At 39.2% G+C, this 57,305-nt stretch overlaps 1 protein-coding gene across 2 annotated transcripts; it reads left to right on the top strand.

Annotated features, from left to right (window-relative positions):
* The first annotated feature begins 7,224 nt into the window (after positions 1-7,224).
* Positions 7,225-49,437, top strand: BTAF1 (B-TFIID TATA-box binding protein associated factor 1). Of its 2 annotated transcripts, XM_058810914.1 has the most exons (38): positions 7,225-7,404; positions 16,484-16,607; positions 17,646-17,760; positions 20,114-20,260; positions 22,160-22,323; positions 22,615-22,751; positions 23,402-23,513; positions 24,803-24,871; positions 27,223-27,312; positions 28,424-28,519; positions 28,762-28,938; positions 29,458-29,598; positions 29,720-29,844; positions 31,040-31,160; positions 31,237-31,341; positions 31,560-31,709; positions 32,297-32,439; positions 32,605-32,779; positions 33,254-33,457; positions 34,367-34,793; positions 35,807-35,997; positions 36,911-37,064; positions 37,156-37,265; positions 38,262-38,463; positions 38,866-39,014; positions 41,388-41,540; positions 42,019-42,140; positions 42,348-42,515; positions 42,698-42,775; positions 42,856-42,985; positions 43,605-43,746; positions 43,912-44,042; positions 44,459-44,584; positions 45,319-45,471; positions 46,055-46,266; positions 46,423-46,582; positions 47,156-47,326; positions 47,567-49,437. In XM_058810914.1, exons 1-38 carry the CDS (start codon positions 7,391-7,393, stop codon positions 47,711-47,713), a joined length of 5,535 nt encoding a protein of 1,844 aa, XP_058666897.1. In that variant the 5' UTR covers positions 7,225-7,390; the 3' UTR covers positions 47,714-49,437. The 2 variants fall into 2 exon arrangements, with proteins under 2 accessions (XP_058666897.1, XP_058666898.1); XM_058810915.1 differs by lacking the exon at positions 28,424-28,519.
* The last annotated feature ends 7,868 nt before the right edge of the window (positions 49,438-57,305 follow it).

The following is a 57,305-nucleotide window of genomic DNA, read 5'->3' as shown; positions in this document are numbered from 1 at the left end:
TGACCAGAGCAGCATCTTCTCAAAGATCAATTCTTTCTTAAAAGAAAGAATTCTTATGTGAAGCATCCAGAAATGCAGGCACCCAAAGGTCATTTGTGGCCTAAGAAGCTGCTCAGTGCTAAGAAGGAAGGTATCCCCCATGTGGGGTTTAGCAAGGAGATAGGAGTCTTTGGCTGCTGTGAAGAGCAGTTTATTTAAAATGTGTGTGCAAACTAAAAGCAATAGCTTCCAAGCTGTCACCAACCACAGAGCTTGTTTCCTCTCCAGGCTGTTACTTGCTCCAGTTGTCAGCAGACTGTGCCTTACTGGTTCCAGTGGACAGCAATTACCAAACCAGCAGCTCCCTTTCTTCCTCTTGTGGAGAGCCAGAAAAACAGATGACAAAAATGAACCAGGTGAGGAAACAACTTGATTGTTTGTCCTCCTGAGATGAGAAGACAATGCAGGGTTTGTGGGGAAAGGACAGGAAAAGAATTGTTTTAAAAAAGAAAAATGAAGGAGGGAAAATGAAAATGCAAATGTCAGGGGGAGAGAGTCACCATTGTGAGGGAAGAAAGGTGCAAAAGGTGCATGTGTAAAAAGCTGGTGAAGGATTAGTGGATATAAAAAGAGGACACATGCTGGAGGAGCAGTTCCTGGCAACTTCTTATCTGGGTCTTCTGAGCTGTGCATGTGTGAGCTGATGTAAATAACAGTTATCAAAAAATACAGGAGCACTCAGACCTCTAATCCTAAAGTAAAGTCATGTGGGATCTTAAAACTAATTAAGGCTTCTCTCTAAGCCTTAAATCTAGTCTATGTGTAGTATAATATCCTGATGATATTCCCTGTAGAATCCAATGAGAATCCAATCTTGATTTCAGACAATCAAGTAAGTAACTCCTCCACAAACCTATTCCACATTGAAAACAAGCTCAGTTTTTACTGGGTATCAGGAATCCATGAATAAAATTCCATTTGTCTATTACAGGTACATACCTATTTTATCTCACTCTTTCAGGACAGCATAAAAACACACTATAATGTTGCTATTACTGTACCCATCACACAAAACTTACAGTTATAAATTAGTTAAAGTGTAACAAACAAATCTGAAGTAACTCTCTAAGAAGTACAAGCAGGTCAATACAATACATACTGAAAGCAGGAGACATTTATTCCTTTATGAGGAACACTCAGGACTGAATGTTCCACAAAGGAAGATGAAAGAACCCTCAACATAGATAAGTCTGATAAAGTTGTTACAGATGAGGATGTTCCCCATGTAGTTCTTCAAAGGGCCTCCTCTAACATAAACAGAAAGAAGTTTTTACTTTCAGAGTTATACTACCAAACAAAAATCCATAAAACAAGATTAACTCTTTCAGGAGAAGAAAAGAGATATCATTAATATCTGTTTATCTCAGTCCATCTTTGAGATGTACACAGTAAGTTTCAAAGAAATAAAAATGAGTATATCCAAGACCTGATTGATCCTTGTCTGCAGACTTCAGTTGAAAAATAGGATGGTCCCATCCTGGTATCATGTTGTAGATATTCAGTAGCAATTCTGGTATACAGTAAATGGTAAATTATGATATTCACACAACATGCTGGCAATCTTTTATAGGCCTAAAAATATTCTGAGAAACAATATTTGCAAATTAAAGTAAAAGAAAAATAGTTATTGCTTTCTGTCACTTAAATATAGGAGTTAAAATATATAAAGAGCAAAGGGTACGTGCACCAGACTTGTTTTTAAATCTAATTTAAACTCATTAACTGCTGCAGAACTTGTGATGATGGCCACAGATTAGCTTTCTTTTTTATCTTTGAAAAGCAACAGCTTTTGGAAAGAGCTGGACTAGATGTGAAACCTCTGGCCTTGTTTATTCAGCATTATAGTGTGCTTCTGAATCCTTATGTCCCTGATGACAGAGGTGCTTTTCTATTTATGCTCTTTGTATTCAGTTTGTGCACACTGGAATTATATGCACTTTTTTTTTAACTGCACAGACTAATGTCCCTCTTGCATTAGGTCATGAAAAAATAAAGAACAATCAGACTACTGAAATTAAATAAAGAAAAAAGCCCTTAAAAGCACACAACTTTAGATAATAGAAAAACTTAGTAAAAGGACTCTAGTTGTTTCTGTCATGTTATTTTCATGTTGCATTTTTCCACGGGGCTATGTAGAAAGACCTGCAGACTTATAGGAAGAGTTTGACCTCATTATTTCCCTTTCTCTTTGTGTCTGACTGGCTCCTTTGTGTCTGTTACCTTGATCCAAACAAGCCCAATTAGATACTTGACATGAGCTTTTCTCCCCTTCAGTTTTCTTTCTGGATATGAAATACTAAATTCATTTTTATATAGGTGTATATATGCATGCATATCTATGTATAAATGTAGGTGTATGCATATGACAAACATTAAATATATATAAATATATATATTTCTATGTATAAATGGAGATCTCTGCTATCATAAATGTCAGTGAAAGAGCAGGTGTATATATAAAGATGCAATTGTCCATGGAAGTTATTACTGTTAATCCCTTAATAATGAAGTATTAAGTTTATTTACTGAATGTAAATTTACTTTAGTTACTTTCTTGACATAGGAAGTGGTGCAGTTCCATGCACAGAGGGGTCAAACAGGGAGGCTTTAAATGTAAACATAACAGCTTGTTTGAAAAAAAGACCAACAGTATGCAATGCATAGATAACACCGTTTCCTAAAAATACCACAGGAACAATAAACTACCCAAACTATAAAATATTTATTTAACTTAGGATAGCACAGATAACTGCTAGACAAAACTAAGAAACTTACAGTTTTTGTATATAAAAGATTTCCAAAGGGTATCAGTAATTTATGTCTCCATGTGTTATAAGATAGGGTGGAAAGTAGAGCTGAGTTAGAAAATGGGAAGTTCATGATCATGGAACTAAATGCTGAGGAAATTATAGTCCATGGCTACCAAAAACAAGGTGGTTGTACAACCTTGTACAACAAGGTTGATCAGTTGTACAGAATATCTCTCTAAAATGGAGATGAGCAAGAAGCAACACTTCTGAACAAGTCTGTGCCACCTCATGAGATAAAATTCCTGAGAGCAGAAATCCACAAGAAAAGAAACACAAGTTTTCCCTCTCTGCCATATCACGAGCCTCTCACTCGGGAAAATTGTCTAAAATTGACAATGTAAAATATGATCAGAGGTAATGAAATCTAATGAGATAATTACACAGCTCTGGTGACATTGGGAATCTTTTAGATGTTGGTGATTTTCACTACCCAGTGGTTATTGCAATCCTGTTTGATGTTGAGAAACTGAAGCCCATCAAACATTTTTCAGAGATGTTGCTGCTGCATGTTGTGGGTGGCAATGCTTTGCCCTGGTTTGTCTCAGAATCCAGCACTTCCTTGGTATCTGAGCTGTCAGTCAGCATCCAGCCTCCAGCCACCAGCACTTATTGTGAAGAACTTAAAAGGAAGGCCATGAACAATATGACTTTCTATTAAGAGGCTTTTGAGAAGGTTGTGCCGCTATTAAAAAAACTCCTTGGAATAAAAATAAAACAATTAAAAGCCGTGAGAGTTGGCATGGAAACTAGTGAAAAAATAAATACACCTTTAAATAAAAATCAAGCAGAATAGCAAGAGACACTATTATCTAGCAAGAAAAAAGAGATTACTCAAGATAAAAATTCTTCAGCAATCAGAACTCTGATTTTAACAACACTGCTAAAGAAGGGCCTAACCTACAGAGATAAAATGTCAAATAAGAACAAGGAAGATTAAATAATACTTGAAGAAAAAGCAGTTAAATATATAAAAACAAACAAGAATTTTAAAGTTTAAATGTTAGAAATAGTCTACAAGATATCTAGTTACTTTGCAGACCTCAGAACAGAAAGTATTTTTAAGAATTACATGTTGGAAAGAACCTGCACAGTTTACCTGCATCAGTTCATTCTGCAGAAATGTATCTCCCAGAAATGGCAGGGACAAGCTTCTAAGACTAGCTTGTCTTCTGGCAAGATTTCCAAGGGAATTTGGAAATCAAGTAACATAGACACGAAGATACATGTAAGCTATTATGAAAATAATATTTTTTTATCAGACCAGAAGGCAGCAAATGTTATACCTACCAGTACAGAGAGGCTGGTGTGATCCAGAGCAATACAAATCTACAAACCTTCAGGACACAAAAAACTAATTGGAAGTTAGTCTTCTAAAATTCCAGAACATGTAAAAGATTATGTTGTGTCAGGTCTAATCAGGGGGATTCCACCTGAAAAACGGCGCCTCTGTCATCTGCTGTTTGCACAGCTGGAGCTCTTGGAGGCTGCACCACGTTCTGCCTGGGCTCTGGCAGCCAACAGGGCCCATACCTGAGCTGCTGCCACTGGGAATCTGCAGCCCAAGCAATAAGAGTCTGCGGGTGAACACAGCTGGCAGGAGGAAGAAAGGAAAATAAAAACAGTTGAGATGAATGCAGGAAGTACTGATTAAAACATACTAAAGGAGTGAAATTATTGAGTTTTATTTAATTTAGGAGCAGGTTGGGGAGAGTATACTGGCACACAACAGATTTTCAGGGGGGGTTCTTTTAACAGAAGAGGGAAGGAAATGTATAGGTACTCCTTGAAAAATAGGTCAATAAAAATTGCAAACAAAATTGGTGTGACTTACAGAGGCACTGAACAGATGCATGGACAAAGAAGAATTAGTTTTCATAGGGTATAGGGAAAGGATTGAGCAGAAGATACAAGTGAATGATGTGCTTTACATAAATGTCACATCAAAATACAAATATATATGATGTGATACTTGAATGAATTGTGTTTGTCCAGAATGCCTGCTATAACAGATCATTCTTTCTGTCTTTTGCAGATTGTTTTGCTGGAAGTGCAGTTTATCATAATTTCAATAAGTACTCAGTGCATGTGACCCACCACCAATATCTTCCCTGCATTTATTTTTATCAGGTAGGAGCTGTTCAAAACAAACTTTATTTCATGTTTGATGTGCCCTCTGCCTTGACTGCTATTAAAACTGTTTCTAAAGAACCTTAGAGGAAATAGGATGTTAGAATTGGAAACATCACCTGAGGATCATTTCAATAACAGCCACAGATGACAGGATGGCTGCTGATTCCTGGCTAAACAAACACGGATATACTATCAGGGATGTTTGCTATACATCCATGTCAACAGCATCAAACATACCAGGAAAATATCTCCACCCTCAGTCTGTTCCTTGCTACTCCCTGCCCCAATTCCCTGCTTCCCTCCCATGCACAGCTAAATCAAACAAGTACACACAGAGAACAGGGGCAGGCATGTGCCTGGGATCATGGGCAGGGACCCAGGCAGGTGCACCTGCAACGAGGGTATGGGATGGCAGAAAGGAAGGTGTGGGGAGTTTATGGAGTACTCTGGTGAGAGGCCCTTGGCCTCCAGCTAAATCCACTGTACTTTTTGTGTGTATTCAGCTACAGAAGGTATATTGAGCTATTTGAAGGTAGTTACTGCATCAGAACCATGACAAGCAAAAGGCATTACCTGGGTCATTGAGTGTAGCAGTGTGACAAAACCCACGTCCACCACTGCAAAACAGGTCTGTGCTTTGCTCTGGCCACAATCTGTGCTCAGAGGCCTCAGGCTGACTCTCATTGCCAGTGTTTGGGGCCACTTCAATGCCAGTTTCCAGCTGCCACCGTGCTCCCACCAAAGGACAGAAGAGACAGGCAGGAAAGCAGCACCTCGAGCATACTTTAGGAAAGGCTGAAGTCTAGGCGGGACCTGCATGGAGAAGGGCAGATTGAAGCATTATCCCAGTGTCCTGAAAGAACTGTCAAAAGACAGTGATAATGCACACAGCATTAGAATGTCTGTTTGGAATATGTGCTCGTGGGAACGGAATGAGTGAGCCCATACATGAAGAGTTAACTCTCAGGGGAGAGGGAGACCAACCAGAAAGGCTGGGCGAGCAGAAATCCCTGGAGAAGGTTTGGATGTGAAACATGCACAGCACAATGGGCTTCAGAGGAAAACTTTATTATACAGCACTGTGCAAATTCATGTGTTTATCCAAGTTTATGCCATCACAGGAAGAAAAAAAAAAAATCTATTATTTTGTTTCCAACTTATCACATGAAAGATTACCTGCGTCAGCTAACTTTATGTACCAGTCTGGGACCATTAATTTAAATGATTAGTCGAAGGCTAATTTCTTAATCTGAATCTGATGGAAGCTGATAGCGAGCACTTGGGAGCCTGGTGTGCCTGCCGGGAACAAGGGGGCGGGCCGGGCGGGATTCCAGGATCCTTCAGCATCGCCCGGGGCCCGCCCGGCTGGGAGGGAGGACGGGCCGCTGTCCCAGCCGGGGCGACGGCAGAGAGCGGGAAAGAACGTGGCCCCTCACAGAGCCGGACCAGCCGTCCCGTCGTTGCCTGGCGTGGCCGGCGACATTTAATAACCCTGGGGTGTTGCCATCCTCGTGTGCCATGGCCCCTCTGCGGTACCAGCCCGCAGTGCCACAGCCGCCCCTCACTGCGGGGGCTCCAGAGCGGCGACCGCCCGCCCGCCCGCAAGGACGGCGGGGCCGCGCGACCGAGCCCGGCCACAGCGCAGGGCATGCCGGGAGTTGTAGTCCCACGGGCAGCGACTTCGCGCCGCGGCACCGGGCATGGTCGATGGACGGCGGACCTCGGCAAGAGGGAGGTGCGGCGTTGGTTCGGCGAATACCGACCGCGCTGTCCCGCCCTGTTCGTGGGGCAGAGGGGCCACCACCCAGTGGACATGGAAGGGAAAGCGTTTACTCCGCGTTCTCGGGTCCTGTTCTCCCCTCGGGGTTCGGGATTGGGGTGCTCTCCTTTGAGCTCGCCCCCCTCCATCGCCCTGCAGATGGAACGCCCCGGCACAGGCCAGCGTCCCCCCCAGCCGGCCCGGCGGGCTCCATGGCCGATCCTGCTCAGTGCGGGCGCTGCGCGCTCCCGCCCTCCTTGCTCTTAGAAGCGCTCCCGCCATTGGCTGCGGCTGGGCGCTCTTGCCAATCAGGAAGCGGCTCTCATGGAGGAAGGGAATAAATACAAGATGGCTGCTCATATAAAACCAGGCATTGGGCTTCGCCCCGGTGATGGGGGAATCGAGGCTTTAACCCGCGCTCCGAGGGTCCTTCGCCGCTGCCGCCCACGCCGCCGCCGCCCCGCCCGGGGGAGCGACACTCCGACCGCCGCCGGCCTCTGCCGCGCTCAGCCGCTGCCCGCGGATCGCCGGCGGGGCCGAGGCCGGGTGCGGCGCCCCAGGCCCGAGCGAGGCCCAGCGCCCTCCGCCGGGGCAGCACCCCGGCCCCCCCGTCCCGCCGCCCGCCGTCAGCCCGGCCCGGCTCCGGGCGGCCATGGCCGTCTCCAGGTCGGTGGGAGCTGGGAAGAATGGGGGAAGTAGGGCCGACAGCGGCGACCCGGCACTCCCGGCTCTCCGTGTGGCCTCGTGCGGGGTGGGGGGGGAGGAGGGGTGCCCGCGTTCCGTCTCCTTTGGCTTCGGGAGCCCGCGGAGACCTCGGCAAGGCCGCCCCGCCGGGGTCTGGGGGTGGCTGCGTGCTCTGGAGCCTGGGTTTGTATCCTGCCCTGCGGTGACTCCCGTGCCCCCTCCTCCCTCGGCCCGCAGGAGCTCTGCCTGGGGCGTCTCGGGCTTCCTCCCGAATTCGACACCTTCGTTTTGCTGGCCAGTCTTTCCTAGGGTGGTTAAACTGCTAGGGAGTAGGAAATTAGGATATCGAGTCCCAAAAACTGGCAAGGAACTGTTTTTGCGTTTCAGAGCCCTCAGTTGTAAAGTAACCAAAATAAAATAGGCTTTCATGGAGAAAAGTGATCCGTGGATTCTGGCTCTGCCTCAAAATGTTGGGCAGTATCTGCTTGCACACATGTGCTCTGGGGTGTGCCAGCGTTTAAAGCATTCACAGATACAGAGGTGTGTCTTAACAGCGCTGTTTTATAAAAAATGCTGAGCACAAATTCCTGGGGTTGTTTTTCTTTTTTTTTTTTTTTTTTTTCTTTCTTTCTTTTTTTTTTTTTTTTTTTTTTGTGTGTGTGTGTGAAACGGGCGGGTTAAGCTTCCGAACAGGATAATTGAAAGGAAACTATAAATCCAAATTAAGCTTGTGATAGATTAGCTCCAACTCACATGTTACAGTATCTGTACTTCCAAAGTGCTATCACAAAAGTAAATTCTGTTTCAGTAGCTCTGTGTGAATAAGTTCACGATTCTATGTAGCAAGGTAAAGGTGTGCACATTTATAATGGAAACCCATTCTTCATCAAAAATAATGGCAGCAATGCACCTTTTAGGGACTTCTAGTAGCAGGTGTTTTATTTTAAGCTTTGTGGTTTCCACAGAGTATCCCTTTGTTTTATTCTACTCTTATTTTTTTGTCAACTTGTTATATGTTTGTTGTGGGTTTTTCTCATTCCCCAAATCTGTCCATAAGAACGTGGAAGTAGTGAGGATTGCTGTAACAAGATTACCGTGTACGTTAAAATAAGTCATCATGTAAAGTAGAGGAGTTGTCTAATTACATTAGGTCTGATCAGTCTGCTTAACCAACTTTGCTAATGTACATGTGATATGGGGGCTAACAGGAATATCAAGATAGAGCTTTTCACTGTGTGCTGAGGCTGTGGCTGCTCTAAAGGCTGCTTTAGTGGAAAGCAGCAGTACAGAGATTTACTTAACACCTTTTGGGAACTGAAAGTAAAACTAGATGTGCCTCATTCTAAGATTCAACGTGAAGCATTGAAAGTTGGTGTCTTAGTATTGTTCTGTATTGCTTCAGATGATAGTTATAGTATCCAAATGTTGCACAACTGAGCACAAGGTACTGAACGTCAGTAGAGGTGCTGTAATACTGCTGAGTCGATTCAGAGTCGTTTCAGCTTCACGTGTAACTTAGGTAAAAGAATACATGTTTCACAGTGCTGTAACATCTTGGCTATTCCTGGTGAGCACCAATGTTTCTATAATTGTAAGAAGTGATAATGTGTGAATTTTGTCTGTCTCTCTCCCTTTGAAGTTAGACAGCAGCTCCTGATAAGTTGAGTTTCCTTTCTGCTGCTGGACCATAGGAGCACCGCTACAGTGTCAGTGCTGCTTTTGTAAATAAAGAAACCTTTCTTCACCTTTTACTTCAGAACATTGAGCTTCAAAGGTCCTTTCCTTTCAGACATATTACAAATAATTGTTTGTGCTCTTGTAATAAACCACATATCTATTTTTTGTTCAGTTTAGTTGGTCCATCATCTGTTCTAATTCCACTTTTCCTCTAGGTAGTTACAGTTACTTTTTTTTATGGACTAATGTAATATTTCATTGTTGAATGTCTCTGTACCTATACAAGTTTGGAGAGTGAGGAAGAGGCTGACTCAATTTAATCTTTCTGAAAAGCCCACAGACCTTGTGGACTGCGTACCAGGCATTACTATTAACAATCATTTCATTAGGCATAGTTCTATATTGGAGCAGCTATTTTAAAAATATCTTTTTTTGGAAGTGAGGGTTGGAGTAGTTTTACATTCTTAAACCAATAAAATATCAGGTGGTTGTTTTCCCAGAAATTTTAGTTTTTGCTTTTTTTGTCAGTTGAAAACCTTTCTCAAAACTCTAATCTGTTGAGGGAGATCCAAAAAAAACATAGTGCATGCTTTGAAATACCTTCATATTAGATTGAGAAATTGCAGCTTTGCTATTAGTAAGGTCATCTTAAAAGTAATTGTAATTAATTGTAACCTATTGACAAAAAAGTCTGGTATTTAATTCTGCATTTGATGTTACATGGATTGAAGACCTCCTTCTATAAAGCATCTGTGTTGATGCTCTAGAAAACAGACATAAAGTGAAACAGTAGATACCTCATCCCAAAAGATGTTGCAGAATCTTTGCACTGTACGTGTTCATCTCTTTGGTAGGTTATGCTGGGGAGACTGATGAACACAATCCTCCAGAAGCAGGGATAGGTGGGTGGGAAGGTTGGTATTCCTTCTGTGAATGTGTCATGTGGTAGGCCTTAGCTTCTGTCACTTAACATTATCTTACAGATGAAGTGGTATAATGTTTGCATAGCTAATAAAAAATATCCCAATGTTTTTGATAGTGGAACTGAGAAAGAAAAAAGGAAGTGAAAAGTTTTGGTTCAGCTTCATTCCTACAAAGTGCATGATCCAAGTGAACAGTTGCAGTGGCTCACCAGTGATCTTTTGACATACTTCAGAAGGGAAAGTAGTACTTCTAAGAGGATGACAACTCATAGATTACTCAGGATAGTAGAGTTGCAGTAGGTAATAAAATGGTGATAGTCTTTCAGTATCTAATAAAACTTTTTTCCAGTTTCTTAATGTGTTCAAAGGCGCCTCATGTTATTCTAGCACCAAGGTGTTAATGCCTATCTCCTGTTTTGAGTGCCTTTGCAGTATGAGGGAGAACCAATGTACTTTTAAAATGTAAATGTTTTAAAATTAGGAGTCTAATTAGTCTAAAATTAGAACTTGAAGGATACACCAACTAAAATAAAATTGTTTACTCTTAATGTACTCTTAAGGTACATTAAGAGTAAACAATTTTATTTTAGTTGGTGTATCCTTTAAGTTCTCCCTGAAATACCTTGAAGGCAACCTCTTCAGGGTGTATTCAAGACAGTTCCTTACAGAAATATTGAGAGCATTATTTGCTGCTCTTGCAACCCTTTCTTGATTTGATCTGTGTAAGATTAATACTGTTTTCTAGAGTTTCCAGTGGTTTTGTTTACTTGAATTTCTGTTTGACTTGTAATATGTAGATTAGGAATCTAGTTTTTATTTTAAAACAAATAATGTCAAAAGACTGTGAGAGTAAAGCTCTTGTGACCTAAGCAGGCCCCATGTGTTGCTCTCAGCTTTTGAAGTGTGGGGCTGTGACTTCCCAAGAACAAGTGGCTGCACTGGGTGGCATCATTACTGTTGGAAAATTTCAAATTGAATACTGCATCCAAAATCTCTTATGTGCACTGCATACCTTTTAGAAATCTTTTTGAGGTTATCACAGACTTTCTCTGTGAAGAATTCAGCTTTTAGCTTCTGTGGAAGCTATTACTTCATGGCTGCTCTTGCATAAAAAGCAGGAGTTAACCTGAGCAAGTATGTGTTCACTGCTGCTTAAAGGCCTGTGCCCAAAGCATTGGAATAGATGTTCTAGAACCAATGTGCTTATGGGAATTCAGACTCAAACGGGGGGAGGAATAATGTAACTCTTCCCTTGTTGGTGGAGATTAACTTGAGGACCAGAACAGGGGACTGCCCTTCTGTGCTGCTCTTTGTGGGAGGGCTGATGCAGCCATGGGAAGGGGGGAAGCAGAGCTGGCGTGTGCCCTGCTGCCCAAATGAGACAGAGCTCTCAGTTTCTTACGCGCACTTTTCTAATGGACTGAAAATTGAAAGTCAGGATTGTGTGCTGATAAGAATGCCAACCTGCTCCAGCAGATGGAATTTGAATAGTCACTGAGGTGTTCACTTTGTAACTTACTGATACACATCTTGTGTTAGTCTGTCCTGACAGCTGCTTCAACTTGCAGTTCTCTCTCCCAGGTTTTGTAATGTAATTGGTCCCATTTTGGAGTGCATTGTTAGTTGCAGATACATATGTAATAGTTAACAAGTAAAACTTGTACAGCATGAAGTTGTAGGTCATTCATGAAATACATAGTCCATATGGAATCAATTATACTAATTTTAGCATTTGGTTGGATTCCATATGCAGTGTATGGTACTGTGACCTGGTGTGGTCTTGGAGCTGTTGTTTCATTCCAGATGTTACTTCAGCTGCTGTGTAGGAAACAAGATTTCTTCATTGTCCACAGTCCCACCTTCATAACTGTTTGCACACCTAGGAGAAGTAAAATCACAATCCATTCTTTGTGTATCATTGCACTTCTGGGTCTTGTTCTGAATTCTGTTGAGTGGGTTTTTTTCCTCTTACTGGCTGATTCTATATTTGAAAGTTGCTTATTTGATTACTTAACTGTTCATGTGAGTGAGTGTTAAGAGCTGACCAAGCTGGGATTTGACCAAATGATGAAGTGACAGCAGAGGGCTGTCAGGTCAACAAGAAAAGTCAGACTCCATTAGAACTTCGGTTGAATTTCACCCTTGTCAAGTCTAAAGTTTAATTTAGGGATGTTTTCAAGGTGTCTGGCCTATTTCTGTATTAAGAAATAGTGCCTGGGAGGAAGTTTTCTGGATGTTGGAAATATCAACTCCTAAGAGGATTCCCTTGCCTTCTGATGGGTGCTAGCTAGCAGCTTTTCAAAGAGCTCTAGGCAGAGCTTGACATTACTGTTCCAGGGACTTTGCCACTGAGGGTTTTTTGTAGTCACACAATTTTCATGGCTTGGAGGATATGCAGAGGTAGTTGCAAGGTGTTCATACCAGATGTCCTTTACTATTAGAGATTACTCTCAGGACAGTTTAACATGCTGGGGCACAGAGATGTAAAAGTCCAAACAGATTGTTTCATGGGCAGCAGTGATCAGGTCACTGTTGCTTTTAAGCCTCCACTCACTGAAAGCAACAAATGGAAAGTTTCATCATCTCAAGTCCTGTGGGCACCCAGTCCAGCCAGAACACTTACACTGGGACAGTTGGGATCTTTATACAATGCAACTGCAGGTATGTTCTTTAGCAAACACTTTGAAGAGACTGTAGCTTACACCTGTATCTTGACATTAATTATGCAGCTACTAGCTTTGTAATGCCTCTGGAGCTGAAGGGCTCTCAAATCCATGCCATCCTGTTTCCTCAGGAGTGCCATAAGTTCACTTTAAATAGTATGACAACTGCCCCTTCAAATGGAGATCAGCCCTCTGTTTGGGGCAGCAGCAAAGATCTGCAGATCAGCATGAGGAACAGAACATGTCATTCATTGCAGCATTTGCCTCCTGTGCCTGGGTGAGGGTCAGTCTAGCCTGGTTCAATGCTGAATGTGCAAAACTGGTGGCCAGAGGTGGAATCACTGTGGTACCTGGAGAGTGCCCCCACCTGGGTGTGGTGACTCTTCTGGAGGTGAAGCATCTCAGATGATGGTGATGTTTCTTCTGAAGCATCTGCATTGATGTCTGTGTGAGAAACATTTCTAACGGACTCAGTGTAAAAGGTGTTTCTTACAAGAAAAATTGAGTGGAGTGCTGATCATAAGAACCTTGAGTTGTTGCTCTCAGTTGTGTCTTGCTGATACACTTCAACAGAGACTAGAAAAATTGTGAATTTCTAAAGTGAGAGGAAGAAATGATCTCTTTGAGCCAGGTAGTGCTTTGTGCTTGCTCACACAGCATGAGTTCATATCAAAGGTGTGTATGGTTGCTGTCCTGTTGATGAGAAGTAGTTAACATGGGATTGGAGAATGACAGAAGGATATGAACCATTGTTTAAGAATTAAAAGTGAAGAACTTGGTATTTTTAAGTTCTGATTGCAGCAGAAGTAGTTTTAGAGATATCTTTAATTTTTAGCATGCATTGGTATTTCAATTTTCATAATTATTTACAGTTATTTTTCATAATAATTTATAAGCATTTTTTGTTTTAATCTTTTTTTCCCCAAAGTATTCCTTGTGTTTCTGTTGTTTGTTTTTGTCTTCCATAGGCTTAGAACAATTTTTTGGATGGAGTTGACAGATTTAATAAAATAATTAAAAACCTTATCTACATTGTAGAGCATCTCCCTCTACCACACTGCTTCACACTTCTGGGAATGATGTGAGGCACGTGGTGCCCTGCTTACAGCACTGTCTAGCATGAGAAGCAGAGAACCACATGCCACTAGAAAACTTGGTTCTCTTTGGCTTTAGTAACTTGTTCAGAGGCTGCTAGTTTGTTCTGAAAATGAAAACCTTGTCAGAACTTCCTTTTTAAACTGCAGGTACTCAAAACTAAGTAGTTTGGAATTTTTAGTGGTTTTTTTCCATTCTTAATGAAACTCAGTCTGAAAGCTTTAATTTGAAAAACAAACCAACTAGCACTGCTGATCACAGACAACTTTTTTAGTGCTACCTTTCCAACTCTTGCAGAATTCAGGCTCTGCCATACTCTGCTGCAGCAACACCAGCACTCAATTTGAAAATCTTAATAGCTCCAAAATATCAGTTTGGGAGTTTTGCATCCTTGTGCGGGAGGAAAAGAGAATGATTAGTGTGACCAGCACTGTTAGTCAGATGTTGGCTGTGTTTGCTAATCCTGTTTCCATGTATTTTGCTGCAGTTGAAAGCTGAAACCTTCCTGTAGTGATGTCAGACAAGGGAAAGATTTTTTTTGTTTGGTTTGCATTTGTGTGTAAGTTAAGCAGATTACAGTTTAAAATAACAAATTCCAAACCAAGCACACTGTAGGTTAAGGAAAACTCCAAGAAAACAAGCTGTATTTTGCAGGTAACACAGCTTCAGAAAGTTGTGGGTTTTAGGAGTGGAGATGTAGTGTTGTAACTACGTCTGGAATTCAGGTTGAGTTTTTGAGGGTAGGCTGACTTAGTGGTTTCCTCCTGTTTTGACTCATGAAGAGTTCTAGCTGGGAAGTGGTCACAGTTACACATGGTGCTTGATTTTGAGATAAAAAAAGATAATTTGATAATTGAAGGAGCTGTGGTACTATATGGCAAACCTGAGTATGGAGCACCAAAGTTTCACAGAGAGCAGAAGAATGAAAGGGGTGAGAACAGGCAAGTTGGAGCAAACAGTGGTTCTTCTCAAAGCCACTCTGTTTTGTATTGAAAAATAGTGACTGCTGCAAATCAGGTTGGGTTATTACTGCCAAAAGTACAGGAGAAAAAATACTGACAGCTAATGAGGTACCTGGTATGTTTCTCATGACTAGTCCACTATCAGGGATTCAGAAGTGTTGGATCTGTAAAGCTTTTTTCTCCTTGACTGTATGATCAGACAAAATTGCTGGATTTCATATATCTAGGGTTTAATTTTTGGGATTTTAAAACAACTTTCTAACTAGTAAATCATAGCAATTGAAACTTTAGTTTTAATCTACAAAGATTGAAATAAGTTCACCTATTTTAGTAGTAGGAAGAGAATTATTTCTGGGATGGCAGATAGTAGAATTGTCTAAAAAGTTATAATTATTTTAAATCTAATGAATACTTAATGAATACTTAATCTAATACCCCCAGTTATGAGAGTATTTTGGTTTTGGTATTACCTTGGCCCTGCACTGCAATTCCTATTGTATTGTGAACCCATTAAGATAAACTCAGGATTAAGTGCAGTTTAAGCATGCCAAAGAAAATACAAAATCCAGTGTTGTTGGAAAGAGGTTTTGGTGGGTTTTTTTTCTTTTTATATTTTTTGATCTAATGTCAAAGGCAATTTACATGAAATGTAATTAGTAGCAACAGACTAACAGGGACAAGGCAGTTGTTATTTCCTGTGTGTGCTCAAACCAAGGGTGTGTGGTTATGAAGACAGGTTGTCCAGGATACCTGTATCTTTATTGTGCCAGGCTGTTCTAGGTGAGCTTCACTGCTGTGCAAGGTCTGGTTTTGTATTGTTGCAGTTCTTGGAGGAGTACTTTTATGTAAAGCTGGAGTGAACTATTTTTATTGCACTGTGTGAACAGGTTCTAGATTGATACTCAGTAATAACCTCATACAGCCCAATAACTAAAGCATAAACTTGGCACTCATTAGAGAGCTCTGATCAACCACTGATGGTAAGGGAATAATGAATACTTGAAACTCCAGTCATGGATTTGAGTATCTAGATTGTTATGTGAATATATACATAAAGACAGGCTTTATTTCTCATTCAGTAACTAAACAAGGAAGAAATGAATTGTTCTACAAATAGATGATTGGAGTCTTTCACTAAATACAGAGTTACTGTGGAAACAGATCTGCTGGTTAAATCCCCGTATTTTGAGGGCAGAGCAGAAGCATCAGATGACTTGCAAGCTGTAAATACAAGAGGTTTGGTTTTGTGTATTCCAGGTAATTAGGGGGAAAAGATGTGAAAAGTAAAAATTTGTCAGCCTGGAGAGGCAGAGTTTGGTGTTGCAGATAATAGGCTGTGTTGTCAATAGAAGTGATAATGTGCAATAGAAGCAGCTGAGCCCTCTGCTTTTTCTATCAAATAGAATTTGATGATCACTCACAACATATTTGTTTCAAGATTGAAAATGTTCTATCACAGAACAAAGACGGGAGCAATTAATTTTTTTCTTGTAACTGAAGATTTTTTAAACTAGCCTTTCTTACTGTTGCTTTTTTTGTTGCCAAATTAAATGTGCTTTTAAAACAGCTATGCTTAGTGTTAGAAAAATAGTACATTATTCACTCTGCCAACTGACAGTCTTCAGACAGACATCTCTTCTCTTTGAGTTACATAAACTGCAAAATGTGGGGGAATATTAATAGAAATGGACAACTGAGCTATGAATAGCATAACTTTTCGGTTTTTGTCAATCACATTTAGGCTCGATCGTCTCTTTATTTTACTGGACACTGGGACAACACCTGTAACAAGAAAAGCAGCTGCACAGCAACTTGGGGAAGTAGTGAAACTGCATCCTCATGAACTGAATAATCTCTTATCTAAAGTAAGCATATGTTTTTCCCTAGTACTTGAATGGTGAGAATCAAACTAGTTTAAAGGGATGTGCTTCTGTGGGAAGAAGAAAATGCATTGTGGTCTTGGGTTTTTCAAAAGTAAGAGAATGAAGAAAATTAGGGGCTGCTTCTGTTTAAGGTACTGTTCTGTCAGCTTCTGAAATGATTATGTGAGGTTTCGCTTAGCATTCAGTATTGATATTCAGCATTTGCTGTAAGTTCAGAGCTTGTTCTATAAAGAGAAGCTCTGCTGCCTTACAAAGATTTTTTTCACTTGCCTTTAAAGGTTATTACTTGTGTGATAAAACATTAAAAAAGAGGCTGCATGTCTTTAAAAGGAAATTGGGAAGAGTTTTCCATTAGCTTCAGACTTCAGTCTGACCAAGTCTAGTAAAACCACCAAAAATAGTCCATCTCTGACAGGTGGAGATGGCTCAGTGACCTCAGTTCTGTTCTTATGGAACAGGTGCTGTCACCACAATTGATGCTATCAACAGAGTGGCCAAGGAATCACGAATATCAAACTGCTTTCAGAGAAAGAAATAGTTTTTCCAGATGTGTGACATAGTGATAAATTAGTTTAGAAGAGCATACATTACTTCAAGTGACCCATGTTGTAGCTCTTCTTGGGTTAAATTACTTCAGGGTTTTAAGGTCTGTTAATCAATTTTGAACACTTCCTTATAGAAAAAGACAGCAACAAACCAACCAACCCAAAAAATAAAAACATGTCTCAAGCCTTGTTCAGTACCTGGAGGAAATAAAGTTTCAGTTTAACTGATTGGACTAAATATATCTTGTAAAGTCTTAAAGTCTGTCTCTGACAAGTGTTCTGCTAAGCAGTGAGCAATATAGAGAAGGCTGGTGACATTTCTTGGTTTGTTTTTTTTTGTCCTTTATATTTTTGTTCTGAATGTTTTATTAAGTCATAGCATTAAAGTAATTGTGTTTTAATAGAACATAACAGCTGATGGATTGTTTTGGAAGTACATTTTGAGCAAATACTTATTATTAATCTCTCCTTCAAGGTGTTAGTGTATTTAAGAAGCACGAATTGGGATACTCGTATTGCGGCTGGCCAGGCTGTCGAAGCAATAGTGAAAAATGTACCTGAGTGGAATCCAACTCCAAGATCAAAACAAGGTGCTCCTTAAACTCATTGTGTATAACTCATTGTTTGTCTTATGCAAACCATCTGTGATATGAGCCTTTTCAAGGCATCTGTGTCATTTGGTTTTTTATGAGCATAAACTTCTATTTGCACGTAAGTTGTTTGGAGCAGGGTGCTAATAATGCCAAGGTCAGGGGTTCAGTCTCTATTTGGGCCACTCACTTAAGAGCTGCACTCGATGATCCTTGTGGGTCCCTTCCAACTCAGACTATTCTATGATTCTGTGAAGTAGGACTGTAAGTAAACCTCTTTGGCTTTAGATGCTCCTGACCTTTATTTCTTTCAGAATTCCTGTTCTTGTCCTTTGTACTCTCTTAAAGCTTTTATAAAGAAAAGGAGTAGCTTGTAAAATGGTAATATGTTTAACCAATCAACTTTGTCATGATAGTTTACAGAAACTTTTCTTCTCTGTTCCCTTAATCTGAGCACCTTTCTGAGGAAGGTGAGATGGCAGTTTGCTTGTCTGTTCTGTTTCTTCTCATCTGAAATCATCGTGTTAGGGATGTTAGTTTCCTTAATTGTTGAATTATGGACTAAATGATTTTGTCCAAATCCATTGGTACTGTCTGTGTTCACAGCTTTGTGGTGCAGGTTCCAGAAATTCACCGACTTGTTTAAAACCAGACACATACACACCCTAAAACAGCATCAATGAAACTCACATCTGTTTGAGGTGATCTCATATTTGTTTCACTTGGTGCCTCCCAGTTCTGTTGGCTTTGAATTTGACAAGCAAGTTCTGCATTTTCCTTGTCCATTGTCCTTATTTTTGTAAACCATCATATTTGCTCTCCTCCAGCAACTGCTCTTCATATTGAAGGTTTGCATTCTCTTCAGTCTTTCCTCACAAGCTGCTTTGTCTTTTAGGTAACTTTTTTTTTCTCTGTGCTTTCTCTTACTTGTGTCCTCCATGAGATGCACAGAACTCCACACAGTCTACCTACATCTCTAGAGTACTGAAATTTACACATAGTGACAAAATGATGTGTTTTGTCCTGCCATCAGTGTCCTTCCTGGTGAGACCCAGTACTTTGTTGTCTGCCCTGGCTTTCACTGCTCAGTAAACAGATGAGTACAGAAAGCTGTCAGAAATGCCTCCAAGATTTTTATTGAATGCTGTGTTGTGTAGGCATGGTTTAGATTATTCATTTTACACCTTGTGTACTTATTTGCCCATTAGTCTGTTTTGAGAGTCCTCCTTGGATTCCTTAGTGCCATTGTGACTTTAGGCTACCCAAAAGAGTTTGCTGTCACCTGTGTGCTTGGAGAAGAGTGCATTAGTGAATGTCTTTTCCATCAATTGGTGCCCCAGAGGACTCCAGAACTAATTTTTACCTTTCAGTTTGTGAAAGGATGTTCTCCCCAGCTCTGTGCTAAGTTGGTTCTTTTGATGTATTCTTTCATATGAATCTTTGCCAAAAGCTTTTGAATGTATTATGTTCACTGGATGCCCTCTATCCACTTGTGGCAGCTCTTTAAGGACATTGATAATCAGGTTATTAAAGGGTGTTTTTTTCCAGAGCAATTCTCTTTCCCAGTGAGTAATATTTATCCATATGCTTAATCAATTGGTTATAGAATCATAGAATAGTTTGAATTGGAAAAAACCTTAAAGATCATCTAGTTTCAACCTCTTCTACCACAGGTGGGAATTTTGCTACTGTCTACTCTGTATTACCAAGGAGAGAAGTTCATTTCACTTGTCTAGTTCAGGGATTACTTCTAGCATGCCCTTTGTACATGGAAGTTGGGTAACCTGTTAGTCTTAGAGTACAGCACCCTTTTAAATTAATTGTCCAGTTCTGGCACCTCTGCCTATCAGATTGTTAATGAAATTGAAAAGATTATTGTGTGCTTAAGAAAAAGGTACTGTTTGAGAAGAGCTCACAGCTGGGCATCAGCAGCCCTTTCTCCCACACCTGTTTAGGCACTCTCTAGCTTCCCAGCTTTGGATGCTTGGCTGGTAGGGACACACAGAAGTGTTGGTGTTTGTGATACTGTTTGTGAGCTGTGTGCAGTTCAAAACTGTAAAACTGTAAGCTGGCCCTGTGTGTACAGAGAAGGCCTGTAGGTCAGTGTCCAAGATTTTAAAAGCTAAATTTATCAAGGGAAAAACATTTTTTTTTTCTCTTCAGGTACATTTAGTGACCTATTTCAGTTTGTCTTTGTGAAAATGGAGCCTTTATACTTTGAATTAAAATGCTGTATGTCTGCTGATTCTTTGGAGGAGAGATATTATATCTTGTTTTTCCTTAATCTTGTGCCAGAATTTTGGACAAAAATTTCATCATGTTGTCCTTAATATTATTTTTATTTCCTACCTAGAACCAGGCTCAGAAAGTCCCAATGAAGATTCACCTTCCACAGACCGGTTGCGCTTTGACAGGTTTGATATCTGTCGCTTGTTGAAACATGGTGCATCTCTTCTTGGATCTGCTGGGGCAGAATTTGAAGTCCAAGATGATAAATCAGGTATCTAGATTTTACTTGCAGACAAGAAAACTTAGTGATTTGAAAAAGTTTGTTTTGGCAGCATTATGACTCTAGCCACCCATGGATTCTCAGAATGTCAGGAAATAATGGCAGAACCTATTCCCCAATGTGTGGTTTGTATTTTCTTCCTCAAATAACACAGTTTTTTAGGAGGGATGTATTGTTTGTTTAGGTTTTGCCATAGCAAAATAATGTCAGGAAATAATGGCAGAACCTATTCCCCAATGTGTGGTCTGCATTTTCTTCCTCAAGTAACAGAGTTTTTTAGGAGGGATGTATTGTTTGTTTAAGTTTTTGCCATAGCAGTATTACTGTGTATACAGTGGGGAAGAAGGGGTGGAAAACTGAAAGCATCAAAGATTTCTGTAGACATTTTTAGAAGGAGCAGGCACTTCACTGCTTGTTCTTTACCTGAACAGTGTTCCCACATACAGAAGTAGGATGTGGCTTATTGAAAAGCTTGAAGGTTTCAAGTATAGAAAGACTGCATGGAAAATACTGTGATAGGACTGACAAAGTTGGAAGATCAAATACCAGTGCCTGTGTGATGTTTTTTGTTTCAAGTGACTTGTCTAACATTTTTCTGTATTTTTTTTAGCTGAGAGTTGGTTTGTCAGTGTAATGGCACTGAATTATTTTAATCTAAGCTATTTTTTGTTATTACTGTACTTCCCTGTTCTTAGTTCCAGGCCATCTACCAGTTTCTGCACCAAATTAAGTGATGCTTTTGATAAGAATCTGACTGTGTAGCCCTGATTCCTTTGTTCCCTGTGTGTGATGGGTTCTGTGCAGGGTACTCAGAAGATCAGTAGCTCAGCAAGGAGCAGAGCATGTGGCTGCTGAAACTTGAGCAGTGTCCTGTCTCTTCAGGCAGGTTGCTAATTTATTGCTTGCCATCTTTTAAGCTAGATTAATAAAGTGGTGTACAAGTTCCACCTCGTCTAATGAAACCCAACACTTCATTTCATAGAAGCCTGATATTTATTCCAATGTCACATGATTTCATCCTTGAATTTTATGTGAAAATAAATAAGAAATACAATATCAAAAAATAAGAAAATGAAACAAAAATCCTTAGTTGCTGCTTTTTTTATTAATGAGAAAATGTACAGTCTGCTTTCTCTTCTGTGTTCTGTAGCAACTTCCCTTTTCAAGTAAGTAGACAACATAAATGGACATAATGTAACTTAATCTTTAGAATTAGCAGCCTTTGATAATTATTCCTGAGATGATGTTAGAAAGCAAAAATATTTTTTAAAGAATGGAAGTTGCTTGTCTTTGCTTGTCAGTTAAATGCAGTTTAACAAACTTACTAGTATACACAATATTAACTACTAGTTACTACTCAACCTGGTGTACACCCCAGAATTGTATCAATATTGGTCATCTACTTAAAAGTTTGTGCTGGTAATTGAAAAATAAATCCCACCACAACACCAACAAACCAAAACAACAACTCCTTCTGACTGGTTTCTGTACTGTGCATGTGAAGTGAAGTCTGACAGCCCTACCAGCTACGGTTTTGGGTTGCTTGGAGGTTTTATTCTACTTGGGTGCTAAAATCTTGTCTTTTTAATGCAATTGTAGGTGCTCCCGAAGCCTAGGTGTTCTATAGTTAGTGTTGAAACATCAGGCATTCTTGAGGTGGCATCTGTTGATTTCCAAAATGAACCTTGCTCAATCACAGTTGAAGTACTTGTGTAGTTACAGTAGCAGAAGAGGTCTTCCTGGTGTCAATGTGATTTGTCTTAGCAGATTGTATTAGCCAAGTGCAATTGAATCCTGTACATTTTGGCTTTGTTATGTACATTGAGCAAGTCATCAGTAAAATATCCAGTTGGAAATCTGACACATCTTCTTTTAAAATCCCTTTTTAAGGTGAAATTGATCCTAAAGAGAGGATAGCACGACAGAGGAAACTGCTGCAGAAGAAACTTGGCTTAGATATGGGTGCTGCAATTGGAATGAATACTGAGGATCTGTTCAATGATGAAGATTTGGACTATTCTCCTTCTCCAGTTTTACTAGTAAACAAACAACCTGTAGGTAAAACCTTGGGCTATTTGACTGCAAGAAATAATACAGTGGGTTTGCTGTATTTGAGCTTCTGTGGTTACAGTATTTCTGTTTTAAGTAAGATGATTGGCATCTAATGTGGTGTGCTTTGGCTTCCTCAGTTCTTACATCCCATAGTTGCTTGTTAGTATTATTTCATGTCAAACTGCTGAAATGTTTGAAATGGAGGGTTGGGGAAATTGAGAGCATTGTGGGTTTGAGAATTTTTCAGGACTTCCATCATAAGAAGAATTGACAATGAATGACTTTTCTTTCAGACTCTTCAGGCTGCTGAGTTAATTGACTCAGAATTTCGAGCTGGTATGAGCAATAGACAAAAGAATAAAGCCAAAAGAATGGCTAAGCTATTTGCAAAGCAAAGATCCAGAGATGCAGTGGAAGCTAATGAGAAGAGGTATAATAGTGAACTGGTTTCCTTTTATTTCTGTTAAGCTGGGATTGTGATTTGATTTATCTGTTCAGAAACTTCCTACAGTCTTTGCATCTTAAATCTCTTATGTGCTAATTGTGCTGATGGTGGAAAGTTTGCATGCAGTGCTTGTTCCCAGGAGAGCTTTGTTGAGGACCCAGCTTCAGAGGCATCTTGACATAATGGGATGCTACAGCTGAAATGTGTGGTTATTAAATATGGCTTGAGAATAATGCATGAAAACAGGGGATTCTAAGAAAATGAGCAACTGAAAATTTAGGATACAGTTTTCTGATGTGTGCTGTGTTCTTCACTGTAGTTTATAGTGGCACATTATTGTATCTACTGTGTTCATAATGAATGATGAACAAAATTCTTGATCTTATTTAGGAATTGCTGGGTTTCTTGGATAAATCTGAGACAGATTGTGAATTTGGGACAGCGTTCTACTGTCTCCTCACTGCATTTTTTGGTTTTACATATAAACTCAGCTAACTTGCATATTTCACAGTGCTAAGCCTCCTTGTTTTGTATTCTTGCCATACTTTATTGTATCTGAAGACATCAGTTGTAGATGTAATTACTTGCCTTAAAGCATACCTTGAGTTCATAAACATGTATTTGCTCCTTCTCAGCAATGATAGCACTGATGGGGAGCCAGAAGAAAAAAGAAGAAAAGTTGCAAATGTTGTCATCAACCAGCCTGCCACAGACTCAAAAACATTGGTAGAAAATGCTCAGGAAGAGGTATGATATATTGTTCTGCTGTTAGCAGGAGAGATCATTCAGTTTTTCAGCAAAGTAATTTGAAACAAAATTCCTTCATGTGCCCAAATTCTTTAGTCCATTTAGCATTCAGGCAAGTGGAATGAAGAATGTCATGGCCAGCTTACTTTTAACATAATGAAGCAAGTGAGCTTCTAACTGTTACAGCATTGAGGAAGAAAACACATTTAATCCTTTGGTAGCAGTTTGTGACCCAAATTAACATGAGTAGGTGGCTACAGGTGTCAGACCTGGGTATTAAACTGGAAAACTGTGCTAAACACTACATGGTAGGATTACAGTGAGCCACAAATAATTTGATCTAAATGCTTATTTAATCTTTATTTAATCTTTGCTGTACTTTAATTAGGCTTAATTTAGAATTAGATTCTATCTTTAATAGTTGAAGATTAAAACAATTACCTTAGTCTTGGAAAAAACTTTTTATTTGTTTCAACAGACTGAAAAGCTAAAAATTAAGAAATGCTAAACCAGAATATAAATGATGCATAGAAGTTTATTTGAGAAGACTTTATCTAGAGAAGTCTGTATCCTACAAAAATAGCTTTCCAGACATAGTTCAGTAATTAAAATTTTATTTGCATAAAAAATGGTTGGAAAATTAATCTGAAGTATTAATAACTACAGGCTGAATAGCTGCTGGTTTTTAAATGTCTTCCAGTTGCTCTGTGTATGTGATGATGTGAACTTACTAATGGGATAAAAATTTCTTTCCACAGTCATGACAGTTTCCTTGTAAAAAATTTCGAGATAGTGGATATCCTTTGGTTTTCAAAAAGTAGAATGTGTTTGGAAAAGGGTGCTGTTTATTGCTGGATTCATTGACCCAATTTCATTAATGTAGTGTGTTTTCAAACTGAGACTTACCTGTTATGCTCTTTGAAGGCAAACTTCATAAATTTAAAGGATCACTGGGTAGAATAAGAAACTCTGCTTAATTTTCTTCTTTAGCATGGTTTCTAAAGGAAAGGTGAATTCCAAAGCATCAAAATTAAATCCCGTAGAGAAGAGGTTACACTGTTAACAGAAACTTCATGAACTTTTTAAGAGATCCAGTGCTAATTAGTGAAGTTTCTGAGCTGGGGAGGAAGATTGTTTTTTCAGTTCTGTCCAGTAATGATAAAAAGTACTTATGCTTTTGGAGTTTTTTGTATGCCATTGAAGTATGCACAGACAACAATATAAGAAGTGTTTGTTCATGATTCCTCTCTTTTTCAATCTCATACTTAATAATTTTTTTATGGATTTAGACAAATGAATGGCCTCTGGAAAGCTTTTGTGAAGAGGTGTGCAATGATCTCTTTAACCCTTCTTGGGAGGTAAGACACTTGGACAATTTAAGGTGGAGCTAATGGTTTTTTAAAAAGGGCTTTAACAGAAATGCAAATGTTGTATGTGTAGAACTTGAGAGAATTTTGCCAGATATCCACATTTAAATCATTTATGCATACAGATTACATAGCCAAGACAAATTTGCTTCTAGCAAACTTAAGTGTTTTTTAGACTCATTTAAAGGGGAATGAAAAATGTGTAATGTATACTTGTGGAGAATGAGAAAGATATGAAAAGTAATCGTTATATAAGTGAGAATTATGGGAGTGTTGAAATTCAAGCAAAATAAAATCACATCAATCTATGGTTAAAAGACAAAGCAATTAAACTTGGGTTCATCAAGACTTTAAGGAATATTATGTGAGTGTTGCTGGCAACAGTAGTATGTTTGTCTAATGCTATGCTAGTAGCAAAGGAAGGGGAATCAATCCTTTAATAACTACAAAAGCTATATGTTTGGTTGCTTAGACAATTTATTTTCAAGATTCAAAATGGTTCTACTCACCTTTTTATTCAGTCCTTATACAATTGTCCACAAACTTTGGTAGAAATTTCAGGTAAAAATATGAAGTAGCTGATAATGATCTAACAACTTGTGCAGAAGGTGGACATAACTGTTGTCAACTAACTTCATTTTCTTGAGTTGATCTTGTGAAGGGTTAAATATTAACAGCAACTCTAACATCCTTATGTGTATCTGTAGCACAGTCTCGGTGATGTCAGTATGGGCAGAGCCAGCTTGCTCTCAAACTTGGAAACAGAGATAGATCATATGCAGCCAGCACAATTATTTTGGTCCCAGAAAAAGAATCATTATATTTGTGTGGCACATCACTGCACCTGAGCTAAAAAGCCTCACCTTATTTGAAAGCAGGCTGTTTGCAGTTGAAGGCCAGGTCCACTTGTCTTCTGGTATGTAGATGTTCTCATAGCTTTCTTAGTACATTTGATATAAGGCACCTGTATCTTAACAGGGGAGGTAGATCAATACAGAATCATTATTTCAGTATGTTCTGGGTGAAAAACAGGCTAACCTGCCTCAAAATGTATGTTTAAAGTGGCTCTTTGGCAGCATCTTGCAATGTCTAGAGGTCACCTGAGTGACTACTTCAGACTGCTTGCCACGCTCACAGGCAGCTGAAGTCAGGCAGGATGAATCCTACTACTGCTATTGCCTTTATACATTTGTGTCTTGCTGGTTTGTATTTGCAGAAGCTGAGACATCAGCTATCAAAGTCTCCTTCTTTTGACTTTTAAAAGCTAGCCCATGATCTGTCTTGGATTTATGACCAGTTAGGATTTTAAGACTGGACTCTGTTTTTTTATTGGCTTGCTTATAGCTTTAACCAGCAGGCACTGAGCTGTACATAGGGGTCATATATGTTTGCATTTCATGTAAGATGTTCTGGTGAAGGGAGGAGCTACCAAGTACTCAGTTCTAGTTGTTACTGCCATGAAATGAAATGCAATCATTTTCTGCTAGCAACAAACATGTATCTGAGCTGTTCTTAAAAAAAAGTGTTTATTCTCTTCTAACTTATGTAATGGCCTCTCAATGAGAGCCTAGTTCAAAACTCTGCTTTTGCAGCTTTGCATATCTCTTGAGTGAGCTTTCCTTCACTCAGCAGAAGGAAAGCCAATTGCTAGTCCAGCTAGGTATCAGAAATCCCAGAAACAGGTGTGTCTTTAGCACATCTTTCTACTGGTCTTTTCTTACTTCCAGAACTCTTCCTAGTGTGTTCAACTGTTCAAGTTTGGTGAGAGCATGCATGTGCCTATAATTTGCTTTCCCATATTGCTTGGGAAATGTTATGCAGAATAGTAATTCCCAGAAATTTGTTTTGCAGACTCCAGAATACTCAGTGAGGATCCAAACTCTGTTTAAGCAATACAGAGAGTGATAGAAAATATTAAACATGAAGTGCTTGAAACTATAATAATATGTATTTGCTTTAGCTTATAAACTTAATAAAAACAGTAATATCTTCAAACTTCTCTTTGACAACTAGTGCCACCATGGCACTAGTTTTCAAAAGTAAATGAATGTAGGCTATGTTGCTGCAGATGTCATAATGTGTTAGAAAATAGAAGCAGTTCTTAATTGCTTCTGTTCATAAGCTGGCAAATACCTGGGGTAAAGAAGTTTGGTTTTTGGACAGGTGAATATTTTAATAGGTGGTTTGATTTTAAAATTGCCACAAGTCTAAGTAGTGCTAGTTCTGCAGCTCTTGAAACATCTCTGTTAAGAATACAGTAGTATTATTTCAATTTTCCAGCATGGGTTTTGTCTTCTGTCCCCTAATATTTTATTTATTGACTTTTTGCTTCTCTTTCTTAGGTTCGACATGGTGCAGGTACTGGACTGAGAGAGATACTTAAAGCTCATGGTAAAAGTGGTGGTAAAATGGGAGATAGCTCTTTAGAGGAGGTAAGTTTCCAGTCATGTAGACTTAATATTTTACTTAAATGAAGCTTAGAAAAGAGACTTCTTAAATTACTTTGCAATAGGTGTGTGATATGGGGGAATAATATCAAGACTTCTCTGTTCAGAATCATCTGTATGACATCACTGTGTGCACTGACAAAACATTGTTTGTTTTTAAAAGGCTTTTGCAGAACCCAGTACTACTGTATAATTAGCCATTAATATGTTGGTTGCATATAAAGTTATTAAACATTAGCTTCCATATTAGAATATACTGTTTTCAAGTCCTGGTAAGACTGTACTGAAACAAAATTGGCAAGTTAATCGTGTTACTCTGGTAGTGTCTCAGACCATTTAACTCTCCTTGCTTAAATAGGAAGAGGACTCTATCAACTGGCTCTCTTTATTATGAGAAAAAGAATTAAATTAGTCTTCTTAAAAGGACAATAATTTTTTAAAAATATCCTGACAATAATAGCTTGTTTATTAATAGTGAATTTCATCCAGATTCCTACTGACTCTCTTGCTGTAGAAGCAGCTGGAAGAACTTGTGGCTTAGAGAGTTGAAGAATGAGGTCTAAATCAGTGTACTTCAGCATACTTTGTAAATAGTGAGAGCAAAAACTTCTCCCTCCTTGCTTCCCTGTAGAGTAGTATTTGTTCCATGGAGATGGCTGGGTGGGTAATAATAACACAATCTGCAATAATAAAATACTTTAAACCATTTCTTAACTATTTATGGAAAGTGTGTGTACTCCAGCTAGCTTCAAAACCTGCTATGTATGCCCTCCTCACTGGCAGAGCCTGAGACATTCAGAAGTCTCTGACTTAGGTCAGCATAATGTAGCAGCAACCAAAACTTCAGTGTGGTGTCACCATTATTCTTACACTGACTCCAGAACACAGCACTGTACCAGCTATTGAGAAAAAACCCAACTCTGTCCCAGCTGAAAGCAGGACACTAGCCTTTGATAAAAGTACTGTTTTTAGAGAAGAAAACAGTCAATGTGAGCATTAGTTGTCATGTCTTTTACAGATTTTAGCTAAAGTAAGCATATCAGAAATGCTTTATGAGTAAGTGTAGTCAAGGTGTTAAACTTTTCTCTTCTTACAGATGATTCAGCAGCATCAGGAGTGGCTAGAAGACTTGGTTATTAGACTTCTTTGTGTGTTTGCACTAGACAGATTTGGAGACTTTGTTTCAGATGAAGTAAGTTTAAGTTACCTTTGCATGAACAGGTAGATCAGCAGGCTTCTGCAGGAGATAACACTGCAGCAGCTTAGCTGTGCCTTGTGTAGTGCTGCTGCATGTGCCTGTTAGAACTGCTCAGAGATGCTTATTAAAAGGTAGCTGATACATGAACTTCACCTTGTTTGTACAGCAGTTTGGTCATCTCTCTTAAAGTCAAATTTCATACAGAAGTATCTGTTTTATCGTTTACTTTTTCCTAGGTAGTGGCACCAGTACGTGAGACTTGTGCTCAGACTTTGGGAGTAGTATTGAAACACATGAATGAAACTGGTGTTCATAAAACTGTGGATGTTCTCCTGAAGCTGCTTACACAGGAGCAGTGGGAAGTGAGACACGGTGGTCTCCTAGGAATAAAGTATGCTTTGGCAGTACGTCAGGTAATAACCCTCATGACAAATTGTAGAGAGCTTGGGATCAAACATCTCTGCTCTAAGTAGAGGATGTGGATGAACAGTAGCTAAGTGTGATAAAGCAAGATTGCTTGCAGTGCAGTCCTGTGGGTTGAGATGTGTGACTGCACTTCTATATCCATGCTGCAAGTATATAGTGCAAGCTGTGCTTGCAGAAAACATTAGAAATAGAGATATGCCTGCCTGGTCTTGGTGGTATTCTCATATGCAGGTAAGAGAGCAGTCTTACAGGAAGGTTAGACTGTCTGTGGTATTATTCTGTAGACACTGAGCTTTGTTTATACCAAAACTGAGCTGATTTACAGTTCATTAAATTTATAACCTATGTTTGATTTCATGAATGGTAACTTAAAAATACTTAGATTACGATGTTGGACCTGTACCATCCCTTTGAAACAGGTTCATTCCCACACACAGAATGCATCTTAGTTGATTGTATCATTATAAGCTTTTTTGGTTTAAAAATGCTTTTGATCTTTTTGGCAGGACATGATCAACACTTTATTGCCTAAAGTGTTGCCTGCAATAATTGAAGGTCTGCAAGATCTGGATGATGATGTCCGAGCTGTTGCTGCAGCATCTTTAGTACCAGTAGTGGAAAGCCTGGTCCAGCTTCAGTCTCAGAAGGTGACTGAACTGTTTTAAGTTCACTTTTGGTCTAAGTAAAAAAAATAATACTTAGAGGCAGCACTGGTTTTGTTGTTGTTTTTTTTTTTTAATGATAAACCTCCTCTGCTTATTTGTGTAGGTGCCTTTTATTCTTAATACCTTGTGGGATGCACTTCTGGAGTTGGATGACTTGACAGCTTCCACAAACAGTATCATGATCCTTCTTTCATCCCTTCTGACTTACCCTCAGGTCCGCAAATGCAGGTAACTTTTCAATTAGTTTTTCTTCATTATTACAGGTCTGAGTGTCCACTTACTGTCAAATTGGAATTACCAGTTTTTTTCAAATCATGTACCAAGGAGATGATTAATGTAACTCAATATTCTGCTCTGGTTTTTCCATGAAGTGAAGGTTACGATAGTGCTTCTATTTTGATGACATTAGTGAAATGCAACAAAGGAATTAAGAAGTGTACTAGACATGGTTTATATGTGGCTTTCCCCCCCTCCTTCTGTCTCTGTCCATTTATCTTGGTTGTTTTAGTAAATGATATTTGCTTCACTCACATGGTGGTCCTGCCCACAAACATCTTGTTTTTTAACAAGGAACAGACAAAACTCCACACGAGACCAAACTGTTTATTGCAACACATTCATGAGCCTGTAGAACTTTACTATTGGAACAGTTCTGAAATAAGCTATAAACATAAATTCACATCAGTAGTACAACCAGTAATTCTGTGACTAGTTGATGATGCTGCCTAGTTGCTATCTCTTTGGGACTCTTAACATACTAAGATGCAGTTCCTTTAGTTTGTCAATTTTTCATAGTACATATGGTAAACTCACAGTATCTGCACTTAAGGTAGATACTATACACATTTGGTTTTTCTCATCCTGTATGATTAGCACTGCTGAAGCTGATGGTTGCCCAAATCTAAAATAAGGAATGAAGTTTTGTTACTAATGTAGTCTTAAATTCAGCATGTACTACTTGAATCAGCTGGGATGCCAGTTGCATCAGTTGATATGCCAGTTCTTGCAAAAAAAGATGCAAGCTTGTTTTAAATTATTGGTAAAGTCATAACTGCCCAACAGCAACTGCAGAACAGAAACAGCTCCTCCTTTTTTCTAAACAGTTGAAAAAAGCCTTAAGTATAATCTGGGGGAAAAACGTAAAAATATGTGCTTAAATTGACTAGTTCTCCATACCAGTTTTACAAACCCAAATCAGTATTTTCCTGAAAAAGGATACCAACTTGAACTATTTTAAATGTGTAAGCTGTAGTAATTTAATCCTTCACTTAAAATCCCCAAGTATATTAAATACTTTCTTTTCTTAAAGAAAGTATTTTCTTTTCTTCTTTTGGATAAAATGAGAATAAACAAAATGAACTTAGCTCTGTGTGTATGTATGTTTTTATCCCTGACACTGCCTCTACCTCTCCCTCTCCTGTAGTATTCAGCAATCCCTGACAGTTTTGGTCCCACGTGTGTGGCCGTTCTTGCACCACACAATATCTTCTGTGCGAAAAGCAGCACTGGAAACATTATTCACATTGTTGTCTACCCAAGACCAGGTAAGAATTAGAGTTATTAATGTCTTACTGTTATGCATATTGGAATATACTTGGTCATATGATTTCCTTGTTTCAGAGTTCATCAACATGGCTGACTCCAATTCTGCAAGACATGTTGAGGCACATATTTCAGTTTTGTATCTTAGAAAGCAACCAAGAAATTCTGGATCTTATTCACAAGGTATTTGCAAGATTTCTCCTGGATATAGTGCTTGTGTATCCCACTCTTTCAAATCCTCTGTACTTTTGTGCAGATGAAGAATAGTGTGCTAATGTTAAATACTTCAATGCTTTACTGTAGAGTGGATGAGAGAGTTCCTGCAGTTTCTCAGGATGTGTATGATCTTATGTAGACCATGTACAAATTTTTCATTATTCCTATTGTGATTCTTTCCCAAGGTGTGGCTGGAACTGTTAAACAAGGCATCTGTACAGTATGTTGTTGCAGCTGCTTGTCCATGGATGGGAGCCTGGCTCTGCTTAATGATGCAGCCATCTCATTTGCCCATTGACTTAAACATGTTGCTAGAAGTAAAAACCAGGTCCAAAGTAAGTGAAATGTGGTCTCACTGACTGTTCTGATGAAAGTAAGAAATTGCTTAGCTGCATATAAAACACGTTCTAAGGGTGTTAGAGGGGAGTGGTGGTGCCTTAGTTCTAAATGTAAACTGTCTTACAAGTCTCAGTTCTGTAGAGCAGAAGGTTTCTTGTCAGGTTATCCATGAAGAATTAAGTTCTGCTGTGTAGTGGTCTCTGTGTAGAGATACTCAAGAAGTCCTTATTTGCATGGCTCTAGAGCCATCTGTTTGTAGGACTGAGTTAAATCCAGAAACATTGTGTTGTTTCTGAAAAGATGCTGAGAGAGGTTTCCTTTTTCCTCTGTGTGTTTATCAGCTGTATGTCAAGTATTAGCCTTAATGTTACACTGAAGGAATGTAGCATACATTTAACTGGACTACAGAATGATGACTACAGAGATGATTTCCAAGTATTGACTGCTTTAAGAAATCTGTTACCCAAGAAGTGTTCTGTCTTAGTCCAACTTTTTCATGATGTGGTGATTATTTGTACTGTTATGGAATATGAATTTATCTTTTCATTACAAACAGCCTTTCAGCCTTTCCTTTATTCCACAGGAAAAAGCAGGTGCTAAACTGCGTCAAGGGCAAGCCCAGAACAAGGAAGTGATTCAGGAATACATTGCTGGGGCAGACAGCATTGCAGAAGATCCAGCAACCAGGGACTACGTTGTCATGCGTGCTCGGATGATGGCAGCAAAGTCAGTTTACTGGAAATATGAAAAAAATACTTAAAAGCAATGTATTTTTTCATAAAATATTGTGGTTTTGTTAAAATCTAATTATCATTTTTGCATCTTCACGTTGAATCATTGATTGCAGAGTAATTATGACATTGAAGTGACTGTTCTTTTTCATCTTGTCAGGTTGCTGGGAGCACTTTGTTGCTGCATTTGTGACCCAGGTGTAAATACTGTTACCCAAGAAATAAAGCCAGCTGAATCATTAGCTCAGCTACTGCTCTTCCACTTGAATTCTAAATCTGCCTTGCAGAGGATTAGTGTTGCGTTAGTAATCTGTGAGTGGGCAGCCTTGCAAAAGGTAGGATGTTTCTGCAGCAAAAATATATTTTACTTACTATCTCAATCCACTGCTTGTTGTGTGGTACTTAGCTTGAAATAAGATTTCAGTAGGTAAGCTAAAATGGTGTTTATACATCTAAATACCAAAATCTTGATCGTTAGACAGTGGAGGAATACAGGACTCAGTAGATAAATGCCAGCTGTCAGAACTATGAATCAGTAAATATGCTTACATTTTTTCTACAAGTAAATCTATTCTCAAGATGCCTTTATCTAAAGTCAGTGATTCCTTTTAAGATGACTGTCTTTTATCTGCTCACTATCATTTCTAGTGGCAGACTTTTTGTTCCTAATCCTTTATCTTTAATATTCTGGTTTATGAATGTTAATAGTCCCTCTGGAATCTGGATTTTTGTAGCTAGATTGAGCTGCCCAAGACTGAACAAAGAAACTGTGATTATTCAGAAATGCAAATTGTGTTTTTCTGTTACAGGAGTGTACAACTGTGGCTATTTGTGTTCAACCTCGTTTACTTGGGGTCCTTTCTGAACATCTCTATTATGATGAAATTGCTGTTCCTTTTACGCGGATGCAAAACGAATGTAAACAACTCCTCTCATTGCTAGCTGATTCTCACATTGACATTGGAAACAGAGTGAACTGCAGTGTATTTACAATAGATCAAGCTAATGAGCTGGTAAGTAGAGGCATGCCTGCCTTTCCTCCCAATCTGTCTTGTCTTGAAATACACCTTCAGCATAATTATTACATAGACAGTAACTTGCAGAAATAATATGGTGACCTTTGCATATCTCATGAAAAAAAAATGTGTAAAGATTCTTACTGTTTCCCCTGAGGTGTGTTTACAGTCTGACAAAAATAGAGTGCAATGCAAGGTACGTAGTTAATGGGAAAATAAAACTGAGTGTTCTGATCCTGGGTGTGGATTCACTATTGAAATCTACACACAAGTAAACAAAGCAGGCTTCAAAGCCATTGTCATAAGACTTGTAAATAGACTATCTAAATTCTAGACCTTCTCCCCCACCTTGCCCCTGACCTTTTAATCTGCTTTTAATCTTTTTCCAGTGAAAGATTTAGGCAACAATAGTCAACCACTTATGAGTGGGTAAGGATATGGAAGGTTCTGCAACTACTTAGCTGTGCTTCTTTCTTAGATTTTTATCCCAGTCTCTTTCCTCAAAAGACAGTCAGCTGAGGAGCAATTTGTTCATGTACAGGACCTTGCGCATCCGTTCTGGATTGTTGTAGTCACATTCTACTTTGCTAATCTGTCACATGCTTAAATATTTCCAGAATATCTGGGTAGAACTGGTATGGGATATAGAACAATCTAAATTTGCAGGAGCACATAAACTGGTCTTGTAGCTTTAGGAATCTAGACTTTAAATGTCTGTGATGTACCTGATTTTCTCTTTGATCTGCAGTTCAGGTTTCCCAGCAATACATTTTGGAGCATTTCCTGTTATTTACTGGGAAATGGAGATGGTGATATGTGGTCAAGTGACTCATGTTGTGCCATGAGGATATCATGTTTTACAGTCAATGAAGCAGATTTGTAATTCTTTCTTTTCCTTTCTCTTAGGTTACTTCTGTTTTCAATGAGGTGACATCATCCTTTACTTTGAATCCTAAAGTTCTGCAGCAGTTGGACAGTAAAAGGCAACAAGTCCAAATGACTGTTGCAGAAACAAATCAGGAATGGCAGGTGTTGCATCTGCGAGTCCATACCTTTGCTGCATGTGCAGTTGTGAACTTGCAGCAACTTCCAGAAAAACTAAATCCTGTTATAAAACCCTTAATGGAAGCTATCAAAAAAGAAGAGAATACACTCATACAAAACTATGTGGCTTCATGCATAGCAAAGTTACTTCAGCAGTGTACAACCAGGTCTCCTTGTCCCAACTCAAAGATTATAAAAAATCTTTGCAATTCCCTGTGTGTGGATCCACATCTGACCCCACTGGCAGCATGTCCTGCACAGCCTCAGAGTAGCCATGAAAACTCAAAAGGTAGGACATCTAAGACTACCAGGATTCTTAGTATGTCTGTGCTTATTTCTGAGCTGATGAAATGAATATTTGAATGAGGCTTCTTTTCACTGATTTTTAAAATGCCAGGATCTGAGTATTTATTAATAATTATTTCATTTAGATATTTTAAACTGTGTGCAACTAATGTGCATTGTTTTATATCTACATATCTATATATATGTATAAAATGCTATAATTCCAATTTCCATGTATGGACTGTTGTTTAGTTAATATCTAGTTCTGATGCTATTTCACTTACAGATGTTAATGAGTAAAAATGGAAATTAAAGCCTGTCAAAAATGTGTGGCTTGTGTTACATTCCATGGGCTAATCATAAGATAAAAAGATGAGGACAGTGTTCAAAATTAATAAAATAATCCTGTGCATGCAATGGTCATGAATTTTTTTAAATGGCTGTCCATTATTGAAAGTGTATGGATTGAATGAACCCAGATTAACCCAATTAAGATCGTAATACTCTCAAACATTCTAACCTTTTTTAAGATTTGACCATTGTACATTTTACTCTTTCTTAATGAATGTGTCCTCCTTTATCTCAGAGTAGAATAACATTCACATCTGATTGAAAATGAAGCTCTCTAGTATAAATGGAAACACTCACAAATGCAGACGTACTGATGACATCTTTTATTGTACCATGACAGAAGTATTAAACTGTTTTAAAGGACACAGAACATAAATTGATTGGAACTTTAGAACATAATGTGTTCACAGGTAACATACATGTTACCTGTGCCTCTTCCTGAATGATAATTTCTGGCAGTTTGCACACTTAACTTCTCATCCAGAGTCTGTAGTGTGGTCCTAGCACAGTAGCTGTTTGTACTGAAGCTCCATCGTCCTCAAGAGTGGAAAAAATTAAGGTTTTTTTAAAGCACAATCAGCAGATGACTTGTAGGTAGCTCTCACTTCCCCCTATGTGTTAAACTACAGCTTAAAGTGTTGTCAGCTGTTCTCCCTTTTCTTTTAGGTCCCAACTCTGATAAAGATGGGATGCAGCACACAGTTACTAAGCACAGGGGAATAATTACACTGTACAGACATCAGAAAGCTGCTTTTGCCATTACAAGTCGGCGAGGTCCTACGCCAAAAGCTCCAAAAGCCCCTATTGCAGATCTCCCCACAGGCAGCAGTGGAAGCATTCCTACAGAACTTGATGAGGTACATTTCTACAGCTTGAATTTGCAACTTCACATCCACCCCTCCTTTCCATTACTTTGAATTCACTGGAGTTGATACCTTTGTAGTAGGGTGGCAGGGGTTTTGCGCCACAAAACAGGAAGTTTTGTGATTGCAAGCAGCTTATGTTTGATGTTTTAAATGTTTGTCATTAAGAAAATTAACTCCTGAGATGTTGTATTTACTGTAGAATATGAATATCAACATAAGTTCATGGAGATGGATTTCCACAGTGGGTGGAACAAACACAAGATGACATGAGCTGTGACCTGGCCATGTTAGTGTTGGTCCATCTCAATGCCTGGTGGATGCTCCTGAAGCATTAAAACCAGCAATTGAAATATGGTTGTAAAACAGCATGTCTGTGCGACTTCCATACTTGGTGTCCTAAACTCTTCCCTTTTGTTAATTTCAAACTTCAGCATGTTTTAATGAGGTTCTAGGCAGGATTGTGAACTCCTAAACAGTGTTGTGGATTTTATTCTTAATAATTAATGTTTTCTATTAATTCTGCTTGCCAGAGAGAGCAAGAGAGAGGGATAAATAACAAATCAAGTATTTTAAGTTTTCTAGTAAGTACTGTTCTTGGTATCACTGTATTGGCCATATCTGAGGTTCTGGAACCAGAACCACTTGGAAACATCTTGTTGAAATGGACCGGTACCATCAAAGGCCAAATCTCAGATTTATAGACTTTAAATAATTGGCTGTGAAAGAATTTTTGTTTTTTACACATGTATAAAGAATAAAGGAATTAACTCAGGAAAAAATCTGTTGGTGAATGTGTTGTAGGTAGGTGTAAACACAATCAGAATTGAATGCCTATGTAATGAGAGGTCACCCTTGACAATAATTGTTATTAAATGTATCTAACCTTTGAATTGTTTCATTCTAGGCTCAGAAACCTTATGTTGTACAGAGAAGAGGAGCTGAATTTGCCTTATCTACTATAGCTAAACATTTTGGTGCTGAAATGGCAACGGGATTGCCACATCTCTGGGATGCTATGGTTGGTTCGTTAAGGAACAACATTCACATAAATAATTTTGGTAATTGCACTTCTGATTTAAGCTGGGGAAGGGTGGCAGGCTGGAGTCAGTATGTCAGTCTGAAACTGAGCACCATTTCTGTTTTTACCAGACCGAAAGCTGTTACTGGAAAAAGGAGATGCTCCTGCCCAGGAACTGGTGAATTCCTTGCAGGTTTTTGAAACAACAGCAGCTTCAATGGACACTCAGCTACATCCTCTGGTAATCAGCTTTTGCATGAAACACTTCAGTCTCTCTGTGGCTAGTTTAAGTCTTTATTGTGTCTTGTTGTGTTACACTGGAATCAGCATCTCTGCTCTGCTTTATTCTAACTCTGTATTTCCTAGACCTGGAGAACAGACTGGTAATATGATGCCTTCTGTTTGTTATGAAAGTGCAGATTAAAATGTGGTGATGTAGCACTGTGTGGCTGACTGAAAGACTTTTTTAATACATGCCTTTTATGTATATATACATAAATGTGGTATGTGGTTATTGTGTAAATTGATTTTGGTGCTGCTAATACTGTGTGCAGTTGAAAAGAAATTTGTAGAATGTCAGAGAGGCTGAACTTGGTTCATCAAAGCTAGTATTTAGGGACTTGCACACTAGGAAAAACCTGACCATCTGTTTAGGTATCCAGTACAGAGGCATATCTGCTCTGATTAAAAGGAAGACACATACACACACCAGAGACATTGATGTATACCCTGCTGGGGAGATGCAGATTTCCTTCTGGGTGTCCTCCTTGTCACACAGAATTATTGAGATTCCCAATATGAGTAATTAATCTGCATAAACACAAAGGGAATGAGTCCAGGACAAATTTGCTAGCTGGAAGGAATTCTTAAATCTGTGTATCTGTATTTAAGAAATAATTATTTTCTCTTTAATAAAAAATACTGGGTATTTAGTACTATCTTTTCAGTGTGAAATACTTCCTTGCTAACTAAGGACTCAATTAATTTTGATTTTGACTGAAATGCTGAATATTTTGTCACTCTGAATTTTGTCTGTATTGGGGAGTAATACATGTTCAAAGTTTCAATTGCCTTTTTCTTCTGAAATAATTTTTTCATTTTAAACAATTATATCTTGCAAAGGAGCCATTCCAAGCATTCTTAAATTACTTTAAAAGACTCTGTAGTTAAAAAAAAACACTATTTTTTTTATTATTCATATTAACCTTTACTCCCTGCACCTTTTTCTTTTGTTCAGTTAATACAGCATTTGCCTCATCTTTACATGTGCCTTCAACATCCCAGCACTGCTGTGAGACACATGGCTTCCCGTTGTGTGGGTGTTATGAGCAAAATAGCAACCATGGAAACAATGAATATCTTTCTAGAGAAAGTTCTGCCGTGGCTGGGAGCAATAGATGACAACACCAAACAAGAGGGTGCAATTGAAGCACTTGCATGTATCCTTGCTTGGGTATTCAGAAATGCAGAAGATTCTTTGTTGTTTCACTTGGGTGAACAAAAATAGTTGCCTGAAAAAAATGGGAGGAGGAATGAAATAAAATACTAAGCTGGTTTTTGTTCTGTGGAAAGAAACAGAAGAAAGTTTCATTTACATTGCCCGTATTTTATCTGCCATGTGACATTTTGGTGGAGGTAATTCGGTTTCTCAAACCATGCACTTTGCTGGCTAAATGTAATTGGGTAGATCAGATTTCCCTGCTTCTGCATTGCTTTGTTACTAGAAATTTCATTCATCCAAGTGTAACAATTAATGACTTACTGAGTGTGAAATCTCCTGGGTGAATATTTGTCAGACAAACCTGAACTATTAAAAACTATTTCCTTAATGAGCACTGCAGGTGTAATGGAGCAGCTGGATGTTGGTATTGTCCCATACATTGTTCTCCTGGTGGTTCCAGTTCTGGGCAGAATGAGTGATCAGACAAACAGTGTACGTTTTATGGCCACTCAGTGCTTTGCCACACTGATCAGACTGATGCCTCTTGAGGTAAGCTCCAGCTGTAAGTATAGGGATGTGTGAGCTGTCCTGCATCCACTCTCACCAGCTGCAAAGTCCAGGCTTCTGGCTTATTAAATGCTGAATGAGTAACTGGTTTTATAGGTGTTGAGTCCATATCAAATAATAGAAGATGTGCCATTTAAAATGAGCAAAATTGGACCCTGTGTTAGCAATTTTCTAATTTAATGTTAAAATAAAATTTTTCTTTATAAGAAGCTCATGCCAGCTGCATGCACAAAATTAAACGGTAGATTTATTAATTTTGTGTGTAATGCTGCTTTTCTTAGCTTGGGTTTAAAACCTTTAGGCATTGTGTGTGCACTCTCCTTAGGTATGTGTGTTGCTAAGTATGTTGTCAAGAGAAATGCACAGAAGCAGTACTGGTTTAAAGGCAAAATCAAAAATAATAGAAATAGAAAAGTAATAGAAATAATGTCGGGATAAGTAGGGTCACTTATTACTAGTTCCTAAAATCAAAAAGCACCACCCTACATATAGAGGTAAAATATTGTATATTATGATGCAGTAGTGCTTAATCAGTACAGATCTGTTTCAGTCTTTCATTCCTGCTATAACTTGCATAGCTCAGACAACTTCTGATGTTGTGCATCAAGGACTACAATGCTTCTAAGTAACTTAATGTGACCACCAGATGGTAATAGAAGACAATTTAGAATTTCCACAGCAGTAATGAAAAGCAATTGTCAGCTTAATGCATTTTTTATTCTTTCACTTTTTAATTTAGCACAATAGAACCTCAGTATCTGATAACTAGTGATCTGCCTTAACAGGAGCACACTTACTTTGTGTGCTTACACTGAGATGTTCAACTGGTTGAAAGGGAGCAAAGAACTTAATTTCTAGCATGCTCATTGCAGTGCCATTTGCACCAGGCCCTTCTTCATATGCATCCTAAACACAGTGCTGTGGAATACTCCTAGCTTGGGGGAGGGTTAAAGCTATTTTAATAAAGTTCAGTGAGAATCTCTTAAAACCTACTGTACTGGTTTTATTAATTGCATGCATATGCATGATCACGTCATATTTATTTTCCATATTTATGGAAGAAGTGCCTTCAAATTTCCATTTCTGGTCAAGTTCAGTATCAGATACTGAACTATATTAAATATGTGAGCATAGAGTGAAGCAGATTAATAGTGAGAGAAAATACTCGTATTGTCATGGAACAGTATTTTATTTAACAATAGATAAATAGCATTAAGTGAATTGGGGCAACTTAACTATGCTCTGTTTTCTGCATCTTTATGCTCAAATTGAATATTCCTGCAACCATAAAAGTGAAAGTATTACTGAGAGAGGGATTGTAAGATAAATGGTTCAACTTGATCAAACTTGTATTGATAAGCAATTCTGCTGCAAGCTGACAACATATTTGAACCAAATGATCTGCCACAGTGTTCATACTGCAGGTGGGATCTGCAAAAGGGAGTGTAGGCAGAGCATTGAACAAGGAGGCTGCTGTCCCTGTCTGTGTGTGTATTTAAATATCCTGTGGGGCAGTACTAACATCCCCCTTCCTTACTAACCACATACATGGTGGCAATATTTGGTAGAGGATTTTTTTAGTCAGGAGCCCTCTGTAAGTGCTCAGTAAGATGGGTTTTGAAGTAAAGCTGACTAATTGAAAGAGGATGGAAGAGGTCCAGAAAAATGGGATGACAGATGTGATGTTGGTAAAATGGCAGTGCCTCTGCTGCTGCTGTGTGTTATTTGCAAGCAAGAATGAGTATATTTGGCCCCCACATGCCTTCTTTGGGCCTCTGGCCTGGTATGGGGAGTACCTAGGAAGTAAAGGTCTGCTGTTACAGACCTAGAGGGGTTCAGGTTTTGTTTTTTTCTCCCAACAGTTTCCAACTGCTTGAATTCTTCCTGTGGGTTTCAGTATCACTTTAGATCTAATTCTGCTAAGTAGGAGAAAAATCCATCAAACTTTGGATGGTAGCTTGTGGCTCAAGAGGAGTGGGTGTCATAGGATTCTCTAGCAAGCCAGATAAACCCTCTGATTAGAGGTAGAATAGCTCAGTCTTTGTAGAATCTTAGCAGCTTGACCAGAATTTTCTATCTCTTGTGTAATTTTTATCAATCTTTTCAAAGTGTCCTTTTGGGGCAGGATTTATCTCTTGAACCTTGCAACTCTGCATGTTTTGACCTGCAAGTAATCAAACAAGTATAGCTAAATATAGTATTTAACTTTTGAGTTTAGAATCATACAGTTGAGAAGATTGCAGATCTTTACTGTGTGTTTAAAATGTCTGAGTAATGTGAGGTTTAAGTTCTTCTTCTCTGTGTGGCAGTTTAGTCCTGTAGCCCTTACATGACTGCTTTAAAATGTTACCCTAGGCTGGTATACCAGACCCACCAAACATGTCTGAAGAATTAATCAGGATGAAGGCTAAAGAACGTCACTTTCTGGAGCAATTACTGGATGGAAAAAAACTGGAAAACTATGAAATTCCAGTACCAATCAAAGCAGAGCTCAGAAAATACCAGCAGGTAACAGCTTATATTTTTAAAGTTCCAGTCTGATATGGTTTCATGGGATAGTAGGAGTTGTTCAGATACATTTTTCTTGTGAATTTTTTGGGTGTTTGGTTTTTGTTGTGCAGTGTGTATCTTGGACTCTGGGTATGGAAGAACAAATGAAGTAATGCATCCTTTCTATACTGTTCTAGTGATATTTTTCCCCTTCCTGGATTTTGCCTTTTCTGGGAATGGTCAGTGGGCTGTGCCTTGCTAACACTGACTGTGGCAGCCCAGCACTGCAAAGCCAGGCCTCACTGTACTATTTGGATGTTTGGTTTTCCCTTTATTCCTCCTGCTTTTAGTGAATGGGCTGTAGGGGATGCATTTGTGGTGGGGAACCAGCTCCTGGTTTGGCAGTGCTGGGTCACTGAACATATGGATGTGTGAACTGAAGCTCAACTAGCAAAAAGCCAGGTTTTATTGAGTCACTCTCCTTTTCTAATTTCAGGATGGAGTGAACTGGCTTGCATTTCTCAATAAATACAAACTTCATGGAATTCTTTGTGATGACATGGGTTTAGGAAAAACTTTACAATCCATTTGCATTCTTGCAGGTGATCATTGCCTCAGGTAAGCTTAAACAAATCACATTTTGTCTTAGACTTTAATTATAAGTCTTGTGTGGTAATGAATCTGGACATAGTCCTGAGCAACTGTGACTGTGTGTGGCTGTGCTTGGATAGAGGGTTTAGACCAGGTGGACTCCACAGATCCCTTCTCACCTCAACTCTTCTGTGAAAAACAAGTTTTTTAAACTCTTATTTTATATTCTTCAAGGGCTCAGGAATATGCAAGAACAAAACTGGTGGACAGTGTTCCTCTTCCCTCCTTGGTGGTGTGTCCTCCTACACTCACAGGACACTGGGTGGATGAAGTGGGCAAATTTTGCTCAAAAGAATATCTTAATCCATTGCACTATACAGGACCTCCTACTGAGAGAGCAAGGTAACAATCTTGCATTTATAACTGGTTTACAGTAAAATATCACACATGGAAGTTTTCAATATACTTTACTACTACTGAAGCATAGTTTGTGGGTATGGAAACATTTGTGGTGGTGTCCTTAAAGGCTGAAATAATAACAAGTAAGGAACACTTCAATTAACTAATTTTTTTTTTTTTTTAAGATTGCAACACCAGGTGAAAAGACACAATCTCATAGTGGCTTCATATGATGTTGTAAGAAATGACATTGACTTCTTCAGGTAAGAATTGGCTTGTTTTCTGAGGTTTTTAATAGCTTACAATTTTAAATGCTACTTAAGTCTGGGTTCTTCTTTTCCAGAAATATTAAGTTTAATTACTGCATTCTTGATGAAGGCCATGTAATAAAAAATGGAAAAACAAAGCTGTCAAAAGCAGTAAAACAGCTGACTGCTAATTACAGGATAATTCTTTCTGGGACACCAATCCAGGTAATTGATTTTCTATTTTGGATGAATAGTGGAAAACAAGATAGGTCCGTCTTGCACTCAGCTTTATTGTACCTTTTAACAATCATCTTGTTCAAATTATACATTGTAAAACAGCTTTTCATTTCTAAATGCTCAAAACATCATCTTTCCCTTTCCTGGTATATCTGTGTATAGGGGAATGAATGCAAGTTTTGTGGTATTAATGGAGTTCAAAAGTTGGCAGCAAGACTTTCTCTATCACTTCCTCAAGTAAAATTAGCAGGAAACTCAATTCTGAGATCTCCAGATTTTGAACTTTGTCCAGATGACTTGGCTCTGCAGTATCTGTCTCACCCAGGACTAAGACCACTGGTGTGTCCTGGGTTTTGTTAATCAGGAAAACTCTGGTTGTGGCTTAAGGCACTGGACACAGTGGAAAGTCCATTTATACATTCAGGTGCATGCAGAGGTATTTTTGTTACTCAGATGGATGAAAGAGCCACCAAGCTCCAGGAGCTTGGGACCTAGGTTATAGTGTGAAGTTTGTAGGATTTTAAATATGTATGGAAACATTTTCTGATACCTTGCAACAACTTATTCCTTATGAAAATAATTTATCAAATGTTTCTTTTATGTGCAGAACAACGTGTTGGAGTTGTGGTCGTTGTTTGACTTCCTAATGCCAGGGTTCCTGGGCACTGAGCGCCAGTTTGCAGCTCGCTATGGCAAACCAATCCTGGCAAGCCGAGATGCCCGCAGCTCCAGTCGAGAACAAGAGGCTGGTAAGGATCAAGTGTTTCATCTTTGGGTTTTTGTTTTAGCCTTTTAAATGAGATCTGCTAATGAAAAGAAGTGTGGTTATTTCTAACATCAGAGATTGAGGGGGAGCTGAATGGTTTGAAAAATATGTTTTTCTTCTAAAACACTGCTGCTGTTGCCCTCACTAGGGGTACTTGCAATGGAAGCTCTGCACCGCCAAGTGCTGCCATTCCTGCTAAGGAGAATGAAAGAGGATGTGCTGCAAGATCTGCCACCCAAAATTATTCAAGATTATTACTGTATTCTCAGTCCTCTACAGGTATGCTTAAAAAGTGGCTGAAAGTTTATTTCTCAGCATAGTTAAGACCACAACGGCATGAATTCTGTATTCCTGTGTCAATTTGATATCAGCTCTGACAGTCTCTGGGTGTACTAAAAGAATTTTGTAGTATGTGTTTAAAACACTAATTCCAGTCCTGTATTAATACATATTTCTTGAGTTTAATTTTGGGCATTGTTCAAGAACAACATGTAGGTATCTGCAGATTGTTTTTCAATAACCCTTTCCAAGTTGAAAGAGAATAAATGGCAAGAGATTCTGTTGTTAAAGTTTATGTTCTGTTACATATGAAATAGCTTTCTTGATAAATGATAATTCTGAATTTTAACTTGAAACTAAACTCTGAATAGAACTATCTTCTGTCAGAAAAAACACACTCATTCTCTGGTCTGCAGGTTCAGCTTTATGAAGATTTTGCCAAGTCTCGTGCCAAATGTGATATTGATGAAACAGTTTCTTCAATTTCACTGAATGACGAAACTGAAAAACCAAAGCTTAAATCTACAGGTCATGTATTTCAGGTACAGTTTTTTTCAGTAATTTTTATTACCTAGTATATACATTTTTGGTAACTGTATTTATAGGTTTAGTAGAAAATTAAAATCAAATAGTAAACTTAGACATTTGTGGTCATATGATCTAAGTAGAGTATTTATGGCTGGAATGTGAAGTATAGCTATTATGTTTAAATTATGAGTTTGTGTCTTATGATGCATAACATTGCCTCATTTTAATGTGATCTGCTCAGTTCCGCTCTTTTGTGGATCTTGTAAAAACTGAGTACTGAGAGAGCAAAACCTCAGAATGAGGGAAGTAATTCTGATTGCATCAACTCTTACACTTCAACATTAAGATTCTGAAACATGGACAAAATGTTTCCTTAATGGTAGATCTGAATTTATGAAGGTTCATGATCTTATAGAACTGAAGATTAACTCTTGGTTAATTGGAAGCAATTATTCTCAAAGTGCTCCCAAACCCATTTCCTCTACTGCAGACTCAGATCAAAGTGTGAAAAATCCTTGCATTTTTCCAGAAAGAAGGGACCAAGATCACAAGGAGTGTAACAGTGTTTGGATACAATTTGAAATGCAGGTTTTATAATGTGTAACTTTGATGAAAATACACCATAAAGTCCAGATTGTGGAATGTGGCAGAGTGACCCCTGTACTTACAGTTAATTCTGTTAATCCTTTTTCTGTAACTGTGTTTTTGCTTATCATTTCTTTGAACTTCATTTCTTAAATAATTCAAGGCATTGCAGTACTTGCGGAAGCTCTGCAACCATCCAGCATTGGTGCTCACAACCCAACACCCAGAGTACAAGAGAATTACAGAGCAACTTGCAGCTCAGAATTCTTCCCTTCGAGACATCCAGCATGCACCTAAGCTGTCTGCTTTGAAACAAGTGAGTACACATTTGTTGTGCCTTAAATTCCCCAAATGTCTCTGCTGCTGTTACAGTTTAGGATGCTTTATATAAGCTTTCATCAATAGGAAAACTCTTTTTAATAAAATTAAGTAGTAAATGAAAAGAATGCAAGAGTGTTTCAGGGATATGCCCTATTTTCCCTGATAATTTAAGAAGGAGGGGGAAACACAATCTTCATGGCGATGATGTCTATATAATTTGTTGGCATATGAAAAACCTTACTTATGTTTTTTTCTTGTCCTCCTTGTTGCAGGTTTTTTTCGTTTTTATTACACAGGAGACTACTTGATAAAGTTAGATTGCATTTCCATAGTTTTACTTACAATAGAGTTTAAGAAAAGAAAGTGGGGTTTTTTAATTTTTTAATGGCTCTTAAGTTTTTCATAGTTTGACAGGGAAGCCAAACTTTGTCTCCTTGTCATTTAAGTGACTGTCAATTAGATACTTCCTTCTGCAGTTTGTTTCTCTAATTTCTGCTTTTGATAATCAATGAATGTCAATATTTATATGAGCTCTACAGTCATTTTAATGACACACTTTAATGTTCTTTTACTTAAAGCTGCTGCTAGATTGTGGTTTGGGGAATGGTGGATCTTCAGAAAGTGGTACAGAAGCAGTTGTGGCCCAGCACAGAGTGCTTATCTTCTGTCAGCTGAAGAGTATGCTGGACATAGTGGAGCACGACCTTCTGAGACCTCAGTTACCTTCAGTTACGTACCTGCGGCTGGACGGCAGCATTCCTGCTGGGCAGAGACATTCCATTGTTTCCCGGTATGCCTCATCCCCTAGAACCACTGTGAGGCAGCTTTGAACTGTGTTATTTAGATGGTGCAAAATTGGGTTTTTTTATCTGCCTCAAAGCAGATGAGGTTCATAAATTCTTTATTTAAATGAAACTTACCATGCTTAACCTTTTCTTGTATGCAGGTTTAATAATGACCCATCTATAGATGTTCTTTTGCTCACCACTCACGTTGGTGGACTGGGACTTAACTTGACAGGGGCTGACACCGTTGTGTTTGTGGAACATGACTGGAACCCGATGAGAGACCTGCAAGCCATGGATCGGGCACATCGCATTGGGCAGGTGAAAACCTCTTCATTTCCCGTAAGGGTGGCTTTTCTCATGCTGAATTTGCTTGAGAGAGTTTGTAATGTATAACAAAGTGACATCTCTGGGTTTCTATCAAGCTTCCATTCATACTTCTTGCAAATATCCCAGCTGCTGAAGTGCATTCTTCCTTATTCTACCCTCAACTTGATAAGTCTTCTCTTCTGTACTTCCTGAGCTGCTGGGGAGAGGCCAGAGAAGAATCACCCTTTGGTGGAGGAAGAGATAACTCAGGACTGAGACAAGGAACTGAAGGGACAGCCTGCAGAGTTGTTCCTCTCTGGTGCAAGAATGAGTGGTGGTAGTTTTCCTCTAGAGCTGTAAAAATCAGTGAATTCTTCCAGAGTACAGAGGCAACTGAAGATGTTTCTACTGTATAGTGGCAGTCTTGTGCTTTCCATCTAATGTCCGTCAGACTGAGTAGAGTTACTGAAGGGTGGCTCCAGCCCAAACTGCCTTTAGACTGTCCATGCTAAACACTAAAATCTTATGCTTTCCTGAATATCTGAGATGATACTTGTTAGCTAAATGTGTTTTTTTTTCTTTCAGAAACGTGTTGTTAATGTATATCGCCTGATAACCAGGGGAACTCTGGAAGAGAAGATCATGGGTCTTCAAAAGTTCAAAATGAATATTGCAAATACAGTGATCAGCCAAGAAAATGCAAGCCTACAGAGCATGGGAACAGAGCAGCTTCTTGATCTGTTCACTCTTGACAAGGTAAAGAAACAGTTTTACAAATACCTACCAAAAATAGAGTCAGCTTAGGGAAAAGCTTTGCTTTTAAATGTAAAATTTAATCACATGAATGCTTAAGTTGGACTGATGAATAGTAGACAGCTCTCTGAGCAACAGGAGGAAGTGATATTTCCCCAGAAGAATTATCAGACTTGAAGAATTTATTAGATTGTTGAAAACATTATTCTGTATATTAACAGGAATTTTTTTTCTTTTGTGAAGGATGGCAAAACTGAAAAAGCAGATACCTCTACCTCTTCTGGGAAAGCATCAATGAAATCAGTACTTGAAAACCTTGGAGAACTATGGGATCAAGAGCAGTATGACACTGAATACAGTCTTGAAAACTTTATGCATTCATTAAAGTAACCACCACATATTTGTAATACAACTGCTGCTAGTTCACATATTTTTCTGCTGATATTCAGCAAACTTCAAAGCATATAGAGTGAACCTTTAGCTTAATGTGTAAATAGACTTACTGAAAGAAGAATCTTCAAAAGACTGGCATGAAGTAGTGTCAGCTCTTTCACTGGGAAGTTATTCTGTCTTAAACGTTTGCACTGTATAAAAACTTTAAATGTAAACATTGTGAGGTGGTTCAAATTTTACTTGTTCTGAACAGCTGCAAATTCTTACTTGGTAGAAGAATTAAAACATAGCAGGTTTTACATCTGTTAACAAGTGTGACTTGTGTTTGCAGTTAAGTCCACCATTCTTTCTTTCTGTATCTATAATAGTTTTGTACAGTTGTTTCAGTGAGTACTTCAGGTTGTTCAGTGTACATTTTTCTTTTAAACACAACTTACTTTTATGGTATATTTAAAAAGCAATTTTCAACTTAAGCTTTCATTCAGATCATTTCAGGAGTTACATCACCAGAGGCAAAGCCTAGAAGCCTTGAAAGTATTGAAGAATGGAATGGCACTAGGCCTGTGCACCCACCTTTGTATATTGGCTATATATATATATATATCATGCTCTTCAGTCTTTTGACACCATCTTGTGAGAACAGCTGACTTGAACTTTTTAATGTAATGAGCTCTATTAAATACAGGTAATGGCCTATTTGAGGCCATGTTTGCATCCTGTTAGCAGGGGTGTACTTTTTTAATTTATCTATAAGGCTAGAATATAGCCACTTTGAGAGATGCATGTATTCCATATGTTTCAATCCTATATATTTTTTGTAACTAAAAGAAGAAATTAAATATACAGACAGACATTTTCCAGAAGTAGATTTTACACTGTCTAGGATTCTAAAATCCATGCTAAAAGTGACTGTGTACTAAACCAATGCATGATTTAAAGCTTCTTAAAGGAATAGGGAGGACTTTTTTCTTTAGGAGAAAATATACATAGAAGTACCTACATTCAGTTTGAGGTAATTGAATAGTTAAAGTTGTGTAACAAAGATAGTAAAAGACTTTAATAGCAGTGAATGAGAAAAATATGGCTGTATGTTATGCAGCTTTTTATAAAAAAGGGAGGCAGTATAAAAGTGTGTTTCTAGATGTGCATATGTACCAGTATATGCACTTTTTTATAAATATTAAGTTATAGATAACTTACAGCAGTTGTCTGAATACATAGAATATATGTATAAATATAAAACCTAAGGTTTATAGCTTGCTGTGTGCTTAAGCATCAGAGCTTAAAAACCACCAGAGACCTCAACTATTGTAAAATAAGATTGTTTTAAAACTATATAAATCAAGACAGTTCTATAGGATTGGAGAAGAATTAATGTCACATTTCAGTAGTTATGAACTGCCAGATTGTAACTAAATTAGCATTCCATGAAAATAAAACAAACTGGGAATATATAAGTTGCATGTTGGGTTTGTCCATGTTTAGTTTTGTTTCTCTAGGGAAGATTTATCTGGCTGTATGAAAAACCTAATGCTTTTGGAAATTACAGCTGGATGATGAGTGTTATATTGGTTAATTTCTACCTTCAGACCATTTCTGTTGTGCTTTCAGCTGATGATCCAAGCAGGGGAGACAAGATGGGTCTTGGTGGTGTTTGCAGAGAAGTTGCAGTGCTGGAATAATGCATACTTGAAGATAACTTGGTGCAGTAATTTGGTGATAGTGCCTAGAAATAACAAGATATTTGAATAAAGAAACATCTTTAGTGGTAAAAATTGCATATGTTTTTCTTCAAGAGTTCTATTAGGTGCAGTGATAAGAAACTTTGGGTTCTGTTGGGAAAGAAATAGCCTAGGACTTTTTAAAGCCATTTATTTATCACATTGTGGTTGCTATGCAACCATAATAATTTTAGTGATGGCTCTCTTGGATATCACATCAACAAGACTCCTGCACCTGAAAAACAGGGGAAGGCAGAACCTAGAATAATTATCTCAAGAATATTATATGTACTGGCTGATGTTAAGTGTTCTGTGAATTAATGCTTTGAAATGTAGCCCAAGAGGAACGCTGCACCAACTATATAAAAAAATTGAATTTTGTTACCTTAATATTTAACAAAAAGCTGTTGTGTGCTTTGCAAACTAGCAGAGCATTTGGCAAGATCTGGCTTGTTTGTGCAGTGTCCTCAGTGCACAAACTGGATTCACTTACAGTGAAACTCCAGCAAGAAATAGCTCTTAGAATGCTTCCAACTGTATTTGATCTCTTTAATGGGTATTCAGCTGGACCAGATCAGGGTCTGGGCTGGAATAGGAAAGTTTATTTATTTCTAGGCTGAAATGAAACCTTCAAATAAGTCAGATTCTCAGCACCAGCCATTTTGCTCCCCAACTCTGCCCCTAGTACAGGTTGTTCCTTGCTAATGAGGATACAGCCTAAGCCTTGACTGACTGCAGGTGGAGTCACTGGAGGCCCAAAGAAACCTGAACTGAGTAGAACCATGCACAGGCTCAGAATGCTTTGGGTTGGAAGCAACCCTAAAGATCATCCAGTTCCAAAGCCCTTCCATGGGCAGGGACACCTTCCACTACACCAGATTGCTCCAAGAACTGTTCAACCTGTCCCTGAGCACTTCCAGGGATGGGGCATCCATAACTTCTCTGGGCAGCCTTCTCCACTGCCTCATACTCAAGGTTTGATGCATTGTGTGTAATTTGCACTGACCTAAACTAGTCTCTCTCATCGTTTAATAGCATCAAAAAACCACTAATAGTCACCAAAGCCAGACCTCCAAACTAATGTAGTTCCTGATTCAGAGCTTGCTAATCTGTGAAAACTACATACCTCTGACTGGTGGCCACATTCTGGGCTGGAAAGAATGACTTTCAAACAAGTGTACACATAATGCTGCTTTTCAGCCAATCCTAAGGACTGCTTGAAATACTACTTAAAACTAAATGGAGAACTACCTTCTGCAAACAGGTCTGCATAAACACACCTGCCCTTCTGCTGTGTCTGTTGTACTTAGTTAAACTAAGAATTCAATCTAACAAGTCTGTCTTTTTCCATGCATGTTATATTTGGAATTCACTTAGGCAGGAAGCTGCTTGCTTTCTGCAAATTTACTTGTAACTATTGCAGGTTTCTAGGTTGTTTTTTTATCCTTCTCCCTGATGCTTTTATAAGGTTTTTTTTTCCTTAGTGAAAGTGAAATTACACTGAATATCCAAGGTATGCATAGTGATTTAGTTCAACTGAAATTAGTTCAAGTTGAGTCTTTTGCTTTAGCCCATTATCTTTACAAATCTTATATTTTACCTTAAGATTACCAGATTTAAAGAGAAATGCTTGCATTTGCTATTAGTGGTATCCCCAACTTTCTGCAGGTTGTAAGGCCAAGAGCACATGTTTCTAATTAAGCCTTAATTCAAGCAGTAGTAGGGCAGCTTTTGGCCATATTAGAAACTGTGGAAAACTTCTAAGATGAAAACACATTCACATACCAAAGCTTTTATTACCTTGCTTACAAATGGTAAATAATGAAGTGTTAAATCTAGCTTGGTGTGCAGTGTCAATAGAGCTCTGGCATAGGGCAAGCTTTAAAGTTCTTAAGCATCACAGCAGCAACTGACTTGCGCTAAGTTGCTTTGTAATCAAAAGCTTGGAAGATGGAGTTCTTTCTTTAAACCAGGCAGAGAGATGCTTTAGAGTAAACATTATTTTTCAAATCACATTTAGGTGAATTACTCTCAAGGAAAGTTCTCTGAATATAAGGATTTTTATAGAGATGATAATCCATCTAAATTCTTTCAGTGGTCTATTAAAAGACATGACATTTGAATTTGTGTCAGAAACGCTTTCAGTTGGCTCCTTATCTTCTAGTAGCTTCACTAGTTCTTCAGTATTCTCTTCTACAGCAGGTTTGAAGTATCTGTTCAGATACATTGTTTTTAAGGCCAACTCCCTGTTCAGGAATCAGGATTTAATTGATTCTGGCAGCCAGACCAGACTCAGGTATTGTGCCCAGCAAGGGAAAGCTTCCTTTGGTGTGAAACTAACAGCACCACCCTCTCCAGTACAGGAATGCCACTCCCCTCCTGGGAGGACCAGATAGCAGCAGGGTAACAGAGCTCTAAGTTCACACTGACAATCCTGTGATCTTGGATGTCACTGAAAAGGAGATGCTCTTCATCTGTGTGTGTGCACAGGCAGAGCTCTGCTGGTTGGAGCAAGCATGGTGCTCATAATGCCAAGTCATCTCCATTCATAAACCTTATGCAATAACAACAAAACCTTAATTTTCTTCAATTGCTAACAGGTGCCTTAAATTTAGCATAAAGAGTAGAAGATCCAAGCTCCTCTGTATCTTTTTTTCTTGGGCAACAGCTAAATACACAATGCTGAATACACTGTGCATATGCTGCAGTAGATAGGCAAGAAGACAAGAGAGAAAGTTGTCCTTTGCCAAGGTTAAGACATTTTTATTAACTTGTTGTAGACACTAGGATCCAAACTTGCAACTTGCTGGTGGGTAGATCTCGAGTTGTACCCACCAGCCTTCCATCTGCACAAACCAGCACATGAGGGTTTAGGAAATTTGTTAGGCTATTCTTCCTTAAGGCTGTCAAACCTTTAAAAAGTCATGTGTTCAAGACTTGTTCTGCTTTCTTAGCTCAGTCATGTGGGTAGCTAACTTGGAATTGGGTGTTTGACAATTTACAAAGTAATAAACAATCACAAACTCTTTCAGATAATGACCTTCAGTATTTTCTTTTAAAGTAAAATTCAGACCAGGATTTGCTAAGTTGTAAAAGGTATTCCACATACTAAAGGAAAACATTTACTGCTCATTTTCCCTTTTCAGATGAGGCAAGGAAGTTGATCCAGAGAGCAGAAACTTCAAACCCATAAATTCAGCCTCAGGTGCAAAAGCTGCAGGAAGGGGGAGAAAGGAAGGATACACTGCATCCTGCCAAATGGCTGTTCCGGGGATGCAGCAAAGTGAACTTCTCTGCAGTCCAGTGAGAGGCTCAGAAATAGCTGAGCTATCAGAACATGCTGGCCATGTCTCCAATGCACTCTGGTTCCAGGGGCCTTTGCAGGACTGTGTGTGCTGCCCATGCCAAGGCTGTGCCTGCCAGAGTTTTCCCATATGGCAGGGTAATTACATTTCACAGTTTATGCAGGCTGGGTGCTTAGATACTCCATTGAGAAAAGGGAATAGTGCTCCGTGTAGCGGCCCAGGCATTTCATGTGGTCAACTTGTGTGCTTTTTGCTGCTGTTTCAATGTTAGCTCTCTCTGAGTAAATACTGTGCTCTCCAGATACACATTTCTGTATTCTGACCCTGTTTCTCATGACTCATACTGCACTTACAGGGATTTAATTATCAATCACAGCCCAGCATCTGAGAAATAAAGCCTTCAAGTAGAAATCTGTAATGGTAAGCCAAGGGAAGAGCTAACGCAGATGTTAAAATCTGCTTTTGCAACAACAGAGCTTGAAAAAAGTCAGTTGAATTTGTCATGATCTCTGCTGTAGCCAGAGAGGGAAGACATTAAAAATGCATCAACTCCGAGAAAATTATGCTTTCCAATTCCTGCCTTTCTTCTGAATCAGAGCTGCCTCACCTAACAGCAAAACTGACCTTTAACTTTGCATTACCAAAACAAGTGTGTGCCTTTAGGAAAATACTGCACTGTATTCTGATCTATTTCTCCATGCTGCCCTTGCCTCCACACAGTCCAGATTATAAAACTTCTGGGACACTTGTAACTGTTCATTCTTGGCCTCTATTTTGCAATTATTATCACTCACAAAGCACAACAATCAAACTTGTCAACTAAACTTTAGGTACTCGGGTGCTATTTCATGTTCATTTGGACTCATTTGGATTCATATAAACACAGGCAAAGTTCACTTCTTGAGCATAAAGTCAAAATGTAGCCCATGCTCATATTCAAGAGAATGTGTTTTCAAGAGATGGCAGAGGAAGGAATCATGCAAAATAAGAAAACCCACGGTAAGTGCCAGCCCACCAGTGTCTGTCTTCATTTATGACTAATTTAAAGTTCACCCACTTAGGCATCATATCAGTTAAATCATCAGTTCATTTGCAAGCTGGAAAGGACAACATGGTAAAATTCAAAGTTGGTACTTCTGCTGTCTTTGCTGCCCTGGTGAGAGCTGCAAGATGTGATCAGCATTTCAGGCTTCTCACAGCCGACACAGTCAGCAGTAGTTAATTATTGTTTATAAAATGCAGAACTCTGTGTTCTCACAGTTAGAAGTTGCATCACTCTTTGGCTGTGCCTATTATTTATCAGCTGAAGAGCAAGGCAGCAAACAAAGCAAGGAGAGTGAAAAAACACCAAAACCCATGACAATTTACATGGGCTGTGTAGGGGCAGGAAAAGTAAAGGAGGAGGAAGGGACATGGGATGCACTTGCCATCAGCCTATTTTCCCTGGCTCTGTTTGGTTTATTTCTCTCAGTTTCCCACTGTGCAGTATTTTTGCCTCCAATTCAGATGTGGTCACAGCTGGCAAAGCCACCAAAGTACCGCTGTGGAAGAGATTAGAATGCCTTACCACTGGGATCCTGGTGTGTGCTGCCTCATCCCCTTCCCACTTAAGCAGGAAAAGTAGCTCCAACCACCACCACAGGAGCCTGCTGTGCCACCCCAAAGGAGAAAACAAACCAGCCAGATTGAAAGTTCTGATAAGTTTAAGTGGCAGATGGCTACAAACACCCCACAGCTTCTTGCGCCTGCACAGAAACCCAGAGAGAAACAACAACCCTTCCACACGAGCTGAGGCCCAACACAGGCCATGAGGATGTGGCAGCCAGCGCCGCCTTCACGGAGTCATGAAACCACAGAATATCCCCGACTGAAAGGGACCCACAAGGCTCAGCGAGTCCAACTCCTGGCCCTGCCCAGGACTGCCCTAAGAGCCACACTGTGCTCCTGAAGGCACTGTCCAAAGAGCTGCTGAACTCTGTCAGGGCTGGTGCTGTGACCACTTCCCTGGAGAGCCTGTTCCAGTGCCCAGCCACCCTCTGGGAAGAACCTTGTCCTAACACCCAACCTAACCCTTCCCTGCCTTCATGCCCTCACTATCCCTCACTCTCCAAATGGCATAACAGAAGAAAGGGCCTCAGAACCACCACTCTGCTCCTCGGGCTCCTGCCATGGCCCTCACGGGGGAAGGGATGGAGGGACGGCTCCTCAGCGCCCGTGGGGCCGCGATGGCCGCGGGGCTGGCACAGTGTGGGATCCCCGCAGCGCCCTCCGCCCTCAGGGCTCCCACTGATGGCGGCTGCCCAGTGCAAGCCGGCCTCAAACTCCCCGTCTTCCCATTTCAGCCCGCTCCGGGTTTGCCATTGTGAGCCCCAGAAAAGAATCCTCTTCCCGTTCCCGGGTTTGCCATTGTGAGCCCCAGAAACCAGCCCTCTCCCCGGACCCCGGGGCAAGGCTGGGGCCGTGCAGGGCCCGGCAAGGCGGGGCCCGGCGAGGCCTTTGCGCTGTTGGGGCGTTCAGAGCAGCAGAACCGACGGCCTCAGCTGCGGCTTCGTGGATTCCTGCCAGGTGAGGATCATCCCGGGTTTGGGCAGAGTTGGACACCTTGTGGGCTTTTCTAGTTATCCACCCGAGGTCTCTGAAGGCAAGGAGGGCCCCTCTCCGTTTCGTTAGTCTGCTGCTGATCTGTCACAAAGTAAGAGATGTATTCAAGGCACTAAATGGCTTTTGCAATTATTAGATGCCTTTATCAGCTTTGCTTTGGCACTTAATCAGCCGCAAAAGCTATTTATTGCCTCATAAACTCCTCTGCAGCAAACATTATCCTTTAATTAATCCCTGAAAATTACAAAGGCTGATGAGGTAACCCCATTTTCACACCACCCAGTCAAGATGAGGAGGATTTGTTGCTGTTTTCCCCTTTCATTTTGTTTTTAGGCATTTGTCAGCTGTCTCAGTCGGAGGGCTTGTCAGGACAGGTAGTAGCAATTAAGCAGCATGTCCCAGGTAACAAATACCAGCCAAATCACTGAGCTGTGAGGATTATTCACAGCCGAGAAAGTTAGGAGATGAGTAAAAGTTAAACCTTAATTTAGGTCACATTAAAATAGGAAAGGCAATCTGAATGGCATGTTGCTGCAGAGTTAAAGGATGTTACAGACTCATTAAAAGATTGGACCAGTTGCTAATTAGGATTTTTTGAAGGTAAGGATACAATGGCAGAAGTAGATCTCTTGCATACTGAGAGACTTCAGATGCATTCTTGTTTTATATATCATTAACTTTTGTATATCAGCACTCAGAGGAATTCAAAATAATTGAAAAGCATCAAGATCTGTTTCTGCAACAACTCAATACCTTAAAATTTTCACTAGAATAGTGGTTTTTAATCTGGATACAAGTTTTCTTTACAACACAGACATAAAATTCTGCTATTTCCACATACCCCAACCCATGCCCCTGCCAGATTCAGACATTAGTTTTAAAGTAAAGCAGTTCACAAAATAACAAAAATGTTAGGCATCACTATTTCAAATTTAACTGATCTTATGAGAACTAGAATTATAGCTAGAAATTCAATGCTTTTGTGTAAATGTGCCCATTCTACTTTACAGGGGGGTGAGAGGAGCAAGAAACATTCCCATAAATATTTGGGAGTTGGCAGTTCTGAGTCCTATCTCATCGCTTGCCATGGATGACTGGTAATTGTTGGGGAATTATCACTGGCTGCTTGGAAACCTGATGACAAGAGAGAAGGTGTTTCATCCAGGTCAGTTGCTGAGTTGCAAAAAGGTGATGGGACCATGTAATCAGCCTGTTCTCTGCAGATGTGCAGAAAATGTTTCATAAACTGTAAATTGTATTTTAGGAAGTACCTAGTGATGCAGGTATTTAAGGTAGAATAAATGTGGTAGGAGACTTAAAGTATAGGAAGAAAGGTTGCTCTAAAAATTATTGCAACAGGTTTCCCCATCAGCATTTAAAGCTTCCAAAGCAAATTCTGAAAGGGGGAAAAAAATATCTTGTGTTTGAGAAATAGGCAAAGAGAAAACTGGGAAAAGAGAAACTATGTCTCTTAAAGCTCTTTATTTTTCCTCATCATTGAAAGAAAAAACACAACCCAAACCCACAAAAACCTCAACCTTGTTCTAATCCTAGCTCACAGCTGCTAGGGAATTTACATCTCCTGTGGCAGGTGTTAATCATGGTGAGGCTAAAGAGCAGTTCCACTTCAGTGAGCCTTTCTGTGTGTTAGTAGGTGGTAGCATAGTCAGGACTCAAATTATAAGAGATTATGTTTTCAGAGATGTGTTGAAAACCCCAACCCAGCAATTATGTTTTCCAAAGTGTCCATTTGTTACTGCTGGAGACATCCTGCATTGCCGAGTGGTGCGTTCTTGCCGCCTGAGTTTCTGAAACACAAGCAGGGGGGGAAAGGATTAAGGAGGTGAATACTGTTAAAGCAAAACTTTGGAAGCTAGAAAGTCTGAGGCTTTACATCCTGGGAGGAGATGTGTTGAGGTGCAGCTGGTGCAGTTTTTTTCAGCATTAGATGGTCCAGCAGCC

The sequence above is a fragment of the Ammospiza caudacuta genome, chromosome 9 (genome assembly GCF_027887145.1).
Source record: "Ammospiza caudacuta isolate bAmmCau1 chromosome 9, bAmmCau1.pri, whole genome shotgun sequence".
NCBI lineage: Eukaryota > Metazoa > Chordata > Aves > Passeriformes > Passerellidae > Ammospiza > Ammospiza caudacuta.
The sequence above is the reverse complement of the archived record's forward strand: the minus strand, read 5'-3'. Positions and strand labels throughout refer to the sequence as shown.

Bases quoted from the DNA above. Each gene is read 5' to 3' on its own strand.
- BTAF1 (XM_058810914.1), top strand. The intron at 32,440-32,604 runs GTCAGTTTACTG...TCATCTTGTCAG, and splicing joins GCTCGGATGATGGCAGCAAA to GTTGCTGGGAGCACTTTGTT. The intron at 38,464-38,865 runs GTATCCTTGCTT...TGAGCACTGCAG, and splicing joins TGCAATTGAAGCACTTGCAT to GTGTAATGGAGCAGCTGGAT.